Source organism: Xenopus tropicalis, chromosome 10, assembly GCF_000004195.4.
Source record: "Xenopus tropicalis strain Nigerian chromosome 10, UCB_Xtro_10.0, whole genome shotgun sequence".
Lineage (NCBI taxonomy): Eukaryota > Metazoa > Chordata > Amphibia > Anura > Pipidae > Xenopus > Xenopus tropicalis.
Window position 1 is genome coordinate 11,485,784 of NC_030686.2, and position 72,089 is coordinate 11,557,872.

Genomic DNA, 72,089 nt, shown 5'->3' on the forward strand with positions numbered 1-72,089 from the left:
TGCCATAATAAAACACTTTTTACAGAAACAGCTAGAAGTTTGTGTTTGTTCAAATACAGCTTGCAGTCCTTACAGCTTCTGTAAATATCACTCTATTACGGCAAGTATGTTGAGGGGGAGGAGTAGAGCCGGAGGGCAATCGAAAAAATGCCGGACGTTGTGCCTGGCCAATACAAGTTGGGGAGATAATTTAGGATTTTATGTAATAAAAGTTTGCCCAGGAGCAGTAACCCATAGCAACCAATCATCAGGTAGCATTTACTTGTCACCTGTTTAAAATCAAGCATCTTATTGGTTGTTATGGGTTACTGCTCCTGGGCAAATGTAATGCCTTTTATTACATAAGGGATAGCGTCCTACAGAGTCACATTTCTCAGTGAATATGTGTTTTTTACTAAGCCAATCCATGTCAATTATCATTCCTGTAGGGCAGAGGCACTACTTCTCCTACACTCCGTCAGACTGGACCGAGAGAGAATCACCAGGATGAGCAGTCTGGAATGTGTCAGGGAAACACACAGCTTGTACCTGCAAGAGGTAATCTGCCTTAGAAACACACGCAGCCTGTAAGTTGCAGAGTGCGTACCCCCGACAGAGTGCGTACCCCCCGACAGAGTGCGTACCCCCCCGACAGAGTGCGTACCCCCCCGACAGAGTGCGTACCCCCCCCAACAGAGTGCGTACCCTTATCGACAACCCTCACACAGAAGTGCTAAAACACAACCAATATGATAAGCCTGTAGGATGCATAACTGACTACTTACATAACCCACAAAGTCTGTAAAGGTTTTTTTACTAACTTCAAATCGCTATTATGTTACAGAAGGTAACCAAGGCTACATCTACAGAATACACTCTACTTACTACTGCCTCTGTTAATACTATTAAGTTACATACGGTAACCAATATAACAGCCTTGTAATTGGCTGAACATGCAAGATGACCAATTTACCCAACATTCCCCACCTACAGTCTGTAGCCGCTAGGCACGGAATTTATCTAAAAAGGAAGCATCGGCATAAAGTGTCAGAAGTAACCCACACAGGATTGCACAGATCATGTTTGCAAAGTTTAGTTTACTATTCACAGCTCTACAATTTACTCTTCATACAGCTACACATTATGGCCTGACTCTTCTCGTCACTTGCCTGAAAGGCGTATTTTTGATGCTGTTTGAATAGCAAAAGTCAGTCTTTTCAATTCAGATATATTTACAATGTATTGGTCCCATAATGCAGATCCTATTTTACATCATCTCTATTTCCTTTCTGTCATTAGAACCTAATAAAGAAGATCGAGAACTTGGAGCTGCTTAAAAATCTGCGGTAAATTCTCAAATTTGTCATATAGTATCTGAATACATGATCCCACACCCAAATAAAAGCAGTTTATACTAGATAAATAAGTGTTTGTGTATGGAACAGCCGTTGCATTTGGTTAAAGCACTCTTAAGGTCCCCACACACGGGCCGATTGTAGCTGCCGATATCGTTCCCTTGGACCAATTTGTGTAGGGGCAGAAACGACGGCCATACCCGACCGATATCTGGCCGGAAATTGGCCAGATATCGATCAGGCAGGTTAAAAGATTTAGTCGGATCCGGGACCGCATCGGCTCGTTGATGTGGTCCCTGTACCGACTGCCCCATTGCCCCATTGCCGTAAAACGATCAAATTAGTCTACATGTTCCCCCGATATCGCCCACCCGTAGGTGGGGATATCGGGTGAAGATCCACTCACTTGGTGACATCGCTAAGTGAGCGAATCTTCACGTGTATGGGGACCTTTACACTCATCAATATGTGTCTAATAAGTGATAGCCATCTGTAAATCAGCAGAGTATGCCACAGCTTTCTCTTCACTTGCATAAGATACTTAGGGCCCGATTCACTAAAGTCCGAAATAAGGAGTGCTATTTATAGCATGCGTTAAAAATCTTATCACTTCTTATTTTTCGCTCGATTCACTAAAAGGACACTTGTCATAATTAAGAAGCGATGTTCTTGGCGTTATTTATCTTGCGACGACATATTTTCAAGCAATATATTACGCAGCGCACAACATATTACGCAGCACATTGCTTGAAAATATGTCGTCGCAAGATAAATAACGCCAAGAACATCGCTTCTTAATTATGACAAGTGTCCTTTTAGTGAATCGAGCGAAAAATAAGAAGTGATAAGATTTTTAACGCATGCTATAAATAGCACTCCTTATTTCGGACTTTAGTGAATCGGGCCCTTAGTGCCATATATTTATGGAAACTGCACCGAGGGCTGTGTAATTCCTGTCTGGCGAATTGTGATGCGCTCTAGTTTCACCCTTTGGTAAATATGCAGTTAGTGTGGGAAGTGCAGATCAGCTCTAAATAAATAGTAAATACAGCTGCTTGGGTTAAAAGACTGAAAAATATTGGAAACCTTTTAAGTATTTTGTGAGTAGAATTCACACCCTAATAAGATTTTCTCTGACAGGTTCCTGAGTCTGTCAGGGAACAGGATTGAAGAAGTGACAAATCTGCATTCCCTGCTGAACTTGCAGTTCCTGGACCTGTCCCACAATCTGATACAGAGAGTGAATGAAGGTGAGGGGAAATGCAGGCACGCTGTATTTATAAAAATGACAAATATAAGCTGTATATCATATCAGAAGAACAGAAAGATAGTGGGGCTTATTTATAAACACAGGGCAAATTTGCATCTGGGCAGTAACCCATAGCAACCATTGAGCCTTTTTCAACTAGCTGAGGGTAGAACAATGAAAGCAAACATCTGATTGGTTGTCATGAGTTACTGCCCAGGTGCAAATTTCTATTTTGGTGATTAAAATGCCAGTTCTCCTATTACTATAACATGTTATTTGTACAGGTATAGGGCCTGTAATTCAGAATGCACAGGACCTGGGGTTTACCGAATAAGGGATCATTCCATAATTTAGATCCCCAGACCTTGAGTCTACTGAACATGAATTAAACCAAATAGGACTGTTTTGCCTTGAATAAGGATAATAATAATAATATAAATTATATCTTAGTTGGGATCAAGTACAGGTACTGTTTTATTATTACAGAGAAAAGGGGATCATTTAACCATTAAATAAACCCAATAGGGCTGTTCTGCCCCCAATAAGGGGTAATTATATCTTAGTTGGGATCAAGTACAGGTACTGTTTTATTATTACAGAGAAAAGGGAATCATTTAACCATGAAATAAACCCAATAGGGCTGTTCTGCCCCCAATAAGGGGTAATTATATCTTAGTTGGGATCAAGTACAGGTACTGTTTTATTATTACAGAGAAAAGGGAATTATTTAACCATTAAATAAACCCAATAGGACTGTTCTGCCCCCAATAAGGGGTAATTATATCTTAGTTGGGATCAAGTACAGGTACTGTTTTATTATTACAGAGAAAATGGAATCATTTAACCATTAAATAAACCCAATAGGGCTGTTCTGCCCCCAATAAGGGGTAATTATATCTTAGTTGGGATCAAGTACAGGTACTGTTTTATTATTACAGAGAAAATGGAATCATTTAACCATTAAATAAACCCAATAGGGCTGTTCTGCCCCCAATAAGGGTTAATTATATCTTAGTTGGGATCAAGTACAGGTACTTTTGTATTATTACAGAGAAAAAGGAAAGAATTTTAAAAGAATATATCATTATTTGAGTAATATGGAGTCAATGGAAGATGGCCTTTCTGTATTTCGGAGCATTCTGGATAACGGATCCTTCTGGATAGTACCTTTTTTAAAACTATTAGAACAGTGCCAAGGACTGCCAAAATACTTGCTGAACTTTCAAGAGAACAGACTGATAAACGCCCGCTTTGTAGGCGATCATAATCTGTAAGCACGGTCATAATGTGGCCTGCGTGGCTTTAATGTCTTTACTTTATCTGTCCTCTTATGGAACAGGAGAACTGCCACCAAAACTACTTGCCTTGGATCTGAGAGAAAATGGCTGTACTCATGCACCAGATTACAGGTAACAGTTTGCTCTAGGGTGACAGGCCATACAGTGGTTTTCTATATCAACACACAAATGCATGCAATAATACTAGCAGAGACGCACAAGTTATTGACCTCAGTGTCGCTCATATATATATATATATATAATGCGATGATTGTGTATCACTCTTTTCTCAGGCAGAAGGTGATGACAGCCCTGCCTCTCCTGCAGGAGTTGGATGGAGAAATTGTGAGTGTCAAGCAGAGCCAGGAATTCTATGTAGAACTTGAGGAAGAGGATGAATCTGATGCTGATGACCCCAGCCTATCATATACAGACTCAGGTAATATTTAACATGACAGAAACATCCGTGGTATTACCGCTTTACTTACCTTTCACACATGCAATACACAATACTGTGTGCTTATGTAGAAAAGTTGCATAAAAAGGTAATTTTTTTTTAAGACATAATTGATTCTAGAGATTGAACGGAAACCATGATACTCTGATAAACCATTTCCCACCCCCCTTAGGTTCACAGTGTAACCCTCAGCTTGTTCAATTGTGAAGTGGTGGGACTTACTCTGCTTTCCAGAAAATGTATGCACCCACCACCCACTGTGGTGAGGGAGGGGTTGTATGACTGTGTGAGCCTAAAGGGGGGCAGTGTGAAAGGGATCCTATGAGTAACTATCATGGTTTCCTTTCAATCTGTGGCTTCAGGTATGTCTGTATACAAAATAAATGTACTACATAAGCCCAACTGAATGTGCTCATGTCAAAAAGAAGGGTATATTCTGCAGCTCTCCAGTTTAGAATTTAAATAGTTATGATTGCTATAGTTATGTGATTGTTAGGGTCTTACTTTCCCATGCAAACAGTGGTTTGAATGACAGACTGAAAGAAGTACAGTACAGAAGAAGAGTCTGATAAGTCAGCCAGATAACCGGTGAACATTCTCTCCAAAGCCTTGCAATCATTCTATATATTCTTAATAACAGGTGTAAAGGAGTATTTCCCTGAAGCCTGTAGATAGTAATTCATTATGCCTCGGTACAGCAAGTAGTATAGGGTCTCTGACTTGTAAATGAAATACTAAAACTGATAAATAAGACCTTCTTTGATCAATAAATATATGTAGAAGCAAAGTGATGTCCAGAAAATTCAGCTGAATTATATTTTTTATATTTTGACACTTTAATAATCCAAATGAACAGCAATGTGCAGTGGTTTAGATTACTTTTATTTTGATGTCTCTCGCTGAGATCTGTATAAAAAGCATCAAAACAACTGCACGTTGCTATTTATGTGAGTGCCCTTTGGATTATGATTTATTGGCATCATACATTCCTAATAGAGCACCACTTACTAAATAGAGCACCACTTACATGTACACACAGGTATATGGCTACATGCATGGACTTGTGTTTCTATTTTGACACTTTACATTCTCTAAGCCAAACTGCCTCCCAGTTTCCCTATAATAATATAATGTTTCCCTATAATAATAATGTTTCCTTATAATAATATTAAGTGTGATATCTGACCTAATTTCATTTTCAGGCAGTCTCTCGTCTGTGCGCCAAGACATACTGGAACGATCACAGCACAGGAAAGAGAGAGCACTGAAAGAACACAGAGAGCGCTTAGAGGAAGTGATTGAGGATAAAGATTTCCTTGCCTTATCTGAACAAATCCCAGGAGTAAATGTGTTATCGGAACATAGCTCATCCACTGCGGAACCCCAAGGCTCTGCCTCGTGCCTGACTGGCATGAAAAACACTAAACCTGAAGCTATATATGAGGAAAACTCTCTAAATAATGGATCAACAGAGAACGGTCTTTCAGCTTTAGCTAAAACAGGCCAAGATGTCCGCCTAAATCATAAAACCTCTAAAAACAATGACCAAGTCTTGGTTAAGAAATCCACCAGCCAGGCTCGTGCTGCCACATTACGTCCTCCATGTAGCACAGGGCAGGGTTCAAGGCCTGATGAAGGAAAGTCTAAATCAGTTCCCAGTAGCATAAAACCTCCAAAACTGCCAGCCTCTGCCCCCTCCCCAAAACTGCCTGCAGGTTCTTCTAGCTCAGGTAAACCACACGGTATAAGTGTTCCCTCATCTGCAAATAAGAGACTGGTGACAAATGTCCCCTCCTCTAGCAAAGCAAGAACCGTATCCAGTGCGGTGCCGTCACAGTCCACGCGGAAACCCCCCACAAACCAACCGAAAACTAGGCTTAATCACAGCGCAGGACAAAAAAAGTGACACCAATATTTTTATTATTGAATAAGTTATTAGTCGTTGTTGATTGCTTGACTTGATTGATAATTAAACTTGATTATTGTCTTTTTATTGCTACTAAAGAGACTTGTATTATTGCACAGGGGAAAATCTAACATTGCCGGGGGGGGGTTATACTTCTGTGTGGGTGCATTGCTTTTCTCCAATTCCTTTGTATAACTCCAGCTCCTTCTCTACACAGATCAGGAACATATCCGACCCACCCACAGGGTCAGCTGAATCGCTTGGGTCCAAAATTGTATCAACCCAATGGAGATTTTCATCCTCTAGCTTTAGCTGCTTTTTTCTTAGTGTTTCTTCCGCTTCCTGCTTTAGGAAAGATAGTTTTAGCAGGTGATTAAATAATTAGGAAAGCAGTGGGGTCAGGTAGGCAGCAGCTAAAATATACTATGTCCCCTTCATTAAATGATAGACTTTATAGCATGAACTGAGGCATGTTACCTTCTATTACTTTACTTCAAAGAGTTCTGTGTTGAGCTTACAGTCTTCTTTCCAAAATGGAAATGGATGTTGTTTAAACTTACATAGATTTCTGTTGCTAGGGAAGTCCTACATAATACAGAACTATAGAATATATATATATAATATAATATGTAGCCAAGCTATGGACAAAATTTGTTAAAGAGCCCCACACAACACAGAAATCCTTAATATACTCATCACTGTAATCTGTTCCTTCAAAAGTAGGAATAAATACCATTTTTATATGCTGAAATCCAGCTGCAAATTAGTTCTGCATCAATTGAAATCCTGGCAGGGGAGGAGGGACTAAAACATTGATGTTACAAATTGTAACAACTTCTCCACAGCTTACAGACAGCATGCAGGAACTACATAACCCACAATGCATTGCACTGTGATGTTACGTAACTTATTGACACGTGTGCAGCAGGGGATTGTGGGATTGGGGGTATGCAGGCTGAAGGCAGGCTGAGGGACAGGCGACTACTGTTACAGTTTATTTGAGTCACAAAGTTGACAGCCAGATCAGCAGGGGAACAGGGGCGGGGCTTAGAGAACTGTTCCAAACCAGATTATTACATTAAAAAATCATGAAAAGGCTGCATATTTTTTAACTGATGTATATTGCAAAGTTGCTTGAAATTATGTTTATTATGAGTTGTGTTGGAGTTCCCCTTTAATTTACAAAATCTACAATAGATACACATTTTCTATAGGTAAAAGCTAAAGGTCACATGTGTTACAATTTACTAATGGCAATTTATTTCCTTTTGTACCTTATTGGCTTTACAAGCCTCTAGAGCTCCCTGGTGCTGTCTGTAAAGGTCGTGTCTGCGATCGACTTGGGTCTGGAACCTAGGAATCTGCTGGGTAGGGTCGTGCTCCCCAAAACTAGGCGACAACACCCAGGGCACTTGTGTCACATGTGGGCCAAAAATAAAGGGCTTGTACACTGACCTAGGAAATAAAGGACACAATAAGTTTACAGTAGGAAGGTTCAGGGAGAGCAGGGCTGAGAGGAATTTACATGTATTCTGTATTCAGGGCCGCCATCAGAAATCACGGGGCCCCTCACAACAAAATTTTCTAGGCCCCCCTCCTCTCACGCCCTGCCCCCCCTCCTCCCACACCCTGCCCCTCCGATCAGTACAAAGGACACACAGACACTGGTAGCCAGCATCCTCCAGTTACCCCCCCCCAGCGTCCTTCCCACTATCCTCCAGCTCCCACCTCCCCAAGCATCCTCCGGCTCCTCCCCCTGCTCCCACCAGCATCCTCCAGCTCCCCCCTCTTGATGTGCCATGGCTCCCCCCTGCATCTGCACAGCTCCCCCCCAGCATCCTCCTGCGGCTCCAGCCCCCACCCCAGCGACTTCCTCCAGCCCCCCCAGCAACTTCCTCCAGCTCCCCCCCCAGCAACTTCCTCCAGCTCCCCCCCCCCAGCAACTTCCTCCAGCTCCCCCCCCACCAGCGATTTCTTCCAGCCCCCTCCACCAGCGATTTCCTCTGGCTCCCCTGCGGCTTCCTCCAGTGACTTCCAGGACAAGTGTCCCCCCTGTGCCCCCCTGATGGCGGCCCTGTCTGTAATTATCTCTTTACCTGGACGGGTCTGGAGTGGCAGTCAGCAGATGAATACACGGTACATCGGGTGAACGTGGTAGAACAGACACCATGCTGGCCGTGGTACGGAAGCCACCAGAGTCCATGCAGATACCACTTTTCTTGTCACGCAAAATATTCAGCATAGACTTGACTGTTATGTGCCCTGAGGAGGGAACGGATATAGGAAGACATGGTGTGACATTAGGAAGTGTTACCACTTACATTCTTTTGTTCATGTTCTACTTCCCCTCCATTTCTTCTGGGTCACAGACACTATTTCACTGCTAATAGCTTTTCATCCAAACCTTTCAACCATTTTTTTCACCTGCTTGCATACGGAGCAGTTCCTGCCCAGCCCCATATCGCAATTTGGCTGCTTCCATGCGTACAGGCTGCTTCTCCAAAGAATACACCGCTGAGAAGTTAAAGTCCCCTTGGCCGTCCCACCATCCCTGCTGTAAGGCATGTGAGCGGAGCTGGGGGTGTTCCCTCCAGGGGCAAACTGATATACTCAGCTGGTTGGACAAGTTCCGCGCCCCCTCTGTGAGTTGAGACATGAAACATTAAGAGGTAAAACAAAACATCCAGCATTATTATTATTAACGTTTATGTATAAAGCGCCAACATATCCCGCAGCGCTGTACAATAAGTGGGTTACATACATTGGACATACAGAGTAACATATAAAACAATCAATAACCGATACAAGAGGTGAAGAGAGCCCTGCCCAAAAGAGCTTACAATCTACAAGGAATTTGATTTTGTACATAAAGCAATGTTGTGTATATTATGGGGGCGGCTTTGTTTACTCACCAACAATTCTCTCCGCTGCCCAGTAGGGCCCCGCAGTCTCTAGAACATAAGCCTCTGAGCGATCGCACAGCAAGAACGTATTGTGATATATGAGGGGTTCTGGATCTTCCCTGCAGCTGCCTCCCTGCCCATACCGGCCCAAAAGATCAGTAATAACTTGCACAGCTTGCTGAGCCGAGGGCGCACGCTCTAGAGCTAGCCTAGGGAGATGGATAAAATGGCACTAAATAGGAATGCTGTTATGGAAAAACACATTTTTTCAAAACCCATCAGTTATTAGAGCTTCTCCAGCAGAATCCTGCATTGTAATCTGTTTTTTTTTATATTTAATTTGGAAATTTCACATGGGGCTAGCCATATTCTTCATTTCCCAGGGTGCCACAGCCATGTGACCTGTGCTCTGATAAACTTCAGTCACACTTTACTGCTGCGCTGCAAGTTGGAGTGATATCCCCCCCCCCCTTCCAGCAGCCGATCAGCAGAACAATGGGAAGGGAGCAAGATAGCAGCTCCCAGTAGGTATCAGAATAGCACTCAATAGTAAGAAATCCAAGTCCGGCTTGGGACTCCTCCAGTTACATGGGAGTAGGAGAAACAATAGGTTAGCTGAAAGCAGTTCTAATGTGTAGCGCTGGCTGAAAGCTCAGACTCAGGCACAATGCACTGAGATGGTGCCTACACACCAATATTACAGCTACAAATACATTTGTTGGTTCATGAATAAAAGTTTAAATGGCAGAGGGAATTATTTGCTATGTAAACAGTGTCATTTAGAAATAAAAAGTGCCCCATGGCAGAATCCATTTAAAGACACGGTGTTATTTGCTAAAATAGACAAAGCAATGGCTGATGGATCTGACAAGGCTTAGGAACACAATGTCCAGTTTAAAGACACGGAATAAAATGAATGGAGCCTTACCTGACTAGGTCCATGCCCAGCAAAGCCTCACCCTCTGTCACTGGCTCCTTGGTCCACACTGCTTCATTCCCTATACAGACACCCTTCTCATTAGCCCCCATCTCTGCGCCCCAGAGCCAGGCGGGGCGACTCAGCAGAACTGCAAGGGTCTCGGCCACCTGCTCCACCTCTATGTACGTGCACTAATTGGGAATAACAGGCAGCCATCAAACTGGATCTATAGCCATATTCCGCAGGGCCCCCCTTTTACACGGGTACTTAGATGCCAGTTAAGAAGAGCTCACCTTCAGCTTTGATCCCGGTGGATGAGATCCTGCTGGACGGAACACAATCTCCTGGACCTCATCGCGGGGTCGGTCTGAGTTCTTACCAAATAGAACAACAGAAGCAAGAGAGGCCGGCGGAAGGGAGACAAAGCAGTCACAGGAGCTGGGTGGCACAGAGCTGGGTGGCACGGAGCTGGGTGGCACGGAGCTGGACATGCTGCTTGGGGCATATAAGGGGTATCTGTCAGAATCCCACGTACATAGTATCAAATCTCATATAATTTCCTATCACTCCAATTTTGGCAGCAATGCATACAATATGGTGGTTCATAAAGTTTCTAATGGAGTTTTTAACCTACAAAAGGTACAACTTCCACCAGTCCACCACAATTACTGGCAGTCAGGGTTAATTTCCCTTTAAAATACACACCCACTGAAACCTGTTACAATTGTATCATTTGGAGCCCATGGTTTCTGAACCAGGACGTGCTGTTGGAGCACTGGGGGTACAAGGTGCAGCAGTAGAAGCATACAGCCAGAATATGAATAAATACAGGACCTCCAGCCATTAGCTCCCAGCATATTTAAGCCTTTTATGAGAAAAAGCCCTGCCATGCATACAACTTAGAATATTTCTCTTTTTCTTTAAGGAGGGAGAAGCTGTAAACGTTCCATCAGTTGAATGCGTAAGTAGAAGTGATTTACATTAAAATAATAGAATCTAATCCCAATGTAGCATGTGAGTGGGGAAAGGGAATTCACAGGTCAGCCCTGATCTCAGCTTGGCCACAAAGGGGGTGGCTCTGTATTCTTTTATGGGATCAGAAAAGGCCCCATGTCGGCCTGGGTGCAGATTCAGTGAGTGGATGTGGGGCGAAAATGCATATTGATGGGTTTCTGTAAATTAATTTCATGTGTCTGCACCCAGGCCAACTCAGTGGCTCTAGTTGCAGACACACAAGTAAGCGAATACCAGTAGAATATCAGCCCTGTGTAGCCTTATAGATATTGTCAGTACCTGTACTTGATCCCAACTAAGATATAATTACCCTTTATTGGGGCAGAACAGCCCTATTGGGTTTATTTAATGGTTAAATGATTCTCTTTTCTCTGTAATAATAAAACAGTACCTGTACTTGATCCCAACTAAGATATAATTACCCCTTATTGGGGGCAGAACAGCCCTATTGGGTTTATTTAATGGTTAAATGATTCCCTTTTCTCTGTAATAATAAAACAGTACCTGTACTTGATCCCAACTAAGATATAATTACCCCTTATTGGGGGCAGAACAGCCCTATTGGGTTTATTTAATGGTTAAATGATTCCCTTTTCTCTGTAATAATAAAACAGTACCTGTACTTGATCCCAACTAAGATATAATTACCCCTTATTGGGGGCAGAACAGCCCTATTGGGTTTATTTCATGGTTAAACGATTCCCTTTTCTCTGTAATAATAAAACAGTACCTGTACTTGATCCCAACTAAGATATAATTACCCCTTATTGGGGCAGAACAGCCCTATTGGGTTTATTTCATGGTTAAACGATTCCCTTATCTCTGTAATAATAAAACAGTACCTGTACTTGATCCCAACTAAGATATAATTACCCCTTATTGGGGCAGAACAGCCCTATTGGGTTTATTTAATGGTTAAATGATTCCCTTTTCTCTGTAATAATAAAACAGTACCTGTACTTGATCCCAACTAAGATATAATTACCCCTTATTGGGGGCAGAACAGCCCTATTAGGTTTATTTAATGGTTAAATTATTCCCTTTTCTCTGTAATAATAAAACAGTACCTGTACTTGATCCCAACTAAGATATAATTACCCCTTATTGGGGGCAGAACAGCCCTATTAGGTTTATTTAATGGTTAAATTATTCCCTTTTCTCTGTAATAATAAAACAGTATCTGTACTTGATCCCAACTAAGATATAATTACCCCTTATTGGGGCAGAACAGCCCTATTGGGTTTATTTAATGGTTAAATGATTCCCTTTTCTCTGTAATAATAAAACAGTACCTGTACTTGATCCCAACTAAGATATAATTACCCCTTATTGGGGGCAGAACAGCCCTATCGGGTTTAATTATGTTTTATTGATTTTTTAACAGGCTTATTGTATGGAGATCCAAATTACAGAAAAAACCCTTATCCGGAATACCCTGGGTCCCGAGCATTATGGATAATGGGTCCGATACCTGTAATTGCTTTATATCACCTATTGTTGTTTTATAGAAGAATTCATTATTATTAATTATAGTAGGGCGTGATTAAGATGATTTCATTTCGCTAAGTTATAACCAACGCCCTACGGAATTAATCAGACCATCAGTGCAGGTTCTAGAGAACACACTACTGAGCCCAATCTGTAGGATCTAATAGAAAGACAACTGATCTCCTTAATGAGCTTTAGAGTTGGACCTTCTGCTCTACACAGTATAATGTCCAGCAAGTGGGGAGAAGACTCAGGTGTAGAACAGGCCATAGTTTGGGTAAAAGGGGGGCTTGAATATGTGTTCAAATGTGTTAGTTAGTTAGTATAATAAAGTACAGAAAATGGACAATCAGAATATTAACCAGAGATGTGGCAGCATAAAAACTATAGAAAATGAATACTCAGCATATTAACCCCTGCCATGCCAGTATAATTACTACAGATAATGTATAATCTGCACATTAACCACAGATGAGCCAGTATAATCACTAAATAAAACTGATAACAGGCATTTTAACTGCAGACATGCCAGTATGATTACTACAAAAAGAGGACAATCTGCATATTAACCCCAAACATGCCAATATAATTACTACAGATAATGGATAATCGGGGTTTATGGGGGGAGAGGGTGCCCTTCAGTCAGTGGATAACCGGTTCTGCCTGCCACAGATCCCATTTTAAGGTCTATTTTACAGTTAAATTAGCAACTCACTGAATAGAATGCGGTTGCAGGGGATTAGGGGATGAAACCAATATCCAAAATAATACACAGATTAAAGAACAATAAGATATAAAGTTCCTATCTCTTTTAACCTTTCTTCTCTTGTTATTTAATCAGCATTAGATACCATGTTTATCTGGGTACAGGGTTGGACTGGGCTGCTGGGATACCGGGAAAAAACCAGGTGGGCCCTGGCGGCCCAGACCCGACCCTTGCTGGCGCTCCCCCGGCCGACCATTCGTTCCTTGACACGTCAAACTTCTACGTGCTCAGTGGAGGACGTTGGGTGGGGAACCCTGCGGGGGGTTAGGGAGGCTCAGAGAGGGCCCCCGCGGGGGTTAGGGAGGCTCAGAGAGGGCCCCTGCGGGGGTTAGGGAGGCTCAGAGAGGGCCCCTGCGGTGGTTAGGGAGGCTCAGCGAGGGCCCCTGCGGGGTTAGGGAGGCTCAGCGAGGGCCCCTGCGGGGTTAGGGAGGCTCAGCGAGGGCCCCTGCAGGGGGTTAGGGAGGCTCAGAGAGGGCCCCTGAGGGGGTTAGGGAGGCTCAGCGAGGGCCCCTGCGGGGGGTTAGGGAGGCTCAGAGAGGGCCCCTGAGGGGGTTAGGGAGGCTCAGCGAGGGCCCCTGCGGGGATAGGGAGGCTCAGCGAGGGCCCCTGCGGGGGGTTAGGGAGGCTCAGTGAGGGACCCTGCGGGGGGTTAGGGAGGCTCAGCGAGGGCCCCTGCGGGGATAGGGAGGCTCAGCGAGGGCCCCTGCGCGGTTAGGGAGGCTCAGCGAGGGCCCCTGCAGAGGGGTAGGGAAGGCTCAGCGAGGGCCCCTGCGGGGATAGGGAGGCTCAGCGAGGGCCCCTGCAGAGGGGTAGGGAAGGCTCAGCGAGGGCCCCTGCAGAGGGGTAGGGAAGGCTCAGCGAGGGCCCCTGCGGGGATAGGGAGGCTCAGCGAGGGCCCCTGCAGAGGGGTAGGGAAGGCTCAGCGAGGGCCCCTGCGGGGATAGGGAGGCTCAGCGAGGGCCCCTGCAGAGGGGTAGGGAAGGCTCAGCGAGGGCCCCTGCAGAGGGGTAGGGAAGGCTCAGCGAGGGCCCCTGCGGGGATAGGGAGGCTCAGCGAGGGCCCCTGCAGAGGGGTAGGGAAGGCTCAGCGAGGGCCCCTGCGGGGATAGGGAGGCTCAGCGAGGGCCCCTGCGCGGTTAGGGAGGCTCAGCAAGGGACCCTGCGGGGGGTTAGGGAGGCTCATCGAGGGCCCCTGCGCGGTTAGGGAGGCTCAGCAAGGGACCCTGCGGGGGGTTAGGGAGGCTCAGCGAGGGCCCCTGCAGAGGGGTAGGGAAGACTCAGCGAGGGCCCCCGCGGGGGGGTAGGGAAGGCTCAGCAGGGGCCCCTGCGAGGGGAGTGACAAGGGCACCTGCAGGGCAGCAGCCCGGTGGGCCCTGCACCCCCCCAGTCTGACCCTGGCAGGGTAACAGCCCTCAGTGCTACATATATGCAATGTGACTCCCCTGCACTCTCCCCTCCCCAATGCAGCACTCTAGTTGGGGGCAAATACAGGTGTAAGTACAGTAAGTCTGGGGAGATTTGAGTTTGCAGGGTGGGGGGGGGGGAGGCTCAAGCATTATAACAGCCGTGGAAATAATTCTCCAAACAACCCTTTTGCCAAGTGGAGAAGGTTCAGCACTCACTTTAGCAGGGGCCACAGTTCAGCAAGTCACACGGGGGGCAGAATGACACAGGAGCAACACAGCAGCTCTGCTTATCGGGTCACTATTCCCCACAGGGGCAGGATACACTTTAGAGGCAGGAATGAGAATGTCAGCCTCCTCTGCCTGCTGTTCTGCCAGCATGGAAAGCCTCTGACTAACTGGTGATGTCACAGCCATGTGACCAAGGGAGAGAGGCGTGTCCTGCCGAAGAAAGGTCCCTCCCACCTCATAGCACCATACAGGGTTGCCAGATTTATTTTTCCAAACCAGCCAAAGTCAGTTCTGAAACCAGCCCAAAACTAGCCAAAAGCCACTTTGACAGTAGCCCAAAATAGCCCAATATGCTTAATGAAAAAAATGTCTAAAAAACCTGCCTTTTTAAAGCATATAATCACTACCCATACCCTGCGCCCCCTCTCCAGTTACTGGCATTACTGTTTCCCTGCCGTCTGTGCCCAGTCCATACAGGTTATAGTAGTAGTGCTGCTTCAGGTTCAGTACAGTGGAATAGAAAAGGGAGCTTCTGTCTATAATTGCATGCTGGGTATTGTAGTTTTATTTTAAGCTTAGCTGTAGGATAATAGTAAGATACAAACTACATTACCCAGCATGCACTGGGAAAGGCATGTCAGAGGGAAAAAACTTTGGCTAGTTTCAAAACTACAAAACTGCCAAGGCTCCAAAAACTAGCCCAAATTCGCACCTTGGTGGGTTTGTGCTTTGGAAACCCGTCTGGGCTTTAAATTAGTAGCCCAATTTGGTGGAAAACCGGCCACCCTGGCACCATGTGACAGCCCCAGGAAAGGTGGCGGTGGTGCAGCTGGCTGCTTACAGATGGGAGAGGGAGATTTGAATTGTGGTGGTGCGGAGTTATTACTGTGATTGTATTCTGCTGTGCTCTTTCAGTTTTTAAAATTAGTTGCTTTTTGGCACCCCCTCGTAACTAGGCTTGCCACCCCACCCCTTTAATACTGCTCACATATTGAATCCACATCCTGCGTGGCTAATTAGCAATTTATTTAGATGCTGCAGACTGAACTGATTTATGTGCAGCCACGCATTATTGCTAACTAGCCATGCACTATATAGCCAGTATTAAAGGGATGAAGGGGCAACGCTACTGGCAACCTGTGGGACACTGCCACCTGTGGCAAGTTTCTCAGCTTGCCGCATTGCAGGAGCGCCCCCTGGTGTCAGAAGTGATATCACCCCCACAGCAAAAAATGTGTGCAATCTGCCAAAACAGACACCCTCATTATGATCAATTGATTGGCCTGGGGGCCAGTTGATCATATCAGCCTGACTTTGGCCCAACATATGGGTGGACAAAGATCTATGCCATGGCTAGCATTAGGGTGAAGACACACAGAGCTACTAGTAGCAGCTACTTGTCGTGGCTACTAAAACAGACAATGCTGATCATTTACTGATAATTGTCTCTACGTGTGTTTTAGCAGAGGCAATTCTCATTACTGTCTATGGCAGGGTATTTTCTGGCATTTAGTAGCCATGAAAAAGTAGCTGCTACTAGTAGCTCAGTGTGTCTTCACCCTTACTCTCGACACTAATCTAGACACTAGTCTACAGTGTATGAGGGGAAGTTACAATTACAGACAGACCTACTTAGGGCATTTTTACTTGTCTTTCAGTTCTCTTTGCTGTTCACCTACCATTCTGACTGCCTGGTTACTAGAGTAGTTAAACCCAAGAAACAATATAGAAGTTACAATTCCATGTATAAAAGGTAGACAACAAAAAAGTAAATAAACAAATTAAAAAAACTGACTAATTGCAAACTGACCACTGCCTACACTATACTAAAAGTTAATTTCAAGGTGAACTTGACTCATAACTTATATAGATTTGTTTTTAATTATAGATAAACATATAAACTGGGAGTATAAACCCTGTGGCCCATATTTCCGGTTCCTCCATCACATACAGCTTTAACGTAATTATACAATTGTGATAGACAAAATGATATATTGTATGCTGTGCCTCATTATGTGCATGTATCAGCAACCTTAGGGCAGCAGCCAGTCCTGAGTTTGATTCCAACCTAGGCATTAGGCAATGTTTTCCTCCAAGCACTACAGTTTCCTCCCATGTTTCAGTAATGTACAGCCGGGATCATTTGTTCCTGATACTGATACCAGCCGAGCCCTGGGACTGTATTACAAATGTACTTGCTGGTAAATATGTAATATCCTAATGTTCCACCCCTGATCTGCCCCAATTCCTGTATAAACCTGCCTTCTTTGCATTAAATATCCAGAATATCCACAATCCCCACCTCCACATCATTGCCTGCCCCTTCACTTTATTACCCCAACCCCTTTAGGCCATCACCACCACTACCACCACTAATTCCCCTATGCAAAGTATATAGGGTTATATGGAGAAATAGGAGGAGCTATAGGGAGGGGTATATGGAGCAACAGGAGGAGTTATAGGGAGGGGAATATGGAGCAATAGGAGGAGTTATAGGGAGGGTTATATGGAGCAATAGGGAGGGTTATATGGAGCAATGGGAGGAGTTATAGGGAGGGTTATATGGAGCAATAGGAGGAGTTATAGGGAGGATTATATGAAGCAATAGGAGGAGTTATAGGGAGGGTTATATGGAGCAATAGGAGGAGTTATAGGGAGGGTTATATGGAGCAATGGGAGGAGTTATAGGGAGGGTTATATGGAGCAATAGGGGGAGTTATAGGGAGGGGTATATGGGGCAATAGGAGGAGTTATAGGGAAGGTTATATGGAGCAATAGGAGGAGTTATAGGGAGGGTTATATGGAGCAATAGGAGGAGTTATAGGGAGGGTTGTATGGAGCAATAGGGGGAGTTATAGGGAGGGGTATATGGGGCAATAAGAGGAGTTATAGGGAGGGATATATGGGGCAATAGGAGGAGTTATAGGGAGGGTTATATGGAGCATTAGGAGGAGTTATAGGGAGGGGTATATGGGGCAATAAGAGGAGTTATAGGGAGGGTTATATGGAGCAATAGGAGGAGTTATAGGGAGGGTTATATGGAGCAATAGGGGGAGTTATAGGGAGGGTTATATGGAGCAATAGGGGGAGTTATAGGGAGGGGTATATGGGGCAATAAGAGGAGTTATAGGGAGGGTTATATGGAGCAATAGGAGCAGTTATAGGGAGGGTTATATGGAGCAATAGGGGGAGTTATAGGGAGGGTTATATGGAGCAATAGGAGCAGTTATAGGGAGGGTTATATGGAGCAATAGGGGGAATTATAGGGAGGGATATATGGGGCAATAGGAGGAGTTATAGGGAGGGTTATATGGAGCAATAGGAGGAGTTATATGGAGGGTTATATGGAGCAATAGGAGGAGTTTTAGGGAGGGTTATATGGAGCAATAGGAGGAGCTATAGGGAGGGTTATATGGAGAAATAGGAGGAGCTATAGGGATGGTTATATGGAGAAATAGGAGGAGTTATAGGGAGGATTATATGGAGCAATAGGAGGAGTTATAGGGAGGGTTATATGGAGCAATAGGAGGAGTTATAGGGAGGGTTATATGGAGCAATGGGAGGAGTTATAGGGAGGGTTATATGGAGCAATAGGGGGAGTTATAGGGAGGGTTATATGGAGCAATAGGAGGAGTTATATGGAGGGTTATATGGAGCAATAGGAGGAGTTTTAGGGAGGGTTATATGGAGCAATAGGAGGAGCTATAGGGAGGGTTATATGGAGAAATAGGAGGAGCTATAGGGATGGTTATATGGAGAAATAGGAGGAGTTATAGGGAGGGTTATATGGAGCAATAGGAGGTGTTTTAGGGAGGATTATAAGGAGCAATAGGAGGAGTTATAGGGAGGGTTATATGGAGCAATAGGGGGGTTATAGGGAGGATTATATGGAGCAATAGGAGGAGTTATAGGGACAGTTATATGGAGCAATAGGAGGAGTTATAGGGAGGGTTATATGGAGCAATAGGGGGAATTATAGGGAGGGTTATATGGAGCAATTGGAGGAGTTATAGGGAGGGTTATATGGAGCAATAGGGAGGGTTATATGGAGCAATGGGAGGAGTTATAGGGAGGGTTATATGGAGCAATAGGGGGAGTTATATGGAGCAATAGGAGGAGTTATAGGGAGGGTTATATGGAGCAATAGGGGGAGTTATAGGGAGGGGTATATGGGGCAATAGGAGGAAATTTTTTATTGAAAATTCTTGCAACAAAATTACAAAACAATTCAAATAACAATTCACATCAAAAAAAAAAAAAAAAACTTAAAACAGAAAAGACAAATCCATATTTTTCCAATAATCTGTATCAGTCTCTTTCACATAAAGATCTCTTAAGTCATTAAATATCAGTCTCTTTACAGATTCAATAGACAGAAATATTTGTTTTGCAGATTTCAGACTCCTTGCATTCCACAAATGATAAATAACTATAGTATTTATTACAAAGAGGGTGACTTTATTGAGGTCTCTGGGCTGCTTGAAATCCCCATATACCAACTGGGCATAGGACTGAGCTTTCAGGTGGGGCAACTTTAAATCCTTTGCCAGTTCCCCCCAGACTTTCCTACTAAAGGGGCACTCATAGAGAAAGTGGCTCATTGTCTCCAGCTCCCCCGGGCACTCATCTCTGGGGCAGTTCCTCTCATTTATACCTTTACATTTTACATTTGCCCTGACATACAGTTTCCCATGAAAACAGAGCCAAATGACATCCCTCATCTTACCCGGAACCCTGGGGCAGTTTATATTCCTAAGAGCACTGGGCACCATAGAGGAAGGGCAATCCCTTAAAGCCAGCTCAACACTATAATATTTACCTAAGAGGGAATTATACAGTTTCTTCCTATCAGACTGCAGGAATTCCCCATACAGTATCTGCCACTTAATCAGTACATGGATGCACTGCTGAGCATACCCCGCACACTGCTTATATTTACCCACCATCCTCTTGATTTTATCTCCAATTACCCAAACTCTAAAGAATTCATTGATCTGCTTTTTAAACAGAACCCCCCATAAGCATTCCTTATCATTTTGTAAAAAAACTGAGGTTTTTAAACAAAAACAAAAGATTAAAAAACAATTGGGGACACAACATTCCCAGCCCCCCAGCTTTCCTAGGGAGATACGCCACATTTCTCTTAATGATATTTAGGCGGTTGCCCCACAGAAACTGGAAGAACAAACTTGTTATTTTCGGAACCAAAGTATCAGGCAAAGGAAACACAAAGCTGGTATATATGAACAGAGGGAGCAAAAATTGCTTAATCGCCTGGATTTTTTTCCTGTACGACCACTTCCAGTTCCGCCAGGATCTCACCTTATCGGAACAAATCTCCAGCTTCTCCTCCCAGTTCTTATGGACCATATTATCAGCAGAACCAAAGGTTATACCAAGAATCTTAATACTCTCCTTTCTCTCATAAGGGATGGCAAAAACCTTTCCTTCCTCTCCAACCCACAGAGCCTCACTTTTATCCTTATTAATTTCTGAATTGGACACATCAGAAAATAAACTATTTCTTCCTGTAACGCTGAGTTATCAGCAGCAGAATGGAGAAAGACAGTGATATCATCTGCATAAGCACAAGCCTTTACCCATTCTGACCTGCCCCATAAGCACACCTCCTTCCCTTGGATCTCTCTGTTACCATTAATTCTTCTCAATAAGGGGTCAATACTGTAAACATAAAGTAATGGGCTTATGGGACAGCCCTGACGCACCCCAGCTCTCAGAGGAAAGGATGTACCTAAACTGCCATTAATTAAAGGCAAACTCACAGCCTCTTTATATAAGACCTTTAACCACTGAATAAATGTGTCGGGTATGCCATACTTCTTCATAGAGTGATAGAGAAATGCATGATGGACCCTATCAAACGCTTTAGTTTGATCCAAACCAACTACATAGAGATTATCTTTGTTATTTCGGGCATCTTCTATCACCTCCCTGACAAGGAGTAAAACATCATGAACACTGCGATGTTTAACAGCACATGATTGATAAGGACTTAGTAAAGCATCAGTAACTTTACTCAACCTTGTAAACAGAATCTTAGCCAAAATCTTATAATCCGTATTTAGCAAGGATATTGGGCGCCAATTCCTTAACTCATTCAGATCCCCTTTCTTGGCCAGAAGAACTAGCACTAACACATACTGGGAATCTGTAAGTTTACCCTCCCTTAATACTTCATTATATAGGGCCACAAGATCAGGCACCAAAAGTTCAGAAAAAACCTTATAAAACTCACTGGTCAGTCCATCGGTACCAGGACTCTTATTATCAATTAAAGATTTAATACTAAGTTTCACCTCATCCTCAGTTATAGGTAATGACATCTCACTCGCACTCTCCTGATCTAATACAGGGTTAGACACATCCCCCAAGTACTGCTCTATTTCCTTTCCATTAAACATATCTTTATAATACAAAGTGACTATGTTTTTAATTTCCTCATGTTTAGTTCTAAGGATACCGTCACTATCGTATAAGCCAGAAATCACCTTCTTACTTACCCTTTGCTTACAAGCCTCAAATGGGTCAGGACCTAAAAAACCCCAACTATCAAATTTATTCTCTGCCTTCAGAGAATCCATACGGTCGTACTGCAGGGTTTTCATTTCATTCTTAATGCAAGTAATGTAACTGGAATCTACAATTTCCCCATTATTAATCCTGGAGTAGAGCCTACTAAGCTTTAATCGTAAGGCCATATATCTCATATACTTTGCATTACTGATTCTCTTTGCTCTAGATTTAAAGAAGAGTTTAATATCAGATTTTATATTTTCCCACCAATCAGAAGTATTATCATAGAGGAACTGGGTGGTCCTACGATCATTATAAAAACTATAAAACTCCTGCTTCACTTTCTCATCATCCAAAGAGTGTGAGTTTAGCTTCCATATTCCCCTACCATAGGGCTTGGGATCATCTAGGGATATGGACATAACAATCATATCATGGTCTGAAACCTCCATAGGAATAAGGTTATACCCACTCAGCACAGACTGCTTATTTATATACAATCTGTCTATGCGGCTTGCACATTTAGCTTTATGGTAAGTAAACCCACGCTTCCTTGGATGAAAAATAGAAAAACTATCAACTAACCCAGCCTGACATAGAAGTTTTTTTAGAAAATTTTCATCATATTGAAGGACATGATTCCTGGTCCTGTCTGTATTACTGACAACACAATTAAAATCCCCTCCTACAACCAAAACCTTAGATGTAAAACAATATGATTTGATCTTAGAAAATAAGTCTTTCCTATCAGCTATTTTTTGAGGCCCATAAACATTAATAATACGATAGCTGGTACCATCTTTGGTTAGATCCAATAGGAGACACCTACCAGGATGAATCTCAATTATTTTATCAATAGAAAAATCACTTGTTTTAAATAACACTCCTATCCCATCATATTCATCTAATCCAAAAGACCAATAAGAGGGGCCCAATGTCCACTCTCTTTTAGCACAAAAAATATCATTATTATTTTTAAGCCTCGTCTCTTGTATAAAACAAATATCAAAAACAACAGACATTAAGATGTTATAAACCAGCCCCCTCCTTGCAGTGGACCTTACGCTGTTCACATTAAGTGAGCTGATCCTTAGAGTCATTGGTACCTGTTAGCTCAGATTTTTTTCCTCTTACCCACATTGTCACCTTGTGAGCCCCATCTTTTAACTGAAGAAGACAAAGGCTCATCATGTCTCTCTGGCAGCTCCTCAAAAGACTGAGATCTCTCAAGAGACTGTTCCTGCTCTGCTTGTTCCTCAGTCTCGGTACAGGACCCCAACACTTCAAATCTGCCAGAAGTGATTTTGCAGGGTAACTGCTCTGAATCATCGCCGGGGCTCTTCCTTTTCTCCTGGGCATTGGTCGTCTTTTTCTTTGGTTTGTTCTTCTTCCTCTTCACCACCTGGTAACTCTCCTCTGCTGGTGTAGGAGGCAACTCCTGGTTTAATGGCTCCTCAGCAACTTCCATCACAGAATCATCAGCTTTGTCAGCTTCTGAGATAATTTGGGAAACAGTCTCATTTGGTGCCAAATCTCTACCTCCATCAGGTCCTGTCTGTAAAAATTCATTTAGAGCCTCATTCATAAGGTTATCAAGCTCACGCTCTTGCCCCACCCTGTGAGAAGCTTTAGGGCAGTTGCTGAAATAGTGACCCACAGCAGAACACAGGTTACATACAACATCTTTTGGACATTCCTTCTTAGTGTGTCCCATGCGGTTACACTGTGAGCATCGGATCTTGTCACAGCTATAGGCAAGGTGCCTATTGGACCCACACTTATAACAGGTTCTGGGCTGGCCGGGGTAAAAACAGACACCTTTATCAGACCCAATAAAGAAATTTTGGGGCAAATGTTGTGTTCTGCCTCCATCTTGCAACAGTCTGACTTTAATTTTCCAGCCACCAATCCAGTAACCTTCATCATCAAACAGTTTTTGAGGCTCCTCCAGAACCTGACAATGTCTCTTAAGCCAGAATAGAACATCAGATAAGTCCACAGACTCAGAGTGCAATAGGATTGTAATGACCACAGTACTCTGTTTTGATAACTGAACCAGCTTTAAGTTTTTCCATATTGAGTCTCTCTTGGTTCTATGAAAAATTTCCCAGAAAAGATCAATATTCTGGGGCAGTTTAAAGCTGATATCAAACTGCCTTGTGCCAGGAAAGTGAATGAAGGCATTTGTATCATTGGCTGAGAAGCCCATAAAGTCCTTGAGGAGAGTTCTACCAATAAACTTCCTATCTGGTATATCAGACTCAGGCCCAGTATACACCAAACGCACAGCATTTTTCCTTTTGTTGGTGTCTCCCCCGGCTCTCAGCATATTATAGAAAGATCTGTTTCTCTCTCTTCCATTCATGCCACTTTGCCTTGAACCTGATGGATCAGAACCATGAGCCTGCACACTCTCTGTAGAAGTTCTGTTTCTCTCTGCAGCTTGTGGGGTATCACTTCCAGGATTTACTGGTGCTGTATTATCAACCTTACCCAGTCCACTTTGCAAAGTGCCAGCTCCGGGTTTTACTGCTGCTGCTGCTGCTGCTGCATTCTCAGTGCTTCCCATTCCAGCTTTACCAGTTCCATGTTCTGCAAGTGCTACAGACTCAGCGCTTCCCATTCCAGTTTGCAAACTGCCAGCACCGGGTTTTGCATTCTCAGCACCATCCATTCCAGCAAGCAGACTGTCAGTTCCAGGTTTTGCAGGGACTGCACTCTCACTACTCCCCCCAGCAATGCTGGCTACAGACACAGCTGATTCAAATGACACCTGATTTGCTAAAATGTTGCAAAGTTCACTCTCAGGTATTTTGGCCATTCTCTTACTTCTTAATACATTTTCCATGACACAAGTAATGCTTCTGGATCTCAGGTTCAGCAGTTTTGACTCAGAAGCGTTTGATTGACTAGGGCCAGCTGAGGATTCTGGGATACATTCATTTGCACACACTGAAAGTTCATTTTGCTCAGCAGAATCTTTATTCTCATGTAAAGCTTTGAACTTCTCATCACTTACCCCAGACAGGCGCACAGGTTTGCTCACAGAGGCCAAGGTGGGGGGAATATAATACAGTCTGTCAGTAATTTTACTGCTCACCTTTTCAGCTTTCTTCTCTTTGGGAGACTGGATTGGGCACTTCACCTTTAATGGGTTGTGTTTCTTTAGCTGGTTCAGCTTTACCTCCTCACATTGCACTTCCCATGTCAGCCTTTTAATTGCCTCCGTTTGTTCCGCCATTTGTCCTTTCACGGAGAGGATCTCGGCATCCAAATAGTTAATCTGGCTCTGGGTCTTTTCTTTCTCTGCTTCACTTGCACTTTTCTGAAACTCCAGTTCCAGCAGCATTTTCTGCCCAAGGAAAACTTCATACTGTTTAAATGCAGCATCTTTACTTTCCTTCACTGCATTCAGCTTCTCTTCCAAAGAAATCAGATGTTTTCTTAACAAACCTTCTTTAAAGGTGTTACTTACAGCAGGCTGTGGGTCAGGGCCTTCCAACTGCTTCAGGCCTGGGACTGGGTTAGAAACATCACCCAGAACAGCTCCACCCTCTCCTGGGCTTGAGGCCATCCTGGCCCCCCAAGCAGGAACACACTCACATAGGAGTTATAGGGAGGGTTATAATGAGCAATAGGAGGAGTTATAGGGAGGGTTATATGAAGCAATAGGAGGAGCTATAGGGAGGGTTATATGGAGAAATAGGAGGAGCTATAGGGATGGTTATATGGAGAAATAGGAGGAGTTATAGGGAGGGTTATATGGAGCAATAGGAGGTGTTTTAGGGAGGATTATAAGGAGCAATAGGAGGTGTTATAGGGAGGGTTATATGGAGCAATAGGGGGGTTATAGGGAGGATTATATGGAGCAATAGGAGGAGTTATAGGGACAGTTATATGGAGCAATAGGAGGAGTTATAGGGAGGGTTATATGGAGCAATAGGAGGAGTTTTAGGGAGGGTTATATGGAGCAATGGGAGGAGTTATAGGGAGGGTTATATGGAGCAATAGGAGGAGTTTTAGGGAGGGTTATATGGAGCAATGGGAGGAGTTATAGGGAGAGTTATATGGAACAATACAAAGACCAGTTAATTGGACTTACAGACTTTCACTATCTACATTCTACTGCGCTTTTGGCAACAACTATTTGTCGTGGACCAGAAAGGATGAAGGGAGAGATCCACCTGTGGTGTTATTATTAATAGTACTGATCATTTATAGTGTAAATGCTCCATATATTATCTCTCATTGTCTATGTGATTTACTTGTTATAAAAAAGTTCCATTTATTTGCTTTAAACTGACTTTATACAGTTGTAGAACTTATAGCATTTTGTTTGTTGCCCTCACTAGAGAAGAATAAGCTGGGATGATTAGTAGAACATTACATCATGCACACACTTTTATAAATAGGTCAAATATACCAACTTGCCAAACTTAAGTAAAATAAGCCTTTTTTTTAATAAATGGGTGCATATGCCCTTTAAAAATAAATGCATACTGTTTCATATTGTGTTTAACAAACCCCATGTTTGTTAATAATGAATTATGAAAATAATATAATACAGCTTTAGGACCCATTATCCAGAATGCTCGGGACCAAGGGTATTCCGTATAAGGGGTATTTCTGTAATTTGGATCTCCACACATTAAGTCTACTAAGAAATAAATAAAACATTAATTAAACCCAATAGGATTATTTTACATCCAGTAAGGGGTAATTATATCTTAGTTGGGATCAAGTACAGGTACTGTTTTATTATTACAGAGAAAAGGGAATCATTTAACCATTAAATAAACCCAATAGGGCTGTTCTGCCCCCAATAAGGGGTAATTATATCTTAGTTGGGATCAAGTACAGGTACTGTTTTATTATTACAGAGAAAAGGGAATCATTTAACCATTAAATAAACCCAATAGGGCTGTTCTGCCCCCAATAAGGGGTAATTATATCTTAGTTGGGATCAAGTACAGGTACTGTTTTATTATTACAGAGAAAAGGGAATCATTTAACCATGAAATAAACCCAATAGGGCTGTTCTGCCCCCAATAAGGGGTAATTATATCTTAGTTGGGATCAAGTACAGGTACTGTTTTATTATTACAGAGAAAAGGGAATCATTTAACCATGAAATAAACCCAATAGGACTGTTCTGCCCCCAATAAGGGGTAATTATATCTTAGTTGGGATCAAGTACAGGTACTGTTTTATTATTACAGAGAAAAGGGAATAATTTAACCATGAAATAAACCCAATAGGGTTGTTCTGCCCCAATAAGGGGTAATTATATCTTAGTTGGGATCAAATACAGGTACTGTTTTATATTTACAGAGAAAAGGGAAATCAATTTTAAAAATCTGAATTGTTTGATTAAAATGGAGTCTATGGGAGACAGGCTTTCTGTAATTCGGAGCTTCCTGGATATCAGGTTTTCGTATAACGGATCCCATACCTGTAATATCATATATATTGGTAATATATTGAAGCAGGAGAACTGGGTAATCGGTAATTAAAAGAATGATCCTGTGCTATCTGAATAGGCACATTAAGGCTGAATTAAGGGCTATCCTTATAATAAAAAGTGTCAGTGCTCCCTCTAGTGTTCACTCTCCTGCTTTATTCTCAGTTTAAAAGAAGGATAACGAGGGCAGAGACCACAAATCCCTCAAGAGACGCTGATTCATGGCTTAAACACCGAGATCACCATCTTGACGCCTTGAGAAGAGAGCAGACAAGACTTTGGCTCCTGTACCCCCCCCCTTCAATCTGCTGTCTGCTCAACAAAACACACAGACTCATCAGAACTCATGCACATTAATTTATTTTTGCAGCAACAAGAAATCCACAGTTTACCGTAAAAACACAAAAATGGTTGTCATTAAACTGCAGCTAAAAACTCAAAACTGAACTAGTGAGCAATGAATGATCTCCTGCCCTCCCAGGATAAAGCAGCGGCTAAGTATCTAAAGAAGTCGGCTATCCCTCCGGCTTTGATAGCCTCAAACACTAAGGGGCAGATATAGCAAAATGTGAGTTTAGAGCTTAATACATTAAAACTCATCCGTGTTCTATTCATTCCTATGGGATTTCATATTTATTAAATAGTGAGTTCTAACTTTTACCCATTAATAAATACGCTTCTATAAATCCTATAGGAATAAATAGAACATGGGGGAGTTTTTATGTATTTATCTCTAAACTCAAATTTTGATAAATCTGCCCCCAAAATGTACAGATATGGGACCTATTATCCAGAATGCTTGGGACCTGGGGTTTTCCGGATAAGGGTAATTTGGATCTCCATAACTTAATTCTGTTAAAAATCATTTAAATATTGATTAAACCAATAGGGCTGTTCTGCCCCCAATAAGGGGTAATTATATCTTAGTTGGGATCAAGTACAGGTACTGTTTTATTATTACAGAGAAAAGGGAATCATTTAACCATGAAATAAACCCAATAGGGCTGTTCTGCCCCCAATAAGGGGTAATTATATCTTAGTTGGGATCAAGTACAGGTACTGTTTTATTATTACAGAGAAAAGGGAATCATTTAACCATGAAATAAACCCAATAGGGCTGTTCTGCCCCCAATAAGGGGTAATTATATCTTAGTTGGGATCAAGTACAGGTACTGTTTTATTATTACAGAGAAAAGGGAATCATTTAACCATGAAATAAACCCAATAGGGCTGTTCTGCCCCCAATAAGGGGTAATTATATCTTAGTTGGGATCAAGTACAGGTACTGTTTTATTATTACAGAGAAAAGGGAATCATTTAACCATGAAATAAACCCAATAGGGCTGTTCTGCCCAATAAGGGGTAATTATATCTTAGTTGGGATCAAGTACAGGTACTGTTTTATTATTACAGAGAAAAGGGAATCCTTTAACCATGAAATAAACCCAATAGGGCTGTTCTGCCCCCAATAAGGGGTAATTATATCTTAGTTGGGATCAAGTACAGGTACTGTTTTATTATTACAGAGAAAAGGGAATCATTTAACCATGAAATAAACCCAATAGGGCTGTTCTGCCCCCAATAAGGGGTAATTATATCTTAGTTGGGATCAAGTACAGGTACTGTTTTATTATTACAGAGAAAAGGGAATCATTTAACCATGAAATAAACCCAATAGGGCTGTTCTGCCCCAATAAGGGGTAATTATATCTTAGTTGGGATCAAGTACAGGTACTGTTTTATTATTACAGAGAAAAGGGAATCCTTTAACCATGAAATAAACCCAATAGGGCTGTTCTGCCCCCAATAAGGGGTAATTATATCTTAGTTGGGATCAAGTACAGGTACTGTTTTATTATTACAGAGAAAAGGGAATCATTTAACCATGAAATAAACCCAATAGGGCTGTTCTGCCCCCAATAAGGGGTAATTATATCTTAGTTGGGATCAAGTACAGGTACTGTTTTATTATAACACAGAAAAAGGAAATAATTTTTAAAAATTAGAATTATTTGCTTATAATGGAGTCTATGGAAGACGGCCTTTCTGTAATTCTGAACTTTCTGGATAACGGGTTTCCGGATAAGGGATCCCATACCTGTATTAGAAATCGTGACCCTTTCCAGCTTTCCACAGTGATTTGCAAAAAGCATTTCCTTCAACTGTCAGGTTGAACTCCCATTCCTCTGGAGAAATAAGTTGGATGTATGAGTTGTCCTTTAAACATACAGAGGGTATAATCCATGCACATGGCATTCCTTCTCTGCATATGTCCAGTTATACACATGACTTGCCTCTGAGGTCCATTCATTTTATTTCCCATAGGACCACTAGCAAACAGTGCCTCTGCTGGCCATTAGCAGATGATACTGTTGCTATATGCGTGTATGGAAAGTGCAGTGTAAGCAATAAAACCGTTTTAATATCTATATAAGCGAATATGCACAAAAGGAGTGTTCTGTATAGTTACACATACCCTCATCGTCAACTGTCCATATACAGTAAAATAAATGGAAAATGATTCCCCATTTATAAAAAGGATATATTTTTCCCTTTGTGCAAGACAATGGTAAATGTTGTGAAATATGGACAGTCTTGCTTATTGCAACATTTACTATTCATATCCTGAGTATATGGAATATGTATCTGTATCTTCAGATGTTGAATCTGTGGCCCTTGGAGTGGGTATGGGAGTTGCCAGAATCAGATGAAATAGTTTGTGAGCAGAAGCCCAGGGTTGGATTAAGATGCCATAGTCGCACAGAAAACCTTGTACCATAGGCTGACTCTCTAAACTATTATTCCTCCTCTCCTCCCTCAACCTCTTTATTATCCTAGTTTTTTTTCTCTACATACTGCACTCTATCCTTCCCTTCATTATGAACCATACAAAAATAGGGAATGACCATGAAATAGGCCAAATAGTTAGAAGCAATTGGGCCCAGTGACACCTTGGCCCACCGGGAGCTTTCTTGGTATCCCAGTGGCCAGTCCGACGCTGCAGAAGCCTGAACATAAGATACCAGGGACTACTGGGCTCCCTTTATTGATAGGGTTCAAAAGAAACAATACCCACAACATGAACAATCAATTTAGCCCTTGGCCTATTTGTATTTAGGATAAAAACATTCTGACAAACATACAAAGCACAGAGACTCAGAACATTTCTGGCTAATACAATTGCATTTCTCATCCTGAATTCACTTTAGTAGCAGTTTCAGGACTTCAAACCTCCACAATTTCCCACTGTATAAGGATTAGTGGCTTCTATACAAATAACAAAGAAATAAAGTAGAATTACTGGCCATGTTCCAGACTGACCGCCACATGGCTGGCCCCAATAAATAAACCCTAGCTGGCACCTCAGCCCATTCACCAGTTACAAGGAAGACACAGATACCATTAGAGACAATAGGAAAGGCAGTTGAACCCAAGTGCAGGATTTAACCCCTATCTCTGTCCTTGCTGGCAGCCCTAGGAGCAGATCCCCGTAATTCAGTTCTGTGTGTTTATACAGACTTGTGGCCTGCAGTGGTTGCAGTCTTACCCAAGTATAACCTGGGAAAACCGAAAGGGTCGTATAGTAGTTAGAATTCTATCCACCAGGCAGGTGAGGGTTAATTCAGTTCCCTACAGGTCCCCTGGGTGCAGCCAGTGCGTGCTGGTGCTTTTCTGGGGCGTGGAGCATTTCTGTGCCCGTATCCCTCCACACCCTGTTTTATAGGTACATTTCCCCCACAATACGCTGTGCGTTTGTTGTGTAGGAGAGGCTGTCCCCCCACCCATTGATTAATGAGGGAGAGCTGTAAGGGTTAACTTGGCATCCTTCTCAAACACATTTAGCCTGCCTCCCATTTGCTGACAGTCGGGAGATGGGAAGGTGAAACACAGGCAAGGTGGTTGTTAAAGTAGAAAGCACAGAGAGTGGCTTATGAGGGTTTAGCAGCCCCAAGTTCACTGGCAGAAGGCGTGGGAATAGCACAACTCCAGGCACTGGGACTAATAAAATGCTCTAGAGAAAATACATAAAACATTTTATTTCTGCATTTTTTTTACGTTGCATGTGTTCATGTAGGAGCATAGTTCTACTAGCACCCCATTCTGAGCGCTGCTTTTAGGGATCCTACCTTACCTTGCACCCCACTACTATGCCCCCCTACTCTTCAGCCTAAGGATATATCATGTTCTATTCTCTTATCCAACTTTCTTAATACAATATTTCCTTAACCCCTTCTCTCTGCCTCCCTTATTCAGTTTACAGCTTTCCCCCTCACTGACTGAGAGCCGGACCCCTGGTTTCCCTGCTATTCCTCCACTGCACTTACTCCCTGCACTTTTATTCTATCCCTTTACTTGCTCTACGTGGCTACTCTTTCTTCATACTACACTCAGATCACCTTCTTGACAATATTATTAATGTATTTGTTTCTGAATAACCCTATTTCATCACTAGAGCTACATCCTCTCTGTTTCTATTATTGTATGTGGTTTCCTCTACACTTGTTGCTGCAAATCACACATCTCTAACCAATGGCTTGCCAGGCACCCTCTTGTAATGCCATGGATACTGCTTTAATGTCAATAATAGTGAAGTATACATTACCATGTCCTCTTATTCCTTCCCATGTGCTTTTACCCCTGTAGTGGACTAACAATGCCACAGTGCCACTGCTATTCTGTGTTGCCCCCTTCCGCACTTCTCCACCAGGGGGACGCTAACTTGGTAAATACTAAGCTTTTGTGCAAGAAGATATCTTTAGCCCAAAATAGAAGGTGGGCAAGTTAGTATCAGAAATCCTCCTATGTTAACAATACACCTTCCATATTAGTTCTTCTAAAGTTGCACCTTAAATCTGCACTCAGTATGTGTCCCTGTACGACTTGCTTCCTAATCTATTAATGGGAGAACCTCTTATGTGTCTGACTGGTCCTATTACTCATTTACAACATACTCAGCCTTCCTCTCCTTATTGGTAACTTCCATTATGTCCGGGTCCCATAGATAATAATGCCCAAGATTCATTCCGATGACACCGTACAATGTGCTGTACATTGCCTCTTCACCCTTACTTATTTCCCATTGGTTCATACACCTTGTCATCTGAAATTATACCTATACCCTAATGTTCTTTTCTAGGTATCATTATACCAATTCATTTGAGATAAAGATAGTGTTAATTTAATCTGCTAAGGAACCATTATCCCTTCTATTCCAATATCAGAGATGTTAGATCTGGATGCTAGAACCAATAAACGATCTATTCCATCTACAAAATAAATTAAATATGTTACAGAATTCCTCTCTGTTTTCAGTCCGGAGGTAGGATATACTCATCCAGGACAGGACCCCTATTTGCTTGCTAAGTGTCAGTTTGTAGTGCTTGCTCCGCTCTCATCTGGCTCACTCTTGGCCTTACTTGATGCCTCTGTTGCCCCCCTGCTTTCACCCTCATGTGTCTTCATATGTTTGGTTAAATGATCACTGCGCATGAAGACACGACTACAGGAGGGACAGGGGTACTTTTTCGCTCCAGTGTGGGTCTGCAGATGCCTTTGTAACTCATCACTCCGAGTGAACCTCTTGCCGCAGAACAGCCAGTTGCACACGAACGGTCTGTCTCCACTGTGCCAGCGCAGATGAGCCTTTAGATGGGAGGTCTTGGCATATGCTTTGCCACATCCCGGAATGTGGCAGTTGTGAAGATTTTTGTGCTTGCCACCCTCTCCACCACCACCCACACGTTCTGCCTCTTGGCAGTTAGGACAGCGACAGGCTGTTTGGGCTGCACTTCGTGGCATCGCTCTTCGAACACCTTTGGGTCGAGGTGAACCTTCTGATCCCTGGTCAGAGGAATGGGATTCCAGAGTTGGTTCCAAAGCTCCCATGAGGTGGGAAGAAGGTGGAAGCATGTGTGCAGGAGGCACACACATCTCTGGGCTATAACCTCCAAGTGGAGGTTGGTGAGGTGAGGAAGCAGAAAAGCCCCCTGCTCCAGGCTGCAGATCCACCCAGCTAGAACTAGCATGAAGATCCCACCAAGAAGGTACCCCACCCTCTTCTCCAGATCCACCTGGACCTGGGGGTCGGATCCAAGTTTCATACGGGTGGGACATCTCAAGAGGTGGGTGCAGAAATTTGGGAAATAAGTTGCTTTCCTCGGATTCCCGAACTGAAAATGTCTGGCTGGAGGGTCTCACCGAGGTCAGGGAGGTGTATTTCTCGCTAGCAGAAAAGGAACACTCTTGAACACCGTCTGGCTGTAAGGAAAGTCCTGAATCTGCTTCTGAGAGCTGAAGGTATGGTCTCACAGAGATCTCAGGCGGTGAAGGAGAGTCAGTCTCAGATGGCTGGTTCCCCAAAGAGCTACATACAGCAGTCAGCATTGCAGAGATGAAGACCAAGGCGGTGTTTATCTGTAGAAGTGTAAACGATAGAGGTGTGAGGTTAAAGGAGAATAAAGCAGTTAAAAAAAAAGTAATGGTTCTCTGCTCAAGTTCTGTGTCTACATGTTTCCTCCAATGTCCTTTGACTCCCACCTCTGTGCATGGGAATTATGGGACTAGGATCTCACGTCACCCGCCCTGATTAGATGTTTTCAGATAGTCAGAGGAAATGTAAATATAGTTTATCTTTCATCCTAAATATCCCAGGAGCCAGCAGCTGTAATAAAGGTCTGAAGGATGCAAATTACAGTAATTACAGTCTCGACTCTAATGAGAAGTGGAGGATGAGAAAGACCTCCATGGATATTAGGGCCACATAGTCTGAGGGACACTAAATTAACTGGTGCGGTGCTAGAGGCTTCTTACTCACATTTGTATACAAATCATTGCAGGTTTGAGTAATTATTGTTCTCTAAGTCACTACTGACACATACATGCATGGCTTGGGAAGCCTGGAAATGGTATCACCCCTTAGTGCTCTAGCACATGTGCCCATGGCAACAGTAAAAAAAGTCTGCATGGGTGCTTGATTTCTGCTGGTGTTGAACAAACTCTGGACAAACATATCCCAGTCTAGACTGAAGGGTTTAATGGATAACACGAATTCATTTGAGGGCTGAGATGGTAAAAAAAACATTTGTTTTTAAATATATCATGTCACCAAGGTTTTTTTTATGAGCTTACAAATGTAGGCTCATAAAAAGGGGCAGGTCATGGCACTTTGAGGTCCTACTATTCCCATAGAGCAGGGATACCCAACATTTTTTTTTTCCTCCTGAGCCACATTCAGATGTAAAAGCGTTGGGGAGCCACACAAGCATGAAAAATATTATTTGGGAAGCTGTGATTGGCTATTTGGTAGTCCCATGTGACTGCTGGCCTGCAGGAGGTTCTGCTTGGAGTAAAACTGTGTCTCTGAGCTTCCAAAACTTGTCTCCAAGCCAGAAATATAAAAATGGCTCCTACTTCGGGGCCACTGGGAGCAACATCAAAGGGGGTGGGGGGCAACATGTTGCATACGAACCCCTAGTTGGGGATCACCGCCATAGAGATATGTTATTTGTTATAATACAAGATTCATGTGACATCACAAAGCACAGATTATGACCAATAACATCGCTAACCACCATATTAAGATACATTTTAAAGGTTTTCCACAGACACAAGGTAACCAGTACGAGCGATTTAATACAGGTTGCAGTGTACTCTGTATCTTATAATACACAGGGGTGCAGGGGTGTGCGACAGTGTGTGGGGACTGGGTGGCAAGGAGAGAACCTTGCCTCTGGCAGCACTTTACTGTAGGTGTCAACAAGGGGTTCCAGATTTCCATTTATTACTAGAAATTCTCTCTGAAATATCAATGCCCTCCTTCCTTTCCCTGGTCCTGGGAGTGGTAAGTTCAGGGGGGATTGTGGAGCAACATGGGGATAACTGCCTCAGCCGGCACTTGGGGCATAGGTGGCCCTGCCATGAACTTGGAGTGTTGGCAGTGGAATTTCAGATAGTCAGTCGCATCGGTTATTGGCTGAATAGCTAAAGATGGACATAATCATGTAAGAACTCTATTAGTAGTGAGAGAGAGGGCCAAAATACCACCGAGTCTGTTTCAGTGAAGGGCGTCTCTAGAGAGGATTGGAAAATGTGGCAGGACTATCTCTATGGTGGGGGGAGGCTGTATCATGAGAAAAATGTATAAAAGATAGTGAGGTCAGAGAGTGGCAAATATAATCATATTATTACAGATCACAGATCCCCAAGTGGCTTATCCTTTAAATGTAGATATGGGGATATGTTGTGTCCTATAATATATTATTATATATCAGTCAATCTACAATCATTACAGCTAATACTGTCTACATGAGGGGTTCTTCTATCAGTTATGGCGCCATGATCCCCTCTAGTAATGAGAAATGTCTTGCTACTCTACAGAAGCCAAAATGACTTGTGTAATTTTTCCAACTCCACTTTGTGTGTGACAAAGCCGAACTCCTGACTTATTCTGGGTGAAACCCAAACACTTTGTATAAGAAACTTCAAGGTCTCTGGCAGACGTGGCATCCAACCACTGAATTGTCTTTGGGGAAACCACAGTGGTTAAAACACCCTTCCCATTCAAAAGAATGGCAAACGCCTTTGCATGTATAACTGTAGGCAATGCCATATTGCTTGGCTCACCATATCCCCTGGGCTAAATGCTGCAATATCTGTGTTTGAACCTCTGCAGATATTCCAATTTAAACGTAGGGGTAGAGTCGTTAAGCATTTAAATTGATGACATCTATTAGTACTAACAAACTTTCTGATAGGAAAATGGCATAGTTATATATATATATTTCTTACAATACAAGTCATCTGATACAAGTGACCTCAGTAGGTGCTGTTTATAACCGGTGACATCACTAAACAACGTTTATAAAGATACATTTTGCAGGTTATTTTTACAGATGTATATAAATTTTAACAGTTACATTACAAAAATGTAATAAATGTAATATTATGATAACAGCTTGTACCTTGTAATTAAGAATGCATAAATCCATGTTGATGACAAAACAATTTAATGGGGTTTCTTTAATGTTTAAATGTCATTTAGTAGTCTGAAGACATGGCACGTCGCTTTATACAAAACTCCAGGTTCCAAGTATTTTCAATAATGGATCTCATACATGTGTGCTTGTGTATATACATATATATATATGTCAACTTTGAGAAAGGCTGGAATATCAGCCGAAATGTCAGTCTTGTCCTGTGTGAAGCGACCAGTTTGTTAGAATATATATATATACGAAAATGTGCCTGCACTCATCTCCAAACTTTCTTTTGAGGTGCACAGTCAAAAAAAATGTATATATGGGTGGTGAGTCCTTAAGGCAGTGATCCCCAACCAGTGGCTCAGGGGCAACATGTTGCTCCCCAATCCCTTGGATGTTGCTCTCAGTGCCCCCAAACCAGGGAGTTATTTTTCAATTCCTGACTTGGGGGCAAGTTTTGGTTGAATAAAAACAAGATTTCCTACCAAATAAAGCCCCCTGTAAGCTGATAGGGTGCATAGAGGCTGCCTAATATCCAATCACAGCCCTTATTTGGCACCTCCATGAACTTTTATGGTGCTTGTGTTGCTCTCCAAGTCTTTTTACATTTGACTGTGGCTCACAAGTAAAAAAAAGGTTGGGGCCCCTACCTTAAGGTAAGAACTAGTTATTGTGACCAGTCAGGAACAAGACGGGTAGGAGTTGGATGGAGCGGACAAAGAAACAGGAACAGGCATAAGGGGGGCAGAGTGGGCAAAAGGAATGATTAGGTTGCATAGACTAGAAGAAACAGGACTGGAGAAAGAACAGGATTGACCAATAATGCTGCTAGGTTGTGATGGGAGGGCAAGGTGAAAACTTGAGAATAAATGTGGATGAGAGTAAATCAGAGATGAAAGAACTCACCAGCTGATCTCCTGGATTAATGGTTAAGGAGAGCAGCCAAAAACCTGTAGGTTTCTGGCTCTGATCCCATCGGATCCTAACAGCTACAAACCTCTGTGGTGCCAGAAAAAATCCTAAAAATGCTTATTTACTTTATTAATATGATATTGTATATGGATTTTCAATATGCCGAGATGAATAGGCATAGAATGTATACGTTTTTTTGCAAAATTATTGAATATTAGTTGGCGGTAAAAGATAAACTTTTACTATGATGTAGACAATGTATTCTTACATTATCTGCACGGAACATTTTCTTAGTGTTTTTAAATGATTGCAGCTCTTCGGCTTATAAGTTAATAAGTTACTGCTTCTGAAGTAAAAATGCCATAAAGTGAGGTTATTTACCCTACTGTGTGTGAGTGTGATAGGGACATTTGCCTTTAGGTTCCACTGGGACAGGGACTGGGGTGAAGTGAGTCGCTATCATGGCGGTGGTTACGTTAGTATTATCTTTTTTCTTTATTTGATTTTCGCAGAATAAAATCTAATCACAGAATGAATCTGCTTTGTGGATGTAGAGATGCTGACCATCACAACCCAATGTTAGCTTCAAGTTCAAGTTGGAGAGAGGCAAAATGCAAATAAAAAAATAATTCAAAACTGAGAAAAGGGAAAGACATACATATTGCCTGGTTCCATATCACTTCCAGCTGCTTTGGTTTTACATACCCTGCATAGAAAGAGGCTAAAAACTGTGCAAAAATGTGCTTTCCCCTGTGCCAAACATAAACTACCATTGTAGCGTCCCCTATGCCTCCTCCAGTGTTTTTATTGGCCTTCCCCCTGTCCTGTGAAATGCTGTATACTGACCCGATTCTCAGTGATCATATCTTTCATGTGTATGAATAAATAATTGCAATAAGGCATCATCTGTAATATATATGTCTGGCTAAAAAATGCAACCAGACTTACTTAAGCAATCTTAAACATGAATTTAAAAATAGATATATACAGTTCACTGCATTTGATATATTTACTTATACACGTTCACGCTGAGAATTGGGGAGACTGGCAATTTGTACTTCTAGATACACCTAAAAAGGGTTGGACTGGGTTGGTGGAACACCGGGAAAAACCCAGTCGCCCTCCCCTCGTGGGCCCCAGACACAATTCCTACCTGTAAGCACTGTTGCTCCCCTGATCGTGGCAATGTCTAGGTGCATGAGTAGGGGGGGGGGGCAGAGGCTGGCTGGGGCCCCTGAGCAAGTGTAGGGGTCCCTGGGGCAGGAGCCCCAGTGAGCCTTAGATATCCAGTCTGATGCTGCACCTGAAAGTCCAGTTTGGAGGTCAGTAAGATTTGGGGAGAACATGTATTTTTTATCCTACATATTCCTGAAAATATGACTGATACATTGATATTTTGCTACTTATTCCATGAGCCAAGAGGGGCCCTGACCAAACATTGTACCATCAAAAGGGGCCATAGCCAAAAGTGGGACTGGAACCAGGAATGTCTGAAAACCAAGCTAAACATCCCATCCTAGAGCTCATTCAGATTGAATGCCTGACCACTTGGATTGTATCATAAATATTACGTACGGACGTGTAGATTACTTCTCATCTACTGATTCAAGACCTATGGCTGGGGTTGGCTCTCCTGTTTCTGTTCAGCTCCGCACAAAGTACATCACCCTTGACTGAAGTAATTTAGCCCTCAGATATGGTTTAAGACACAACCTACCTCTTCCTATTCCAAATTGGCTAATAATCCCCACACATGTGCCAATGGAAATCAGCAGTCTACACTGCCAATTCAGTAACAAGGTTTGGCAATACGTTTACTGCATGTGTGGCCAGATTTATTTTTCAATAGTGGTTCAACAACCATGAACGCCGTGTAATCAGAGGCAGATTTTGGTCTGATGCTGCCCTAGGAATTGGACCTTGGACTCCTCTCCTACCTTGATGATCAGCACTTGTTCAGTAAAGGCTGCTGTGCATGTTCTGATCTTATAAGACAGAGGTGCCCCCTCCATCCCCTAAGCTCCCCTGATTTAACCAAAAGTGTCCACAGCAAGCTAGGGGGATATTTTTATATTGGAGTTTTATTCTCTGTATAGAGGGCTGCCCCCTTAAACTGACAAACTAGGCAGTAATTGGTTCTCGGGTTTATTTTGTCTCTTTTCAATTCAACCTATGTTTAAGACTCTACTACTGATGCAAAAGCATATATGGAACAATACTTGTTATCTGACAAGCCCCTTTATAAAAGGTTCCAGAAATACCAGAAATATAGAGTCTATATTACCAATGCCTAAACACACACTCAGATCTAACATTATTTCATAAATATTCCAAGGTGGAATATGGGCACCCTAAAGGACTGTATAAAATGTATGTTTTTATTGAAACCCTTAAAACCACATGTGCTGATGTTTTGTTCCCCAACTGCTACTGTTTAAGATCTTGAGACTTCAGAACAGTTCTAGATGGTCAACGAAATGCCAGAGATGGTTTTAATGTTTCAATAAAATGTTCCCTCAGAGCACCCATACTTACCTTGGAAGGGAAGGGCCTTTTCTCTTCTGTATCCCAATTACTCAGCACCTTAAAAGCAGGAATCTAAAGGGGTGCATTGACAACTGAAGCTGAGCCAGTAGATCTTCAGATGGTGACCAGTAGATCACAGCAGTCAAATGACCACTTTTGATTAGTCTTCCGAGACCTTTCCATTATCCACATGAGGGGGTTGGCTGACATACATTTACTAAGAGTAAGCCCCTACATTTTTAATGTTTGGGAACCCCTGACTATCAATCTTCATTGCAGTCATACACAGATACACAGGTGCAAAGTGTATTACTTTGATTTATATCCCATATATATCCTCTATTTGCACTCTTTTTGTATAAGCCAATAGCCTGGGAGTCAGAACTAAAAAAAACTTCATATAAAACTGCACTCACAGATCTTATAAAGTGAAAAAGTGATAATTTACTAAATCTATCTATCTATCATCTATCTATCTATCTATTATCTATCTATCATCTATTATCTATCTATCTATCTATCTATCTATCATCTATCTATCTATCATCTATCTATCTATCTATCTATCTATCTATCTATCTATCTATCATCTATTATCTATCTATCTATCTATCTATCATCTATCTATCTATCATCTATCTATCTATCTATCTATCTATCTATCATCTATTATCTATCTATCTATCTATCTATCATCTATCTATCATCTATCTATCTATCTATCTATCTATCTATCTATCTATCTATCTATCTATCTATCATCTATCTATCATCTATCTATCATCTATCTATCAATCTATCTATCTATCTATCTATCTATCATCTATCTATCTATCTATCATCTATCTATATCTATCTATCTATCTATATCTATCTATCATCTATCTATCTATCATCTATCTATCATCTATCTATCAATCTTGCTATCATCTATCTATCTATCAATCTATCTATCTATCTATCTATCATCTATCTATCTATCTATCTATCATCTATCTATATCTATCTATCATCTATCTATCTATCATCTATCTATCATCTATCTATCAATCTTGCTATCATCTATCTATCAATCTATCTATCTATCTATCATCTATCTATCTATCATCTATCTATCTATCTATCATCTATTATGTATCTATCTATCTATCTATCTATCATCTATCTATCATCTATCTATCTATCATCTATCTATCTATCTATCTATCTATCTATCTATCTATCTATCATCTATCTATCTATCTATCTATCTATCTATCATCTATCTATCATCTATCTATCAATCTATCTATCTATCTATCATCTATCTATCATCTATCTATCTATCTATCTATCTATCTATCTATCTATCTATCATCTATCTATATCTATCTATCATCTATCTATCTATCATCTATCTATCATCTATCTATCAATCTTGCTATCATCTATCTATCATCTATCTATCAATCTATCTATCTATCTATCATCTATCTATCATCTATCTATCATCTATCTATCTATCTATCATCTATCTATATCTATCTATCATCTATCTATCATCTATCTATCATCTATCTATCAATCTTGCTATCATCTATCTATCTACTGTATCTATTAGACTGGACTGTAAAGTGCAGGGATGCTTATGTAAAAAATTAAATATAGTTCACTAGTTAGGTTAAAATGGTACTCAATATAAATATAGTAAATGTTGAAACTATATATCAACATGTAAGTATTTATATGGAATTTTATTATTTGTATTGCTGGTATATCAACATATATAGCTCTTAGTTGAAAATGGAAAATATTAAACTTTCCCCCTAGTATAAAGTATGCCTGTGGCTTTTCCTGGTGTATCTGTGTATCTGAGGGGGTAGGAACAGACAGGGTAGATAAGGATTGTAGGAAATTTACTATACTGTATGCATTTCCAATAAACTAAGAAGAGAATCCAACAGATGAATTGATAGGACTTGCCTAAGGTGGTAAAACCTGCAACTGCTGCATCCCATAATAGCTGGGCAATCAGGCCCTTTTCTCGGGGCTATAATAAAGCTCACTCTGCAGAATCTTTTCTAAATGCAAATGCACATTCAGCTCACACCAATTCACACGAGTGTATTAGGAATTTACTTGCTCTGTTCTGTGTGTCAGTGCTTGTTATTGATCACTAGGCAGTAGGTTGGTAGGTGGATAGAAGGAGACAGAGGTAGAAAGATTGATTGGAGATCGCTAGATACATTGATAGATACATAAATTGTAAGATATTTATTTTTGAACCTTTCTCTCTTTCTGTATATATATTTTAGCAATACAGACTATTTAGCCCTATTAAAAAGCAATAAGGAGTAACCTACCTTTTTATAATCTGCTTAAGACTCACAAAGCTGCTTGAGATTCCTCGAGATGTAGTGAGATTATCGGGTTGAAGCCTTTCTGTATTTCCTATGACAGACAAGATCCGAACATCATTGTGGTCATCACTTTGGATTCCTCGTTTAATCGCAAACCTCGATTCCGTTTATTGGGGTTCTACCTTGGTCATCTATTATACGCCAGAACCTGTTCACAGAAGCTTTGGTTTTACCTTTGGTGCATTTGTTTTTATCAGAAGTCTAAGGTCCTCCAGAAATATTTTTGGCCAGGGAACCAATTAGAATCAGATTCTGCACCTTGTATAGAAAGGAGCCTTGAAGACGTTCAAGCTGACCCGCCTGAGGGCATCTAGTCATTAGCACATAGTGTTTGTATGATGATCAGAAGCCTTGAGGCATTTTGTGATAGCCTCTGGACATTCAAGGTTCAGCCGGATTCTGCATGTTCATCTTAATTCAACATCTTGTAGATAAGTTTCCTGGGGATCCTTTTTTGTCCAATACAATTCAGAGTTACTTGATTATATGATTCCAATAGGTTGGAGACCATATAGGGTGACTGACCAGGGGGCAGCGGAAACAACATTTACATCTGCAGCCTGAAGACCATTGTAGATCAACCATCTAAGAACATGGAGTGGTCACCATCCTTACGCCCGGGCAGAGGTCACTTCAGATGAGTTCTTTGGAGTCCCACCGTGCGTGCAACTCCTAAACTTTCCTCTCCTCAATCACAGGCAGATCACACCTAACTTTTCCTGGTTGCACCTCTGCCTTTTTCCCAGTTCAGCTCCTCCCCACCACCTCACCTTACTAGTGCGATTAACCCTTTGATGCGGGGAAACCTGTGGCAGCTGGCAGAAACCTCATCCTGTGATGTTTAACTCATTAAAGGAAAGGGCGTGCCGGACAGCAGACAGCTGAAACACACAAGAAAGGAAAGAAGGATTTGAGGATTACCTGTGAGATGCAGATTACCGAAGGAAGTGCCTAGATTAAAAAGTAGCAGGGTACCAGCACAGGAAGCCACACAGAACCAAAAACACAGCAGTGATGCTGTGGTAGCACCCAGTAAGGGGCAACACAACCAGTGTAATCCTGCTACAGACGCACACAGGCTTACGGGGAGATATACATGGGGCTATATACATGGGGCTATACACATGGGGATATACACATGGGGCGATACACATGGGGAGATATACATGGGGGGGATATACATGGGGATATATACATGGGGCTATATACACGGGGCTATATACACGGGGATATATACATGGGGCTATACACATGGGGAGATATACATGGGGATATATACATGGGACTATATACATGGGGCTATACACATGGGGATATACATGGGCATATATACATGGGGAGAGATACATGGGACTATATACATGAGGATATATACATGGGGAGATATACATGGGACTATATACATGAGGATATATACATGGGGAGATATACATGGGACTATATACATGGGGCTATATACATGGGAATATATACACGGGGATATATACACGGGAATATATACATGGGGATATATACATGGGGCTATATACATGGGAATATATACATGGGGATATATACATGGGGATATATACATGGGGCTATATACATGGGGATATATACATGAGGATATATACATGGGGATATATACATGGGGCTATATACATGGGGCTATATACATGGGAATATATACATGGGGATATATACATGGGAATATATACATGGGGATATATACATGGGGATATATACATGGGGATATATACATGGGGCTATATACATGGGGCTATATACATGGGGCTATATACATGGGGCTATATACATGGGGCTATATACATGGGGATATATACATAGGGATATATACATGGGGATATATACATGGGGCTATATACATGGGGATATATACATGGGGATATATACATGGGGATATATACATGGGGATATATACATAGGGATATATACATGGGGATATATACATGGGGATATATACATGGGGATATATACATGGGGATATATACATAGGGATATATACATGGGGATATATACATGGGAATATACACATGGGGATATATACATGGGGCTATATACATGGGGATATATACATGGGAATATACACATGGGGATATACACATGGGGCTATATACATGGGGATATATACATGGGGATATATACATGGGGATATATACATGGGGATATATACATGGGGCTATATACATGGGGATATATACATGGGGATACATATGTAGCAATGTATTTTTAACCCCCACCACTAGCACAGCACAGTCATATGCAGCAGTTTATCATTATATGAATTATCACTGTGATTTGTGTATTTGTATATGGGATGCAGGATGGATAAACCTGCCTGGGCACAGGTACAATGAGTAACACATAGGGAAAGATAATACATACCTGCAGAGATATATACGTAAATAATTGTAAAGATATGCAGACAGAGATATTTACAAAGGGCATTGGTTGCACTGTCATAATATGGCTGATGGCCCAGATCCAAAATGCCTTTCCACCGGCAACAATAGGAGTCAAACAGCAGCCTAACATAGTCCAGGACACCCGTGGTCCATGATGTTTTTTAACATTTTTTCTATGCTATATGTGTGGTTCCTAGTGAGTCCCTTAGAATAGGGTCGGCAACTCAGCATAAAGGCGACACACGCAGCAGGATAGGTGATCAGAAAATGCTAGCTTCTGATTGGTTGCTATAGGTTACTAGAACTTTTCACCCTTACACATGAGCTATTTTATATGATATATTTTTATAGAGACCTACATTGTTTGGGGGTATAGATAACCTATTCCTTCATATCCATTGTGAGATTTTTACCTGCTTTCCTGCTCTCGCGCTGGCTGGACAGAAGAACCATACTGCAGCCATAAGTTATACTTCTTTTGTCAATTTTTTAGTGTAAACCCCTAAACAGCCCTATCATACTTTCCTCCCAAGGAATGGGGGGGGGGGGGGATTTCTCTGTAGAAAAAATACAGGAAAGATACAGTGTACACCATTTACCTAAGAGAATTTAGGCTCATTTCATCTCAGCCCAACTGTATTTCTATTGTACTAATCCAAACTCTATTAGTGACAGATATCATTTAGTGTCCATGGTCTATCAGTGTATCACAGTCAACACTGGGGGTATTTCCCTTGCTTGACTCGCCCCTTAACCAATCCTGTGTATGTTAGGCAACTACCCCGTTCCTTGGGAGGCAGGTGGAAATGTAAGACAGAGCTGTTTAGGGGGTTACACTAAAAATTGACAAAAAAAGTATAACTTACAGTATGCAGTGTGGTTTATCTGCCAGCACGAGAATAGGAAAGCTGGTAAAAATCTCACAACGGATATAAAGGAATAGGTTACCTATACCCCCAAACAATGTAAGTCTCTATAAAAATATCATATAAAACAGCTCGTATAAAAGTACAAAGTTCTAGTAACCCATAGCAACCTATCAGAAGGTAGCATTTTCTGGAAATATTTTTTTCCCCTGTAGGTTGAAATAACTTGAACAAACATTAAATTAGTTTCTGGTGTTTTTGACCTTTACTACAATGTAACTTTTCCCATTATTTACCACTATACTCGGTATTTAATAATACAATAGTTTTAACAATAAAACAGCACCTTCAGCAGCATAAATCCATATTGGGGGAAAATAAATCCTGTTTTTTTCTTTTATTAGCCTAAAGGTACGGTAATCTAAGTTAAAATCCCTTATCTAGAAAATCTTAGGTCTCATGCATATTAAATCCCATATCTGTATTGCATCGTATGTATTTCCCTTCAGCTGAAGAGGTTAAAACTCAATCCTTAGTGTCAGAGAGATGGGCCGCAGATACAGCGTTGCCCCCACCCTGCATGCCCATGTACGCAAGGCACATCAGACCACACACTGAGCAGAAATCATGATCACTCAGCTAATTACATGGTCTGCTTGCATAAACTACTAGCTTGCAGGATTCATCCAGCCCTACAATATGCCTCCTGTAAGCTGACCGGATACAAAGTAGTCCTGCAAAGCAAGAACCAGGGCACCATATCCATCCTATGATTTATACCAGACTCTTTTTGGACACCCTAGACACTATCTTTTCATTAAGCACTGTATAGCAAAGATTATTAGATATACATGGACATTAAATGGAAGAAACCTCAAAAGCAAAATTAGAAAGCCCCTGCTCAAAAGAGCTTACAGTCTAGGCAAGGTAAGTTGCAATACATGGGTACAGCTCCACATTAATACTCCTTCTTGTACAGTAAGCCTGTGCCCCCAAGTATTCCACTTGGGGGCACAGGCTTACTGTACAAGAAGGAGTATTAATGTGGAGCTGTACCCTGGCAGTGTAAATACCCTACTGCCTACAAGGAGCAAAGGGCTCCCCCAAGGCTACTGGGATTGTAGGGGTGAAGATTATAGGGAGGTTCATAGGAAGCAACACCATAGCCAGGACATTACTAGAATAAATCTATACCAAAAACCAACATCCAGACTATATATACCGTACATAGGGTCTTTATATATATATATATATATATATACAGGAACAAACGGAGCACACCCTATAGCTGTTCAAACGCCCAGGGTGCTGGCAAAAAAGATTTTTAAACACGTTTATTAAGAAAAAAGGTCCCTGTGTGTGCGGCTCACTGTCTGTATATATATATATATATATATATATATATATTAAAAAAAAGTCCTCAGCACCTCACTCCAAAATGCTAATAAATAGCCGCCCTTGTGCACGGAATACAAAATAAAACACAGCCAGCACCGAGGGTCTTATAGTTCAAAACAATCTCAAGTGAATTGCATGTATAACCAACGTTTCGGTCCCTTTTGGGACGTTTTTCAAGGTCCAAAAAACTTTGAGAAAGGTTGTGGATATGGCCGAAACGTTAGATTGACGTTTTTTCCACAATAAATGCATTCTTTATTTTTTCATTAAGTCCCGTGAGTGCGGCATCTGTTCTAATTGTGCTATATATATATTATTATTAACATTATTATTAACATTTATTTATAAAGCGCCAACATATCCCGCAGCGCTGTACAATAAGTGGGTTCCATACATTGGACATACAGAGTAACATATAAAGCAATCAATAACCGATACAAGAGGTGAAGAGAGCCCTGCCCAAAAGAGCTTACAATCTACAAATATATATATATATATATAAAACAAGGGAGGATAGGATAAGAAAGAGCTAAAGAGAATTTTTTTTAACTTCTATGTTTATGTGACAAAAAGTCACATGATGGTTCGGATTCGGTTCGGCCACAGGCATGGATTCACCCGAATCCAAATCCTGCTGAAAAAGACAGAATCTTGGCCAAATCCCAAACCAAATCCTGGATTCAGTGCATCCCTATAAATAATAATGCAGTTTATAAAGCTGCAATTCTAGGTCTTTTCAGATCTGGGACAGAAGGACCTGTAAGACAAAGACAAAAGCAGCATGGGACTAGATTCAATCTGATGAGAAAAATGTATCTCTTAATTGAATTCCAAATTTCCCTATAGACTTCTAGCTTTCATGATTTAATGTTACAGGAAAATTATAATTCTAAAAAGTGCCCTAGATGCAGATTTGTTGCGCTCCAGGATGGATCTTTGCCAATAAATATTTTCCTGCCTAAATGAATGTGGGACAGGTGCCTGGAAATCCCCTTGGACCCCCCCCCCCCCAGTATGTGCATCATGCAGACGTACCACCCTTAGGGGGAGCCAACAGGTGCAAATGATGCGGGGCTCTTGCACTGCAACACTATTGCGCTTTGTACCTGCACTTCAGCATTGTGTTGTGTCAATGAGCACTAAGGGGAGCCATTTTGTGCCCTTTGGGCTCTGGCACTCATGCCCGGGGAATGGATAAATAATGCCCATAGCGTCTATACTATTTAATGCTGTAAATGTTTGCATTCGTGTTAATAAACATTATAACAAAGTAGTACAATTCAGTTCTCTTGGCAGCTTTTCCACTTGTCCTTTAGCTTTTGTTTTGCTTTGTGTGTTGGCAGCGCCAATTATACTCCCATTAATACCAGAATTAATATATCTGTGTTCAAGAACCATTGCTCACTTCCTTGTGGATTTACATAGTAATTATTACAGTGCAATAGGGACTATTTTGTCTCCAATATAACTGCGCGGGGACAGAAGCCAAGAGGCCGGGGCTATCAGAATGTATAAGTAAGAAGCTGCTAGTCAGACACCTGGATGTGTAGGAAGGAACAGCTTCCAAAGAACTGGAGAATAAAATGAGACGTGCCAGCACTTGCGCCGACTGCCTCAGGCCTACAATTACCCGGTGGTCATACTTCAAGAATGGCATATGGGTTCCTTCTCGGGAGGGGCCTTATTTACTCTCGGAGATGTCCAACCTCTGCTAGTCCAGCTGCTGCCGATACAGGGATAGGATCTGTTATCTGAAAGCCTGTTATGCAGATAGTTCCGAATTATGGGAAGGCCGTCTCCCATAGACTTCATTATGAGCAAATAATTCTAATTTTTAAAAATAATTGCCTTTTTTCTGTAATAATAAAACAGGACCTTGTAACTAAGATATAATTACCCCTTATTGGGGACAGAACAGCCCTATTGGGTTTATTTCATGGTTAAATGATTCCCTTTTCTCTGTAATAATAAAACAGTACCTGTACTTGATCCCAACTAAGATATAATTAATCCTTATTGGGGGCAGAAGAGCCCTATTGGGTTTATTTCATGGTTAAATGATTCCCTTTTCTCTGTAATAATAAAACAGTACCTGTACTTGATCCCAACTAAGATATAATTACCCCTTATTGGGGGCAGAACAGCCCTATTGGGTTTATTTAATGGTTAAATGATTCCCTTTTCTCTGTAATAATAAAACAGTACCTTGTACTTGATCCCAACTAAGATATAATTACCCCTTATTGGGGCAGAACAATCCTATTGGGTTTATTTAATGGTTAAATGATTCCCTTTTCTCTGTAATAATAAAACAGTACCTGTACTTGATCCCAACTAAGATATAATTACCCCTTATTGGAAGCAAACAATCCTACTGGGTTAAATTAATGTTTAATGGATTTATTAGTAGACTTAAGGTATGGAGATCCAAATTACAGAAAGATCCCTTATCCGGAAAATCTCAGGTGCTCTTGCTAAAAACTGCACCTTCAGGTTAACTTAGTATGTTATAGAACTTTAGCAACTTTTCAATTGCTCTTCATTTTTTATTTGTTATAGCTTTAAAATGATTCCTTCCGACCCTTTCCAGCTTTCAAATGGGGGTCACCGACCCCGGCAGCAAAAATAAATTCTTGCTCTGTGAGGCTACAGTTTTATTGTGATTTTGTATTACTTATCTTTCTATTGATGCCGCCTCTATTCATATTCTTGCCTCTCTTTCACACCACTGTCTAGTTGCTAGGTTAAATTGGACCCTAGTAACCAGATAGCTCCTGAAATTCCTAACTGGAATAAATCAAAAGCTGCAAACGATAAAAAATGAAGACCAATTACAAATGGTATCAAATTAGCACTCTCTCTACACCAGTGATCCCCAACCAGTGGCTCAGGGGCAACATGTTGCTCCCCAACCCCTGGATTTCAGCATATAAAAATGGTATTTATTCCTACTGTTTGAAGGAACAGATTACAGGGACAGGGATATTAGGGGTTTCTGTGTTGTGTGGGGCTCTTTAAGAAATAAAAAAACTCACAGTGGAACAAAAATGGCCATAGATGTCAATACATTTTATGCAGAAAAATGCAAGTGAATGACCAGTGATTTCTAGCAATTTGCCACCCAACTAACAAACAACAAAACAAACTCTCAGAAACCCCACATTTCCCCAGTTTGGTGCTGTCACTGTGATAAATGATCCCTTTTGTTTTTCTGCTTACAGCCCACGTACAGCCCACGTACAGACACTTTTCTCTGCTTAACGCTAAAGATATTATTAATTAGATTACAGCCTGGAACATTTCATTTTAGAATCCCACACAACAATATTTAAGAGAGTGTTGAAAGGTATATGGGGTGATAAAAATACAAGAACAAAACATAGATATTTATCCCTTTAACACTAATAAACTTGTATTTTGTCAGGAACTAATTTGGGCTGGAAGTAACCGGAAAGACTGTGTGCCCATTCGAAACCTGTCTTGTAACGTGACGCGCTGATTGCTTTGTGTGTGCCGAGGTGCGTTGAAAGAAACTCTAATTGCTAGTTTTTCCCTCAATTCAATGAGTTTATGATACAACTTCCTTTGCATTCTTTTTAAAAACGGTATTTAGTAGGATTTATTATGATTTCTGATTTGACACCGTGTGGTATGTAATGCGGAGGTGCAAATTAGGGTTGCCACCCGTCTGGCTTTGGCGTGGACAGCTTGGTTTTCGGAAGGGCTGTCTGGGCCAAAACCAGCTGCCCAGTCTGGAAAACCAGACAGGACTTTCCTAGATTGACGTGGCGAACAGCCAATCACGATCATTGCGTCATAACCCAGCACAGTGACATCACAGCTCTGCCCTCATGACATCACTGTCCCGCTCTGTTATATCACTGCTCACTCCCCCCCCCACCCGGCTTTCAGCAGGGGGAAAGATGCCAACACCAGTGCAAATGGAGATGCAGACATAGAGGTGGCCATATAACTATAAGAAGTGTTCCCCACTGTGTTATATATCACTCTAAAGCATATATGTCAAACACAAGGCCCGGGGGCCAAATCCGGCCCACCTGGCTGTTTTATGTGGCCCTTGGTGAGTGTGTCTGACCATCCAGTCTGATCAATTTCCATTTTCCTCACATAGTAACTAAGACTAAGGGGTATATTTATCATGCTGTGTAAAAAGTGGAGTGAAGCATTACCAGTAATGTTGCCCAGGGTAACCAATCAGTAATCAGATTTCAACAGTAGCAAAGCATCTATTGGCTGCTATGAGCAACATCACCAGAAATGTCTTACTCCACTTTTTACACATTGTGATAAATACACCCCTTAGTATCCTACTAAGTATATCATAAAAAATTTGGCCCACGACTTAGCCTGTTTTAGATTTCGGCCCCCTTATGTGATTGAGTTTGACCTGTTATCCAGAATGCTCGGGACATGTTTTTGTTTTTTTTATAAGGGGTCTTTGCGTAATTTGGATTACCATAGGCTACTAAGAAATCAATCAAAATCCAATAGGATAGTTTTGCCACCAATAGGAATAAATTATATCTTAGCTCAGATCATGAACAAGGTACTGTTTTATTATTACAAAGAAAGGGAAAAGGAAATAATTGAAAAAAATCTTAATTATTTGATAATTTGGAGATTTCTGGATAACAAGTTTCTGGGTCCCAAACCTGTACTAACATTTCCTCTTAGGCAGGGTCGGACTGGGTTTCCCACCTCAGGGGCCCCACACACACCCCTTAACTACCCCCTACATATAAAGGCACGAAATAATGCGCCGTGCATTCAAAGTTACGCAGCACATATAAAGACGCACATAGAGGCACAGATAAAAGACCACCATTTTAATTTGATCATTTGGCACTAGGGCCCATAGCTGGGCATATCGGGAGAAGATCCTCTTGCTTGGCAACCTCAGGTGTATGGCCACCTCAGACATAAAGTGTGACAGAGCTGCTGCTTTGTGAGACATAGGAAGATAATGTCACCCTTCAACTACAATTCCCTTAGCAGCATCTTTAATTTAAAATGCATTAACTATATGTTTCTAACTTGGTTTGCTTTACCCAACATTACACTTTGTTTTCAGACATAAATATGTAATATGGTCTGTCTGTTGTGAGCTTCAGCTCCCACGATCCTCACCCTGCCAAGCTGGCACGCCTTTGGTTACCCTGGTGCTGTTCATTTGACTGAAGAACAGCAAAATAGATACGGACATAAATCATAGCAAATACCTGTGTTATTACTGACTCGCAAATTACTGGCAAGGAAACAAATATTAACATGGATCATTAGCAGAGAGAGCCGGGTTTAAATCATTGTCTGGGGATGTATTTATCTCCATATCATTAATTAAATCATTTTTAATAAACTGTTTACAAATCATTATATTGTTTGTCTACCTGTCAATAGCAGATTCATGTATTCATGTATTATTTGGTATAATCAGGCACTATATGACCAATGCAAACTGACCATTAGGAATATGGGGTGTCTGTAGCTCTTTTTATGGATACGTGTATTGAAATGTATAGAAAGTGGACAAATGAGACAGTTCAGGAAGTAGCGCTGTGTATGAAACAGAACACAGTACTGGGGAAATAATACCCCCCCCCCGTGCCTCACATAGGTTCTCCCAGGAGCCAACTTGGGCCGTACTAACAGGCTGGCCCTGTAGGGAGAGACTCACTCTGCCCACATTGCTCGCTAATGGAGTGTGATTAATTAAAGTAAACATTTGATTGCTTACTTTAATTAGTCACACTGTTCATTAGCCCATGATTTAGTTATTCTTCTGATGGGGTAATAGCTAATGCTTCTTTTCAGTACCTATTTCCTATACCTGTTTTTAAATATCAGTAACACAGGGATAATAATTCCTTCTATTACAATGGGGACACTTTCACAGTCCTTACTGCTTGGGTAGCAACGATACACCGATCCTTTCCATATTCCCTGCCTGAGACTTCTCTTCTGTCCAGTATATGCCTGACTGGCCATTAAAGGGTCTTGCTCTTTTATGTAGACAAAGCAATTATGTGTGGGCTCTAAAAACAAATGTAATGGTAAAGATACCATGAATAAACTCATTTCCACAAATGGCAGTCATTTATCAAAAGATCCAAACAGAAAAAGAACAAACGGGAAAAGTCATGGAAAAGTCACGAAAACCGTTGTGCGATAATCACAACTTTTTCATATTGTCGCACAAAAGCCAGCATCAAAAACATCCGAAAGCCGCAAAGCAAAGAAAGATCTTCCAACTGTGAAATGGACATCTGCCATTGACTTCCATATTATCTTAACAGGTTATAGCTGGGGTATTTTTGGATTCAGAATTGTCACATAATAAATCTAGGAAAAGTCGTGTTTTTTTTTCCACCTATTTTGGGTTTCCACTGACAAAAGTTGCGCTATAGTAAATGCCCCCTCAAGGCCATTTAGCAGGGTTCTAAATGCAAAAAAATGGATTCTAAATCCATATTTTTGCAGACATGTTCCCTGCCCTGCATTTTTCTGAATTCCCATAGGTTTTTGAACTCTAAAATGGAGTGTAGAGGCCTGGGTGTGCCCTGTGAATACTGTGCTGCCTGTGTTTGCCAGTGCTGTATTCATGAGGAGGAGAAGGCATGTAGACCTGACTTGGCCAGTGTTTTTGTTGCTTCAGTAAAACGTAGCCTTATGGATATGTTTTGCCCAGTCCTGTGCTTAAAGGCAAATGCCCATACCTGGTGCACTCGTACCTTCCAATTTGTGCCTGTATGTTACCCAACCACTTAGATTGTAAGCTCTACGGGGCAGGGACCCCCTTCCTACTGTGTCTCATACCACATGGCACTTACTCCCTGTGAATTTATGCTTATTTATTGTATGTATTTATTATAACACTTGTCCTCCCTGTGTGTAATTGTGTATATTGTAAGATTGTACAGCGCTGTGTATCCTTGTGGCGCTTTATAAATAAAGTTATACATACATACATATATAGTAACATACATGGGGTCATTTTCTCCATATAGCAACTAAATAGCAGTGATAGATTAATATTGCAATAAGGTCAGAATAATGAAAGCAAAGTTGTGTCTGTTTTTATTTTTTAAATACCCATTTTCTTTAACGGGTAAGCACCCCCTTAATAGAGCAGCAAATATCTGTGCATCTAAAGGTAAATGGTGGACTTCATGTTAATAAAAGAAAGTTTGCCTTTTATGAGTGTGCCTCTCCCTTTTCCAAAAGTGACTGTGCCCAAGGCAGGTGTTTATTGCCTAACCCTAGTTTTGGCCCTATATTAGTATATTAATTTGAAAGAATATTTTTTTTTATCTCTTATAGGTTTTACTGGTCTTTTAAAGAAAATGTCATACATTACATTGAAGTTTTGATCACTAAAAACGTTGCAATGCAGTGATTGAAACCAATTTAGATACCAGCTCTGGAGCTGTGCATCCTACGGCAGCTGGGAGCTCACAGTGGGCTATAGAGCAAACCTGGCTGATTTTCAGCACGTATTGCTATGTATTGTTTAAAGAGAGAAATAGGTAATTAATCCGTAATTAAACAATAAATTCATTGTTTACACACTTTTCCCTGTTTTATTTATCTTGGGAGGGTCGGGACGCAGGGCGCGACCAGAAAGGAAGACTGTGGGTGGTTCCAAAATGGGTGTGACTTTGTGAGCTAGAAAAGATGGGGCAAATATATTTGGATTAGACATTGAATATATGTTGGGGTGGCATCTTTAATATATGTTTAGACCAGCAGATGAGGAAATACACCCCTGTGAATGAACAACATTGGGTAGGTCCATTATGGAGACATGTGCTTACAATATTAATATATTAATATTTTTTCCCATCAGAGTGTCATTGCCCCAATGTGCCTGCTGCACAAATAATATTACCCTTTCTGTTTCTATCACTCATTGCAGGAACATTGGCACCGTGTTCTCTCTCAGTGCCAAACCTCATGGTTCAGGCTGGTACCACTCCTGTTATAACAGCAGCATGAATGTGATTTTCTTTATAAAGATGCCATGTTACTTATAATAGGTGAATACCAGAGCTTATTGCAAAAATATCTGGGGGGTGAGATAATACTCAGCTAATTCCCAATATCTCTGGCCAATATACAAATACATAATTGCTGCCCCCTTCTACCTCTCCCAATGGTAGGGATTGTAATCCTGCATGTGTCACAGTTAAGATTGGGGTCAATATTATGTGTGTAAGAGAACTGGACAAACCATAGAATAATCAGTGTGCACCAACTGCCTGACATTGCTCCACCTTCTGTTTCCCAAAACCACAATGGAACATCACAAAGAGTTGGACAGTAGAATAATGGAGCATAAAGGTTTGAATTCTTGTGCCTATGGGGCATTTTATCCTAGAAGAACCTGAATACTCACATTTAAATATTTTGGAGAGCCAACCTTGCATTGTATTAAAGGCGGCCATACACGTGCTGATTTAAGCTGCCGATATTGGTCCTTTGGACCTATTTGTCAGCTTATCTAATCAAGTATGGGCACAAACAATGGGCCTCACCAAGTGAAATCGGCCACATCTTGATCGGGCAGGTTTAATCTTTCTGTCAGATCGGGGACTGCATAGGCTCATTGATGTGGTCCCCGAACCAATGCCGCCTACACCTGCAACTTTAATTCGGTTGTTTGACCCTAGGAATTAGCACAATGTCAGGAGAAGATCCTCTCGCTTGGCCAGTTTTACTCACCTCTCCTCTGTGTCTAGCTTCTTCCCAGTTCCCCCTTACCCTGGCACTAGAACTTTCTGCTTCACATATAACACAGGAACCTTCACCACATTCACCTCTTCATCCAAGCATCCACATCTAATACTTTTACTATTCTCCCTTACTCTGTTCCTGTGTCATTAGGGACTAAGCATCTTGTTGAAACAAAAGACAGAATGGGTGCACAGTGGTGCAGTGGTTTGTACAGGGCCGCCATCAGAAATCACGGGGCCCCTCAAAACAAAATTTTCTGGGCCCCCCTCCTCCCATGCCCTGCCCCCCAATGGCCCCTCCCATAAGTACAAAGGACACTGGTAGCCAGGGCCCCCCTAAAACATTGGTAGACAGGGCCCCAAGCATCCATCAGTTACCCCCCCTCCTGTGTTCTCCACCTCTCCCCCACAACATCCTCCAGCTCTACCCAGAGCCCTTCCCAGCATCCTCAAGCTCTCACCCCCCCCAAGCATCCTCCGGCTCCCCCGCAGCTCCCACCAGAATCCTCCAGCTCCCCCCAGCGACTTCCTGCGGCTCCCCCCTCTTGATATGTGCCTAGGCTCCAGCTGCATCTGCACAGCTCCCCCCCAGTGTCCCCCTGCGACTGCCCCAAGCATCCTCCAGCTCCACCCCCAGTGACTTCCTCCAGCTCCCCCGCGGCTTCCTCCAGCTCCCCCCCCAATAACTTCCTCCGGCTCCCCTCAGCTCCCCCCCCAGCGACTTTCTCCGGCTCCCCTCATTTCCCCCCCCCCCAACTATTTCCTCCGGCTCCCCTCTGGCATCCTCTAGCTCTCCCACCAGTGACTTCCTCCATCTGCTAAAAGAAACTGTAACACAGCCGGGCCCCCTTTAAAGCGACCATCGTCTGGGCCCAGGACAAGTGTCCCCCCTGTGTTGTGTCCATGGAATATAGAGTAACACACAGACAAGTAGCTGCTGGAGTAATTTCTGTAATGCTTAACAGGAAGCTAACTCCATAACACAGTAAGAATAAAGTAACAGAGAAACATAACAGCAGATTCAACATGAAGCCTTATACATAAGGCTCTAGTCCTAGAACAGCATCAGCAGATTCAACAGGAAAACATGCACAATTACTTTATCTCATATTCAACAGTTCTCTCCCCCATGAGATTCATGGTGGTAACACCTGTAAAAGAAATGGTTAATAAAAGCCACAGGTTATAAGTTAAGTCTATCCGGGGGTCGATGCTCTCTTTGTGGATAACGCCTATCATTGTTGCTCTCTTCTCGGGAAGAAACCTGATACTCAGAACAACCAGGTTCAACCGATGCTTCAGAGAATGTGCTCTCCATTTCTGTTGGACTTACAGGGCTTGTTGCCTCTGGTGATGCCACAGTTGGGGGTTCAAGGGGTACCTCCTTGGTAAGGGGAAGTCCAACAAGGCCTTGAGTCTGGGTTTGCTCAGTGGTCACTGCAGTATTACGTAGCTGGTCGATATGACGACGCCAATATAGATTGTCTGCCACTCTTACTGTGTAACTGCATGGACCTCTCTGAGCAGTGACAATTGCTGGTAGCCATTTATTAGGCCCTCTGTAGTTTCTTGCCAATACAGTTTGTCCGACACTAAGCTGCCGCAAGGTTCTCCTCTCTCCTTCCCTGACATTAAACTGGTGGTTTCTCACATGACGACTGAGATCTGGTTTCAGCAAGTCTAACCGAGACCTAAGATTGCGGCCCATGAATAGCATTGCAGGTGTGCAGCTTGTAGTCGCATGAATTGCATTCCGATAGGATAACAAAAACCTTGCCAGTTTATGCTGCAGGGATCCACTGTCGTTTGTCATTGACCGCAGTGACTGTTTCATAGTTTGTACAAATCTTTCAGCTAAACCGTTTGTTGCAGGATGGTATGGATTTGAAGTAGTATGTTTAATTCCATTGCATTTCATAAACAATTGAAACTCTTCAGAAATGAACTGGGGACCATTATCACTGACAATCTGTTCAGGAATTCCCGTTCTTGCAAACAAGGTTCTTAATATATCAATTGTATATGAGGTACTAGTAGACTTCATGCCGAAAACCTCTGGCCATTTTGAATGGGCATCCACAATAATGAAAAACATCAGTCCCAGAAATGGTCCTGCAAAATCAATGTGTATACGTTGCCAAGGAGCAGAGGGCCATTCCCATAGGTGAACTGGAGCAGGTTGTGGCATAGACTGTACCTGTTGACATCCATGGCACTTGTTCGCCAGTTGCTCTATTTGCTGATCAATTCCTGGCCACCACACAAAACTCCTAGCGAGTGACTTCATTTTTACTATGCCCAGATGGCCTTCATGAAGCTCATCGAGTACTCTTGATTGTAACTTTTTAGGAATAATAACACGAACTCCCCACATTACACATCCTTCATGTATAGTCAGTTCATGTCTCCGTGAGTAATAAGGAATTAGTGAGGCTTTGTCCGTGTACTTCCAGCCCTTAAGAGTTGCTTCATAGACACATGCTAGAGTTGGGTCTCTTTTGGTTTCATTCTCAATCATTTTACAGGTAAGAGGAAGACAATCAATCTGATGTACATTAACATATTCAGCATTTTCCTCAGACGTTTCCTGACCTGGTAATGGCAGACGCGACAGTCCGTCTGCATTTGCGTGTGCCGCTGTCCGCTTGAACTCAATATCATAGTCATAACCAGCAAGAAACAAAGCCCAACGCTGCATACGTGCAGCAGCTGTTGCAGAAACTCCTTTCTTTGGGTGAAGTATTGCAACCAGCGGTTGATGGTCTGTTACCAGTGTAAACTTCCGACCATATAAGAATTGGTTAAATCTTTTCACTCCCCAGATAAGGCTAAGTGCTTCCTTGTCTATCTGTGCGTAGTTGCGTTCTGCACTCGTGAGTGACCTTGATGCAAATGCTATTGGCCTTTCACTTTTGTGTGGGAGAACATGAGATATCACAGCTCCAATGCCATATGGAGAAGCATCACATGCCAGTTTTAATGGCAAAGAAGCATTGAAATGCACAAGGACATCATCGGATGTGACCAATGTCTTTGCTTCCTTGAAGGCTTTGTCACACTGTACACTCCATTCCCATTTTTGACCTTTCTGCAGCAATTGATTTAATGGGTATAGCACAGTTGCAAGATTTGGCACAAACCGGCTGTAATAATTAATAAACCCCAAGAACGATCTGAGCTGCATTACATCCTTGGGCAGTGGTGCTTGTAACACTGCTTGGATTTTCTCTGGAGACTTGTGCAAGCCACTGGCATCTATAATATGTCCACAATATTGGATAGAGTCCTTAAAGAAGGCACATTTTTCTTTGTTGGCTCTTAGCCCGTATTCTTCCAGCCGTGTCAAAACCCTCTTTAAGTTTTCCAAATGTTCTGATTCATCTGTACCTGTCACAATTATGTCATCCAGATAACATTTAGTATGTGGAATGCCTTGTAGGACTTGATCCATGGCCCTTTGCCATATGGCAGGCGCAGAGGCTATGCCAAATACTAATCTGTTGTATCGGTATAGTCCTTTTGGCGTGTTGATTGTAAGGTAGTGTTTGGCATTTTCTTCTACCTCCATTTGTAAGTAGGCTTGTGCAAGATCAATTTTGCTGAATTTTAGTCCACCGGCAAGAGAGGCAAAGATATCCTCAATCAAAGGTAAGGGATACTTATCAGACTGTAGAACTGGGTTAATGGAAACTTTAAAATCTCCACATATTCTAACTGAACCATCCCTCTTAATAATAGGCACAATAGGTGTGCCCCAGTCACTCCAAGAGACTTTTGAAATGACTCCATTTTGTTCTAGACGATCCAATTCTGCTTCTACTTTTGGACGAATACTATAAGGCACTGGACGAGCTTTGTGAAATTTGGGCTGAGCATTTTCCTCAAGGCATATATTAGCCTTGATGTGTTTTAAAGTACCCATGCCTTCTTTAAATACTTCTGAGGCCTGAGCTAAAATGGCCTTTAATTGTTCCACTGGCTTGGAGTTCTCAGCAGCAGATACTGAATGTAGCATTTTAATGGATTTCCAGTCAATGGGTATTTTGTGTAACCACTCCCGGCCCCATAATGCAGGACCACCTGTCTCCACTACATATAAATCCAGCTGGCCTTTAAAATTATTGTACTCTACCTTAGCATTTAAAACTCCGAGTGGCACTATCTTCTGTCCAGTGTATGTTTTTAGTAGCAGCTTTGTTTTCTGAAGTGGTGTGTCTTTAAACAACTTTTTATATTCTGGGTGTGTTATTATTGAAACAGCAGACCCTGTGTCTAGTTCCATCTTAACTGGAATGCCAGCTATTTTTGGTGTTAACCAGATGACAGATCTATCACCAGTATCTGCATGGTAAACATCAATACTTCCAAGTTCTGAATCGGTGCTATCGGCCACACAAGCATTTTCAACATCATGTAAATTTGTAAAGGACTGTTTTGAAACAGGGAAGCTCCTTTTGTCACTTAGGCATACTGCTTGGATATGGCCCTTTTTATTACATTTTCTACAATAAGCACTCTTGAATTTGCAGGTTGCAGGATTATGGAATCCTTTCCCACACCTGTAGCAGGATCCTGAATTATGGGTAGAATATCCTTTATTTTGACCTGCCCCCACCCTATGCACTTCAGTTCCTGCTTTCTCTAGTGTTTCTGCTTTGCTTCTGTTCTGCAGTTCTAATGTGTCCTTAGCAGCTGTCTCCATTGCTACAGCAATTTCTATAGCTCGTTTAAAAGTAATATTATCCTCTGTTAGCAGCCTTTTCTGTATGTTTTCACTGCATAAACCACATACAAATCTGTCCCTTAGTGCATCATTCAGGCCATCCTTAAACTCACAGTGTTCTGCCAGTTTCCTTAATTGTGCTGCAAACTCAGACACTGTCTCACCCTCCTGCTGGTTCCTTTTGTGATATCTGAATCTTTCTGCTATGACCAGGGGCTTAGGTGACATGTGTTCCTGAACAATTTGCACTATTTCTTTAAAGCTTTTAGAAGATGCCTTTTCTGGTGCTGTTAAGTTGCGCACAAGGCTGTATGTTTTCCCCCCTATTACACTGAGTAATGCTGCCACGTGTTTCTCTGGGGGTATGTCATTTACTTCCAGATACTGTTCCAGTCTTTCTATATATGTGGCCCAGTCCTCTACTGTGCTGTCAAATGCTTCTATTTTCCCAATATGTCCAGCCATATTTCCAGATAGCAAACAACTCTCTGCAGGGACTTACCACTGTTCTGTGTCTTTTTTTTTTTTATTTATTTATGCTGCAGCTTTTGGTGTTTCACATTCACCAGATCTTCCTAAAAATCCCATCCACGAAGCCAATCTGTTGTGTCCATGGAATATAGAGTAACACACAGACAAGTAGCTGCTGGAGTAATTTCTGTAATGCTTAACAGGAAGCTAACTCCCTGTGCCCCCCTGATGGCGGCCCTGGGTTGGTACAGTTGCCCTGCAGCCTTGGGGTCCTTATTTTGATTCCATCCAGGGCACTATCTGCAAGGAATTTGAATGTGCTCCCCATTTCCCCATGAGTTTTTCCCTTACACTCCAAAATTATACAGGCAGATTCATTGGATTCTGATGAAACCGACTATAGTGTGTGAATGTAATGGGGATCTTAGACTCAAAGCTCCAATGTGAATAATATATATTTTCTGTAAAGTGCTGTGGAATACGTTGGTGCTATAATGATGAAAAAATAACCATAGTGTGAAAGATCTTATTTTGGCAGGACAATGACCTTAAAGCCTACAGTAAGTAACACTGGAGTGGATCAAGTATAAAAATGTGAATGTCTGACCCAATCAAAGCTCTGATCTTATTCCAGTTGAGATTCTGTGGCACAATTTGAGAACTTGGCACAAGTATCTACAACCTGCTATAAGTTTGCTATTAACTATTAAAGAACAGAACCAATGTAATGCTGGCAGTGCAAGAGATCAGAAGTTGGGTCAACATGAATGTCACAGAGATGTAGGGGAAACAGGGACCATGGCAATATATCAAGACTGGGTCCCAATCTGAGAAAAAAATGGCAATTTCCCACACCAAAAGCCTTCAGTCCTACCCTTAAGGGTGTCAGTGGGCCCTGTAGAGCAGCAGGTGTGTGTAGGAACAATCAGAGACAGAAATATAGTACAACAAGATGGAGATAACAATATCTGCCCAACCTGCAACCCTTCAGTTGTATTTTAAATACACCAATCACCACCCAAAGGCAGTTGTCAGATGGTGGGAGTCATAGTTTAACAACAGATAAAGCCTCAGCTCTTTTGGGCAGGGCTCTCTTCACCCCTTGTATCGGTTATTGATTGCTTTATATGTTACTCTGTATGTCCAATGTATGAAACCCACTTATTGTACAGCGCTGCGGGATATGTTGGCGCTTTATAAATAAATGTTAATAATAATAATAATAATAGAGATTATGGACTTTTTGGCTAAGGAGCATTTTTTGATGTCACTGGGGATACTGTTTTCAGAAGGAATGGAACTCTCCATAGAAGGGACAACTCCCCGGTTTCCTAACACAGAGATACCAGAAACTATGCCAGCACAGATATTACCCCGTGTGAAATTTAGTCTGGAAAATTGAAGGGTAGCGTTTCCCCTTTAATTACCCCGGTGTTAGAACATCTTGTTGTATTATTCAAAATAACCTAGGGACAGAATATTCCCATGTACGCTTTTCATTTAATAATCAGTGTGCGGGTTATACAGTCATTTACAAAGGAATGTCACTGCAATTTACTTAGAGATGACAGATCAGGAAGTAAATGAAAATGGTTTTACCCGTCTGGCAATGCCCTGATATCCTCAATATAAAGCTGTACACTTTGCACCTATACTTTATTGTCTAATTTAAGAGGAATTAGCCATTATCCTAATTAAAACATGGTACATTTTTAAAGTGCACCAAGGGATCCCATTGCTATTCTGGTTCATGAGTTAGGAAAGAACCCCCTTATGTATTACTCACCCAGGCATTTACTTGCTGTTCTTGCCATTTTGATGCCCTGTTTTGGGTGGAATTAAACCTCACGGGGCAATGTTTCTGATGCTGATACCTGTACCATAGCGATTGCTGTGTATTTTGGGGCCGCAGGGAGTTTTGGGAAATAGGGAAAGAGCAGGGGATATGCTGGGAGAGAGGGCAGGTAAACATGGAAGGGAGAGCCGGTTGTGTTATTACAATCACACACTATTATTAATCATCAGCCACAAGTTACCTGCAACTTCATTAGAAATTTGCCTTCAGCAATATCCCCGGTTAGTGAATGATAAGCTAATATGTTAGTAGGGCTCGTCAAGTAACGACACTCCTAATTAGAAGGTAGGAGACAAGCAGCCACTGTTACACGCAAATGATCCACATTTATTTTTTTTTCGTTTTTTCTCCTCCATATTGTGTCATACTAATCCAGGACACCAAGGAGATAATGTCTGTACCGGGTTCTACTACCTGAAGTGTCACTGACTATACTGCTAAACAATGCTGGTTTCAATAAAAATATATCACATAAAACAGCTCATATGCAAAACCCTGCTTCACGTAAATTAAACATTTTTATAAAGATATATTTTTTTTAGTAGAATGCGCCACTGGGTAACCCTAAATAGAGAATTACCATTTTAAGAATTAAGGGCCGCCTCCTGGGATCATACAATTCACAGTGCACACAAACAAACCAGGGGCACACATACATGTTAGGCCACATCAGCCAATAAGTGGACAAAGTTCTGTCTTTTATGGTGGCCATACACACTAACATCCGCTCGCTTGCCAAGGTCGCCAAGCGAGTGGATCTTTGCCTGATATCCCCACCACGGGTGGGTGATATTGGGCTAATTCGTTCTTTTGGCCCTGGGGTGGGTATAGGGGTCCGTCGGTTCAGGTACCGCATCAACGAGCCCATGCGGTCCCCGATCCGACTAATTTTCAAACCCGGCCGATCGCGATCTGTCAGATTTCATGTCAAATGTTGATCAGTCAGGCCGTCATTAGTGCCCATACACAGAGATAAGCTGACAAATCAGTCGATATAGTTCTCCTTTATGTAGCACAAGGCAAGGTGCAAAGTACAAAAAAAACAGTGCAAACCGCTATACCCTCAGTGCCTTGCACCTTTTTAAAGATTCCTGGAAAGGCCTCACCTTGAGTATGCGGTGCAACTTTGGGCCCCAGGATGGAACGAGTGCAGAGTCATCCAACTAAACCAAATGAGACAGCTGAGCTAAGGGGTAGTAATATGCAGGCTGGCCAAAAACCAGGGAAGTATTGAGGTCTGGTGTTACCCTGGGCACCGGAACTAAGTATGCCCCCCAGACGGCCCATAGCATCAATTCCGATATAAGTGACGGCACGCCTGGGGGATATTGTGCCAGACCCTTCACCCCCTCAGCTCCGCTGCCGGCAGCTGGGAAGGGTTTTCATTTTTTTTAAACTTTATTGATTATATAGACACCTGAGGGCTGCCCCCTCGGCACAGGCCTATGTATAAATACAGCCCTGCCAAAAACCTATGGGCCCACCGGGTTTGGGCCAGCAAAACACATCTATAGCAGGTCATGGAAGGTCATTGGGCTAAACCCTGCTCATGGCCCACCCTGTTTGTGATGCTAGTGCACCCCCAATCCAGGTTGGTGAAAAGAAGTTCTAAAGAAAAATAAACCCCCCAGTCCTTAGGCCAACATTTATCTGTACCAGTCCAATCCTCTGTCCATTTATTCATACATTAGTCTCTCTCTCTCTATAAGTGGTGAGTTTCAGAGGTCATAATGTATATTTTTAAAAACAGAGATCAGCACTTGAGCTGTTGATGCTTTCTGCCACTGTCCAGTGAGCTATTTACCCAGTAACAATGACTCAGTTAAACATACCACGAGCGGGCAGATACACTATAAAATGTAATTTATTGGGAGAAAAGGAACACATTAAATGAGTCACAACCAATACACACCCAGGGACAGAATCAAATACATAGGTAGAGTCATTGAAGCGACATTCAGTATAGGGCCATCTTTAGGGCTCACAAAATGGCATTTTTTTTACCCATAATGCAGTATTTCCCCCAGAATTCCAAAGTGATAACATGTTTTCAATCTACCAATGCAGAGAATATATCGTGCTGGATAATCATGCCCAATATTTTTTGGGCGTGTGATTTATTAGTTGTGAATATTAGTGTAACATACAAAGGGAGCCATCTTAACATTTTTCCCTGTAGGTGCAGGTAGTAAGTAGCTGTATGATAGTATTAATAATAGATTAAGAAAGAGAGTCTGCAAGTTATATCCCACTGATAGGTCCTGAATATATATATAATCAACCAACAAAGTATTCAGTGAGAAAAACAACTATTTATTGGCTCAAAATTAAACAAACAATTAGAGAAAATCAAACATACTATACCAAACAATGGATAGGTACATCCCAGTGCCTCATGGTACCCACACTCCTAACACGTTTCGCACCATGGGGTGCTTCATCAGAGGAGGTGTGGCATGTTCATGTCATTTCCTTTATATACCCCCAACCTATGATTCGTACAGTGTACAGGGTTAATATCAAACCCTGTATTAAGCTCATAATATATAAAAAACGTAAACTATACACATTCCCAGGGGCCTTCACAAAAACCCTGCGCCCAGCATAAATCATATAACACATCAAAAACATACTAAAAACATAATTTAACCTAATTTAACCATTTCATTATTGATATTGCACATTGGAAACACTCATATATATTCAAAGTGCATATAAAGCACATAACAAGACTTATAAAAAGCAGGTGGACCTGGCGGGTCCTGGGTACTCCAGGCCACACAGTGAATATGAGACCTTCTCATGGATTCTGTGCCATTCTACTTACTGAGGGTATGTGTAGTATCAGTGATAAAGTTAAATGTCAGTGCCACTAACAAAAATGTACAAATAAACCTTGTTTCATACGATATTCGGTGCGTGTATGGCGGCTCGACGAAGTGACCGATATCACAAAAGGCTGCGGATAAAGGTCAACTCGTCGATCGGCCAGGTTAAAAGATTTTGATTGGGCGCCATTGAAGGCACCCAAGCCATATCTACGTTTAGGGCTGAATCGGCAGAAGGAGGCAGAATATCTATTGTTTCTACCTCCATATCTGACGATTCAGCCCTGGAGGGTGGGAACGATCTTTCATGCGATCAGAGATCGAAAATTGTTACGTGTATGGCCACCTTGGTTGCACGAAAGATCGAAAATTGCTAAGTGGATGGCCACCTTGGTTGTACGAAAGATCGAAAATTGCTACGTGTATGGCCACCTTGGTTGTACGAAAGATCGAAAATTGCTACATGTATGGCCACCTTGGTTGCACGAAAGATCGAAAATTGCTAAGTGGATGGCCACCTTGGTTGTACGAAAGATCAAAAATTGCGACGTGTATGGCCACCTTGGTTGTACAAAAGATCGAAAATTGCTACATGTATGGCCACCTTGGTTGCACGAAAGATCGAAAATTGTTACATGTATGGCCATCCTTGGTTGCACGAAAGATCGAAAATTGCTACATGTATGGCCACCTTGGTTGCACGAAAGATCGAAAATTGCTACATGTATGGCCACCTTGATTGCACGAAAGATCGAAAATTGCTACATGTATGGCCACCTTGGTTGCAAGAAAGATCAAAAATTGCTACATGTATGGCCACCTTGGTTGCACGAAAGATCAAAAATTGCTACGTGTATGGCCACCTTGGTTGCACGAAAGATCAAAAATTGCTAAATGTATGTCCACCTTGGTTGCACAAAAGATCGAAAATTGCTACGTGTACGACTTTTTAACCCCGAAAAATCGGTGCCAAAGTCGGGGGTCGTCTTATAGCATCCTCCACCACCCCTCCCGCTCGCCTGCTGCTTCCTCCGGCTGCTTAGGTTGCGCCCCGTGTGTGCTGACGTCACGCGTACCCATGGGGCGCAACCAATAAAATTAACTGCTGACCACCAATGAGCCTGTAACGCTTTAAAGGGGTCAGCGGTTAATTTTATCGGTTGCGCCCCGTGCGTACGCGTGACGTCAGTATGCACGGGGCGCAACCTAAGCAGCCGGAGGAAGCAGCAGGCGAGCGGGAGGGGTGGTGGAGGACGCTGGGGGGGCCCTGCAAGCATGTACCCGGCATATAAGACGACCCCCGACTTTGGCACCGATTTTTCGGGGTTAAAAAGTTGTACACGTAGCAATTTTCGATCTTTTGTGCAACCAAGGTGGCCATACACGTAGCAATTTTCCATCTTTCGGGTGGTGGAGGACGCTGGGGGGAGCTGAAGTATGTGGGGGAGGATGTTGGGGGGAGCTTGAGCATGTTGGGGAGGGCGCTAGGGGTAGCTGGATGATGTTGGGGGAGGACGAGCTTAAGGACGCTGCGGGGGGGGGGAGATTGAGGATATTTTAACTGCAAAAGTTGGGGGGCGTCTTTTATGCCCAGTCGTCTTGTACGCCGGAAAATACGGTAGTGTCCATTTTGCCAAATGTGAGGACTGATCACTAAGCATTCATAAAAATCATTGATAGCTGATGCTTAGCTCTAGATGACACGTGAGGAAAATGATTTAAAAATCACGCCTGAAACATGACTGTGGTGAGGGCTGTATATGGGATGGTCCCATGTAGTAAGAAAGAGGTTATTGTAATAACGCCGTCGTGGTGGCAGAGTTATTATTTAGCAATTAGTGACACTAATAGATTAAAGACCTTGCTCTCCACATTGTGTACAGATGACAGTCGTGGGTAATTATATGCAGGTCCCTGCAGGCACTGCCCTGCATCCAGTGGGATCCGGTGTCTCAGGAAGGGAGGATTTCAACCAGAACTGGATGAACCAGCCAGCAACGCCCAAATCCTGCACCACATTACACCGAGCCCACACCCACAGGGGAAGCAGAGACCTTGCAAATAGAAAAGCTTCATCCAATGCCAAAATGTGGGCTTATTCTCCGCTGCGCTAGAGGGAATTCTGGGACCTCACCCCAGATATGGGCAGTACCCCACTCATGAAAAGAGATCCAGCTGTGTATTTCCCATGCGCTGACAACCCCGGCACAATGAGGCCCTTAGCACTAAGCAAACCTGTCGATCCTGTAATACTTTCTTCTGAATTAATCATTTCTTAATGTTTGTTTCACAACTGAAAGAGACACAAAGTCTTTATGTTATGATGCAAGGGACTCACAGATCATTTCCTAAGATGCTATATCGATGACTGCTGGTATTCGGTATACAGTCGTCAGACAGGGTTCCATGGTTTATAAAACTTAGAGCTAGTCAACTTACGGTTCTTCTTCATCTGATGGTGAACTCCCACCAGCCCCTGATAGATTTCATCATTTTGGTTTGTAGTTGAACTTCAACAACAACTAATGGCTGAAAAACAATAATATAGAGTGTTAAGTCTTGTTTAACTTCCTGTTCTTCCTACCTTGAACTGCAGCTCTTTGGGGCCCTATTTGGACTATCTAATGACACATCTGGCACAGCTACATTAGGTGATATTGTTTGATCCCTCAGTCTGGTCAGTCACTAGCACTGGTGCAGTCCTTATCTTCTTGTGCTGGCTATGGAGGTAATAGTGCAACCGTCATCCTCTTGTGCTGGCTTTGGTGGTAATGGTGCAACTGTCATCCTCTTGTGCTGGCTATGGGGGTAATGGTGCAACCGTCATCCTCTTGTGCTGGCTTTGGTGGTAATGGTGCAACTGTCATCCTCTTGTGCTGGCTATGGTGGTAATGGTGCAACCGTCATCTTCTTGTGCTGGCTATGGTGGTAATGGTGCAACCGTCATCTTCTTGTGCTGACTATGGAGGTAATGGTGCAGCCTTCATCCTCTTGTGCTGGCTTTGGAGGTAATAGTGCAACCGTCATCCTCTTGTGCTGGCTTTGGTGGTAATGGTGCAACTGTCATCTCCTTGTGCTGGCTATGGGGGTAATGGTGCAACCTTCATCTCCTTGTACTGGCTATGGGGGTAATGGTGCAACCTTCATCTCCATGTACTGGCTATGGGGGTAATGGTGCAACCTTCATCTCCATGTACTGGCTATGGGGGTAATGGTGCAACCTTCATCTCCATGTACTGGCTATGGGGGTAATGGTGCAACCTTCATCTCCATGTACTGGCTATGGGGGTAATGGTGCAACCTTCATCTCCATGTACTGGCTATGGGGGTAATGGTGCAACCTTCATCTCCATGTACTGGCTATGGGGGTAATGGTGCAACCTTCATCTCCATGTACTGGCTATGGGGGTAATGGTGCAGCCTTCATCCTCTTGTGCTGGCTATGGATGTAATGGTGCAACCTTCATCTGCTTGTACTGGCTATGGGGGTAATGGTGCAACCTTCATCTCCATGTACTGGCTATGGGGGTAATGGTGCAGCCTTCATCCTCTTGTGCTGGCTATGGAGGTAATGGTGCAGTGAACAAAGTACCTTAATTGCAAAAACCATCAATAATAAGAGCAGTAGTGATAGTGGTAAAATTCAAAAAGTAATTTATTTGGACAAAAAATAGCATAACCCGGGGCTAATGATCACACCCCCATACTGACCATTTATAGGGGTAATGACCAATCAAAAGCATGTTTACAATGTGTAACAGAGTGAAAGGCAATAAAAACATTGTTAGAGAAAAACTGAGCTACAATTGCGAGGTAGTAAATTATTTTCAATGTAATTAGTGCAAATCACAATCACAAATGCAGTTATATGAAAGAATTTGTGGAGGAATTAATAAGTAATAACAATATTTTCTACCCCCAAAAAAAGTTGAAAAATAAAAATAAATATTATTAGGTCTGTTTAAAAAAACAGTTTTAGTACTTGATAGAGAATTTAGAAAAAAAAGTGAGTGAGTGAGTTATGGTATTTACACCTATATTTTAGAAGAGAAGCTTAATTCAGTGTATATGCCTATTAAGTTAAAATTTACAGTTTTGGTAAGAGTACAAAAGTCTAAGAAAAAGCAAATTACGTCACAGTCCCTATTAAAACCTACTTCTCTTATTATTGATGGTTTTTGCAATTAAGTTGCTTTATTCACAATTACTGGTAACCCCTAGACTGGGGGAATATTGCAAACTGGTATTATCTGCTATAGACTATTATAAATGACTTGTACTTTTTTTGGTGGTGGTGCAGTCCTTATCCTCTTGTGCTGTCTTTGGGGGTGATGGTGCAGCCTTCATTTTCTTGAGCTGTCTTTGGGGGTGATGGTGCAGCCTTCATCTTCTTGTTCTGTCTTTGGGGGTGATGGTGCAGTTCTTTTCTTATTGTACTGGCTTTGGGGGTGATGGTGCAGCCTTCATTTTCTTGAGCTGGCTATGGGGGTAATGATGCAACCCTCATCTTCTTGTGCTGGCTATGGTGGTAATGATGCAACCCTCATCTTCTTGTTCTGGCTATGGGGGTAATGATGCAACCCTCATCTTCTTGTGCTGGCTATGGTGGTAATGATGCAACCCACATCTTCTTGTGCTGGCTATGGGGGTAATGATGCAACCCTCATCTTCTTGTGCTGGCTATGGGGGTAATGATGCAACCCTCATCTTCTTGTGCTGGCTATGGGGGTAATGATGCAACCCTCATCTTCTTGTTCTGGCTATGGGGGTAATGATGCAACCCTCATCTTCTTGTGCTGGCTATGGTGGTAATGATGCAACCCTCATCTTCTTGTGCTGGCTATGGGGGTAATGATGCAACCCTCATCTTCTTGTGCTGGCTATGGGGGTAATGATGCAACCCTCATCTTCTTGTGCTGGCTATGGGGGTAATGATGCAACCCTCATCTTCTTGTGCTGGCTATGGGGGTAATGGTGCAGCCTTCATCTTCTTGTGCTGGCTATGGTGGTAATGAAGCAACCCTCATCTTCTTGTGCTGGCTATGGTGGTAATGGTGCAACCGTCATCGTCTTGTGCTGTCTTTGGTGGTAACGGTGCAACCTTCATCTCCTTGTGCTGTCTTTGGGGGTGATGGTGCAACCTTCATCTCCTTGTGCTGTCTTTGGGGGTGACGGTGCAGTCCTTATTTCTTGTGCTGGCTATAGTGGTAATGGTGCAGCCTTCAACTACTTGTGCTGGCTATAGTGGTAATGGTGCAGCCTTCAACTACTTGCGCTGGCTATAAATGTGATGGTGCAGCCTTTATCTTTTTGTGCTTAATATGTGATCACACATAGCGCTTTCAGTACCAGCTATAGCTTTCTACACTTTCAGAGCTTCTATTAACTTTGGATTAGCTTCCATGGTTCACAATAAATATACGGAAAGAGGGAAAGTAATGTATACAAAAAGAAATCTCAAACACCAAATTTTTACAAAATATTTGACGTGCCGGTTTCCACCATCATCAGGTTACGTAGCTAGAACTAGAACAGCTTTGCTCCCTTCCCAAGTGAAAGCACATTCTGATGATATGACGCTCCCAGGGCAGGTAGGTAATAATTGCAGTTATTGCTTCAAAGTGAATGACGCCAGAGGGAAAGCATATTGGGAAGAACATGACCTAGAAACATGGTTTAATATTTACAGAAATCCACCAAAAAAGCCCTGCACTCTATCAACACTTTATTATTAAGAATAAATAGCAAATGATACAGGCACTGATTCAGAGCTCCTCACTCCTTTTTTTAAGCCAACAATACTCATAAAATCCTTGCCCCAATTTTAAAAGTCTCACTCCACCCTCTCTTCCACCCCTTAATTCAACACATCTTTTTAACCCTTGTATATATATACACATTTCTCTATCGCATATGGGCTATAACTGTCTTACTTTTCATCTCCAAATTTACTGTAGAATATGTAGGCAACACTTAGATCTATATGTATCCAAAAATGTCCGTGTTTAGCCTGTTATGTATCTATATATAACTTTATTTATAAAGCGCTACTTATGTACGCAGTGCTGTACAGTAGAATACATTAATACAAACAGGGGTATTAAAATAGATAAATACAAAGTATAACAATAAGCACAAATAAATAAAAGATACAGCTGTAATAAGTTAAGAGCCAAAGACACAAGAGGATGGAGGTCCCTGCCCCGTAGAGCTTACAATCTATATGTTATCCCCCCCATTTCTCATTGGGGGAAATGTTTACAGAAATAGGAAAAAAAACCACCCACATGATAAGATATGGCAGGTCAATTACAGGCACATAACAACAATATACAATTTTCTATTCAGGCAAATATATACAGGTATGGGAGCTGTTACCCAGAATGCTTGGGACCTAAGATTTTCTGGGTTAAGGGATCTTTCTGTAATTTGGATCATACCTTACAGGGGTGTTTCACATTTAAGTTAACTTTAAGTATGTTACAGAATGGCCAGTTGTAGAGTGTAAGCTCTTTTGGGCAGGGCCCTCTTCACCTCTTGTATCGGTTATTGATTGCTTTATATCAGGGGTGTCAAACTCAATCACATAAGGGGGCCAAAATCTAAAACACAGGCTAAGTCGCGGACCAAATTTTTTATGAATATACTTAGTAAGATACTAAGGGGTATATTTATCACAATGTGTAAAAAGTGGAGTAAGACATTACCAGTGATGTTGCTCATAGCAGCCAATAGATGCTTTGCTACTGTTGAAATCTGATTACTGATTGGATGCCTTGGGCAACATTACTGGTAATGCTTCACTCCACTTTTTACACAGCATGATAAATATACCCCTTAGTCTTAGTTACTATGTGAGGAAAATGGAAATTGATCAGACTGGATGGTCAGACACACTCACCAAGGGCCACATAAAACAGCCAGGTGGGCCGGATTTGGCCCCCGGGCCTTGTGTTTGACATATATGCTTTATATGTTACTCTGTATGTCCAATGTATGTAACCCACTTATTGTACAGCGCTGCGGGATATGTTGGC

General features: G+C 42.0%; 4 protein-coding genes across 7 annotated transcripts in view; 1 reads left to right on the top strand and 3 right to left on the bottom strand.

Annotated features, from left to right (window-relative positions):
- The window catches only part of lrrc46 (leucine rich repeat containing 46), a 10,643-nt gene extending 4,327 nt beyond the window's left edge, over positions 1–6,316 (top strand). For both annotated transcript variants that reach the window (XM_031894387.1, XM_031894388.1), the window contains exons 3-8: positions 429–537; positions 1,279–1,325; positions 2,475–2,584; positions 3,923–3,992; positions 4,154–4,299; positions 5,520–6,316. In XM_031894387.1, the coding sequence (XP_031750247.1) occupies positions 429–537; positions 1,279–1,325; positions 2,475–2,584; positions 3,923–3,992; positions 4,154–4,299; positions 5,520–6,223 (1,186 nt within the window). In that variant the 3' untranslated portion in view covers positions 6,224–6,316. The remainder of the gene's footprint in view (positions 1–428; positions 538–1,278; positions 1,326–2,474; positions 2,585–3,922; positions 3,993–4,153; positions 4,300–5,519) is intronic.
- scrn2 (secernin 2) lies at positions 6,221–15,143 on the bottom strand. Of its 3 annotated transcripts, none has more exons than XM_012952558.3 (8): positions 14,935–15,143; positions 10,339–10,540; positions 10,055–10,236; positions 9,136–9,335; positions 8,648–8,863; positions 8,320–8,485; positions 7,498–7,678; positions 6,221–6,568 (listed from the first exon to the last, which is right to left on the bottom strand). In XM_012952558.3, exons 2-8 carry the CDS (start codon positions 10,534–10,536, stop codon positions 6,371–6,373), a joined length of 1,341 nt encoding a protein of 446 aa, XP_012808012.2. In that variant the 5' UTR covers positions 10,537–10,540; positions 14,935–15,143; the 3' UTR covers positions 6,221–6,370.
- A 15,855-nt stretch (positions 15,144–30,998) lies between these two features.
- sp6 (Sp6 transcription factor) lies at positions 30,999–42,592 on the bottom strand. The gene is made up of 2 exons (XM_018089350.2): positions 41,700–42,592; positions 30,999–33,355 (listed from the first exon to the last, which is right to left on the bottom strand). Exon 2 carries the CDS (start codon positions 33,323–33,325, stop codon positions 32,309–32,311), a length of 1,017 nt encoding a protein of 338 aa, XP_017944839.2. The 5' UTR covers positions 33,326–33,355; positions 41,700–42,592; the 3' UTR covers positions 30,999–32,308.
- A 13,518-nt stretch (positions 42,593–56,110) lies between these two features.
- Positions 56,111–59,165, bottom strand: LOC116408039 (uncharacterized protein K02A2.6-like). The gene has a single exon (XM_031894774.1). The coding sequence runs from the start codon at positions 59,095–59,097 to the stop codon at positions 56,359–56,361; it is 2,739 nt and encodes a 912-aa protein (XP_031750634.1). The 5' UTR covers positions 59,098–59,165; the 3' UTR covers positions 56,111–56,358.
- Positions 59,166–72,089: the final 12,924 nt, after the last annotated feature.

Excerpts from the sequence above, each read along its gene's own strand:
- scrn2 (XM_012952558.3), bottom strand. The coding sequence starts at position 10,536 with ATGTCCAGCTCCGTGCCACCCAGCTCCGTGCCACCCAGCTCTGTGCCA. Across the intron at positions 10,237-10,338 it reads CACCGGGATCAAAGCTGAAG|TGCACGTACATAGAGGTGGA; the intron begins GTGAGCTCTTCT and ends ATTCCCAATTAG. Across the intron at positions 8,864-9,135 it reads GGCAGCGGAGAGAATTGTTG|AGGGGGCGCGGAACTTGTCC; the intron begins GTGAGTAAACAA and ends CTCAACTCACAG.
- sp6 (XM_018089350.2), bottom strand. The coding sequence starts at position 33,325 with ATGCTGACTGCTGTATGTAGCTCTTTGGGGAACCAGCCATCTGAGACT.
- LOC116408039 (XM_031894774.1), bottom strand. The coding sequence starts at position 59,097 with ATGGGTACTTTAAAACACATCAAGGCTAATATATGCCTTGAGGAAAAT.